The following is a 72089-nucleotide window of genomic DNA, read 5'->3' as shown; positions in this document are numbered from 1 at the left end:
ATATCACAATCCCTGAATCAAAACTGTACTACCAAGCTACTGTGATAAAAGTAGCATAGTGGGTTGGGGATATAACTCAGTAGCAAGAGCAAGGCCCTGAGTTTGATTCCCTGTTTTAAAAAAAAAAAAAAAAAAAAAAGCATGGTACTGGTGCAAAAAGAAAGATCTGAGGATCAGTGGAACTGATTAGAAGATACAGAACAACTCCAGACATATTCAGCCACTTTAAGTTTGAAAAAGAAGCCAAACATGTTTACTGGAAGAAGGGCAGCCAATGGTGTTGGAAAATCTGGCCTTCTACGTGACAAAGACTAAATATTAAAACAGAATCACTAAATCTTCTGAAAGATTTTTATCTATTCTATCTCCCTGCGAGGAATGTGATCACTATGCGTACCGAAGTGTAAAACAAGCTCAGTTCATTTTTAAAAATGATATTCTTTGCAGGCTTGGAGCTCTGAGTCTGAAGTAAGGCATCTGTGGCTGGTGCTTCCCTTGGGAACTGGGTTCTAAGTGGCAGGAATCAGAGACCGGCAGAGCGTTTCCTGCCGCAGGCCACGGGCCGGGCACTGCTGGTGGAGAGGACAGGGCCGCTTGGAGGAAGGCCTGTTTCCATCCCCAAACAGTGCTGTGAGGAGTCGGGGCGAGACCACGCGGTGCAGCCGCCACGTCTCCGTGGAAGGCTCCTGCGTTCCAGGAGCAGAGATCCACTGTGAGGAGCACGGCTTCTCCTGGGTCACAGAAAACCGACCGGACCAAACGCTACCAACGTGTTTGCGGGCTCCTTCAAACTACTCGCACTCGTTCTGGGAACCCTAGCTTTGCACAAAGGCCAAATGAGCGCAGTTATCTCTGGCTATTTAATAATGCATGCTCTAAACACAGCCTTTCTACCATTGTTCTTATCGTGGCAGACACAGGGGATGCTAGGACCTGAAAGGAGCCCGTGGTGAATGGGCTTCTTAAGGACTAAAAGTACTCGGCCTGGCTGGCGGGGGTGACCCTGAGGGTCAGTGCCCAGGTCCCACGGCTGCCCAGCGGCTCCTGCGCAGCGGCTCCGCGCCCACCGACTCAGGGCTCAAAGCTCAGCGGCGCAGCGTCTGGGGTGCCCTGAGCTCCCCCGCAGCCCTCAGCAGAGCTTCAGTTCTCTTCTCATCCGTGCCCCTTCACCATTATGCTGCTGTTTCATTACAAGCCTTTTCACCAGGATTTGATTTCTTTCCAAGAAAAGCCAATATAAATAAAAATTTAAATAGGTAGCCCTAAACTGAAACTCACTTCTAAATATGCAAAGATGTGCACAAAACAGGCCCAGAGAAGACGGTGGAGAATTAATTACCAGGGTCTTTTCCCTTCAACTTGGCCATTGTTTTAGTCCTCAATGATGTGAAAAAGAAATGTGTCTGATGACTGTGCAATGTGCACAGAGAGTTTTTCTCGGTGGAATTTCTGCCTCTGTCTTGTGATTGTGGAGAAATCTATGCGTGCACTGGCCACCGTCTGTTTGGAATATGATAACTCAAACCACTGGAGCAGCCCCAGGAGCTAATGAACTTGCAGAAGCCAAAGTGCTCGTGTTCAGGATACGCCAGAGCAATTTCTGTCTCGTTGCTATTAAAGAAATAAACTGTGGCTGAACAAGTGGGTGGCAATAGAAGTAAACAAAGACCTACGGGAACTGGAAACTGCTGTGACTCCAGGTCGAGAGCGCTGTTTGCTTGATTTTGTGGCTGTGCGTACCTTCACATCTGCCAGGACGCTGGACCCAGCAGGACGTCGGTGGAATCTTACTGTTTTCTCTCTGCACCCGGATCACATCACAGCTGAACACTATCATTCCAACTGTAGGTTGTTTACATGTGAGGCTAATTACTATCAGGTTCAGGTCCTTGTCAATTGAGAGCTTAACCTCTCCCAAATTAACAGTTAAGATTCTCATCACAGGCTTTTGCAACAGTTTGAGACTTAGTTCTATTTTAGAGGAAAAAATAGAACGGAAGAAAAAACAGCCTGCACCTATAATCCCAGCACTCTGCAAGACTGAGGCAGGATGATCTCAGTTTCAAACCCAGCCTGGACAACTTCACGATTTAGCAAGGCCCTGTCTCAAAGAACAGAAAATCTGGAGAGGTAGCACTGCAGAGGCCCCAGGTCCAATCCCCACCTCTGCGGTGCCGGGGGACTAAAGGGCAGAAGGGCACGGTGGGGAGAGGGGACCCGCATTACTTTAAAATTTCTATTCCACTTCAATGTAAAAGAGAGGTAATTATTTAGGAAGACTGGGATTGTAGTAGATTTTTCCTGTATTTGTGCTTCTGGGTGGTTTTTTGTTTTGTTTTGGTGTTTTTTTGTTTTTTGTTTACTATGTAATGCAAATCTGACAGAGTAAAAAGTCAAAGATGAATACAAGTAGCTAGGAGTTTTGTGGATCTTAATTACTCTTTATTTGAATAATTTTACCTACTAAATTCATGGAGCACTGCGGCAAGGTCAGGCTAGGCATACGTGATAGGAGGAATGAAGGCCTTCTCCACAGGAAGCTGATCACTTAAGCTGGAGCACACAGGCTCCCAAAATTAAGGGCATTTTTTAGTAATTTGATCACAGTAGCACTGTAATATAATGTAATTTTAATAGCATATTTTTCCCTCTGTATTATTTGAACATATGTCCCTGGGTGAAGTACAAGCAGGAAGATGTAAGACGGTGGATGGCAGAGTCTGTCATGTGGGCAGGGTAAGGGGCACAGGTCCCCAGGGGCACTTGCGTAGGTAGGAGGAGCCTCGGCAGCAGGGAAACCCTGGGCCATGTCAAGCAACATAAAAGACATTGCATGCTCATTTTGAGTCTGTAGCTAATGAGTCTTAAAACTTAAATAAAAAACATGCATTTTGTGACTTTAAATTATTCATAGGGCTACAGATTGAGATGCTGAAACATTTCATCACTATCAAAGTGACCCTTGGGGCTTGATAACTGTTGTGGAGATATTTACTTTTATCCACGCTTTTGGAAAGGGAAGTCAGGCTCTGCAAAATAGAAACTACTTCTAACTGGACAGCATCCAGGTACAAGGAAAAAATGATGAATGTATTCTGAGAGCTCCTTCGGCATGGCTATTGGTGTTTGTCCCTAATTACTAATAAGATCCACATTTCTTAAGGAATTTCACATCCTTCCCCCTTGAATAAGAAAGATCCACAGGTGGCCCTTTCCTACTTCCTGTGCCAAGTGAATACAGCCAAATTGTCCCCAAAGACATCCTGTGTGCCCTTAGATGCGTTTCTGGCCAAGTAAACAAAGACACTTGCTTTTTGTTCATTTCTGGGCACCTTCCTATCAGTGTTGACTGCTCACCCTAGGAATCCTGTTTATAGGGAGAGGAGTTTTTCTCTCTGCACATGACTTCAGGAATAAGAGGGAAATCTTGGAATGAGGAAAGAAAGTGAGGAGGAACAGAGCCCTGTATAGGTAAACCAAGGAATCTAAATCTCTTTGTAAATAAATTCCTCTGCAAACGTCTCAAAATCAGCTGGAACAAGACAGGAATACAAATGGAGTTGATCTAGGTGGGCAATTCATTCTGGCTGTTGCTAAGTGTGGGCAATGACAGGGAGTCAAGAGAGGACGCTAGAAAGCTCAGGATTCCAGTAGCCACTCTCTGGGCACTCAGCGGTCCCTTTCCCAGCCTCAGTGCCCCAGGAAGGGCGACTGTGAGCACTGCCCCCTCTGTGGATGTGACCAAAGGAGGAGAGGTGGTGCTGTGGTGGCCAGGATTGGGGAGCAACAAGCACAGATTCCCAACATGCTTAGTCAGTGGTTATCCTGGGACCAGCTAAAGCCAACAGCACAAAATCCATATTCACACAAGCAGAGAGAGGGGTAGCCAATGGCTTGGAAGTAGACATCAGACCGTTCCCTGTCGGATACCCATGCCAGCTAGTGGGGGGAATGAATGATAGAACTCCCCAACAGTGCTGAAAAACTGTGTGCTCTCACATGCAGAATGATTCCCCTTCAAGGTCCAGATCACACAGTTAAGCAGGTCATTGTTTAGTGTACAGTTAGATGGTAGGATTTTTTTGTATACAACTAATATTCTATGGCAAGCACCAGCAAAAAGCAACACCTCTCACACCTCCATTCTAAATCTCCGGATGCAAATTAACTGCGTGCCTTTGACACTGCAAATGAATGCTGCTGTGACTCAGACATTAAATCGGTACCCTAATAAAGCTCTGCATGAAGCTGGGTGGGTCTGTAGTCACAGCATCTGGAAGGCCATGGCAGGAGCTTTGCAAGTTCTAGCCTCCCCTGAGCAACGTAGACATTCAGGGAGAACTTGCCTCAAAAAAAATCTAAAATGGGGGAAGCCAGGGATATTACCTTGCTACAAAGGTCTTCGGTTCAATCCCTAATACCACACCAAATAGTGAAATTCTCCAGGAATAAATCCAAGATTGATTTTAGATCTTCCCAAGATCAGTTGTACAGCTTTCCAAGAGGAGTGAATATTAACAGAGATGTTAGTTCAGACAGTGACTACAAAGATTAGAATAGCTTAACAATATACATTAAAGATTTATATGCCTTAAGCTTCTACCAAAGAAGAGGCTGGGTTTTTTTTTCATAGTGGTACATGATATGCATGCATAAATAGTCAGAGCTATACAGAGAAAAGATGGACACAGAGCTGATACAGACTGGATACAGATTCTGTGTATGTCCTTTCATAGCCTTGAGCTACGAGGAACCTGAGAATGTGGGAGATAAGAGTCCTCCAAATAACAAAATAAATAGCTTTTAAAATGTGCACGTACGCAGGCACACACGCACACGTTCACGCTGAAGACTCTTCCGTGATTAAGTAGTGAAGCGGACCAGGAGGAAGGATCGCCATCTCTCCCGCCTGCGTGTAAACAACAGAGAGCTGGAGAGACAAAAACTGAGAGAGATCTGTCATGGGAGAATTTGAACAAACCACCAAAACCTGAAGATGACGCTTACTAAAACAAAACAAAACCTCAGTGCTGTGATTAAACTATAAGAAAAATTTTAATTAGCCATTTTCTGCTCACTTGTCAATTTCAGATGGCTATGTTAGGGTCTAGGATTCTTATAAATGAATAACTATAAGCTTTAATGTGCAGGAAGTTATTCTCACCATGGAGCAGTGTATCCTTTTGTCTCCCTGGTGTTCACTAGTAGCTATCAATAAACTAGGAATTAGACATTTTGTGGCAAAAGGCCTAAAAACCATTCTGTACAGCTAAAATCAGAGAGGACCTGAGAAGTTGTCACAGGAAAATGAATAGGCTTAGTAGGGACCTAACTGCTCTTTTCAAATATCTCAGGAGATACCAAAGAAGGCTGATAATGTAAATCACCAAAGGAAAGATCAATGGAAAGGAATTACTTGCAGTGGATTATCATTTGTTATTTTTGTAATGTAACCATTAAAGTGTCCCTAAATTGTGAGGAGCAGAGAGCTTGATATCCTTGTGTATCTTTCAGATCCCTTCTTGAATTAATAGAATTCTCTCAGACATTTACAGGATTAGGACCACATGATCATTACACATGAATAATTGGTAAATGCAAATATCGCTCTGAAAAAGTAAAATAATTTAACTATGGTTACAGAACCTGAACATTAACTGAAAATTCAATTGACTTCATGGCTCATACATGATAATAGATGATTTTAAAAAGATTGATCATCTCTTGAATTACATGGAATTAATAATGAACTGGCCTTTGACTTTCTGACACTTTGTCATTTATTAGGCACTTGCTGATTGCTAGATTGACTGCTGTGGAGAAATGAGGGCCTGTGCTACGTGCTGGGGTGAGGCTCAGACTGACCATTGTCCTTCCATGAGGGCACAAGACCAAGGGAAACCTAGGTTCAGGGGTTGAGTTTGACAGTATTACTCTGGACAAAATGTAGCCCGCACAAAGAGGTGTGCCTAATCAGATTTTTGAACTGAGACAAGTCTTAATATTACTGCTTAATACTAAAGTAGATACTCCTAATTTTACAATTGACTTCAGAAAAAAATTTCTCTTGAAAACAAATTTCAAGCACAAATTTTATTAAACGAAAAACCAATGAAGTATTCAACAAATGTAACTCTTCCAATTGTCTGCTCCTTCAGCTTTCTTGAGGAAGGTGCTCCACTGTGGAGCCTTGGCTATACATAATTGATATAACTAAGCTAATAAAACCATCTTTTAACAAAAACTCTTCTCCAGGCCTAATCATATATCCCAGGAATCCGGCTATGTTGGATTTAAACACAAAATAGATATTAATAATTTTTGTTGTGTTCTCTGTGTTTAATATTCATGAGATTTTTAAAGTAATCTGATGATTTTTTTTCTGTCTGAGCTAAAGGGTGAAATAAAAAAAAAAAGGGAGAGCACAGATATGTGTAAGGCAGAGTCTAGCTTGAGAAAAAAGGAGTGGTGCCTTATTTCCACAGTTAGAGAATGTAGATCTACATTAAACTTCCTTAAATAACTTGGAACTAGATCTGTGAAGAGCCAGTTTATGATGATGATGTTTTTAATCAATCCAACTGGAACAGTTGGTTATTTTTAAAATAGAGCCTCCTGCTGTTATCTTGGAATCCATAGTGAGAAGTCAGTTAGAAAGACTTAAAGAGATGATAAAATGCTTCCAAAGAAAATCTGTGGCGAGGATCAGGAATTTCAACCTGGTCCCCTTCCTGCCTAAGTCATACCTTTCCTCTCTTCCCATTTATTTGGGGATTATTCTGCTGTTCTTTTCTACTTCCAGTTTTTAATGAGGACAAAATGATCCATGATTCCCAGATGGCGAGGCTATTTGTCAAACAAAGAAACAGAAGCCTTGCACATCCCATGAAACTACTCAGTGGTTTATGTTTCCTAACCCCTTCTTCATGCCCACAGGACTTCTGTGAGTTCCAGTGCTCTGAGTAATATGACCCTGAGTAGGTCTGACAAAGCTGTCTACCTCACCATGAGCCAAACCCCTGGGAAGTGCTGCCCACTGCCTTTGGAAAGAGGATGGGAGTGCACACCCTTGAGCTCGAGAGGCCTGAAGTCTCTCAGCTGGACTCTGCTAGTCTGTGTCATCACATCACCTGGGAGTATATGTACAAAGAGCTGCATCAGCACTATGACAGAATTTGTCACTACTGATGATGCCATAACCATTAGCTGTTGTGGGGCACTGGCTAGAGATTGTTGCCATTCAAGAGTTCTGTCAACTAATTTCTAGAACTACTGTGTACATTATTGTTAAACATCTGTCATTTGCAGTCGGGGCTTGTGTTCAGCTTATTCTTGCAGCTGGCCCTAACTCCAGCTCTCATGATTTCTTAGAAGGGACTGCGAGTCTGTCACCCACAAATTGTCCCTGCAATCTGTCTACAAATAGAATACCTTAAATCAGTATGTCAATCAGGTCACAGTATGTGGTGAAGAAATCATTTATACACGAACAAAAGAAATTTTATATGCAAAGAAAAAATAAAAACAAATTAAGGAAAATGTATTTTTCTTTCTGTCTTGGGAATATACTTGCATATTTAAACAACAGCACATTAAAGAAAAAGAAAGAAAAGGGCAAGACCATCGTTCAGGAAGACAAAATTTTCAAGAGGAGAAATCAAAGAAAAGCAAGTTTTTGATGTGTGATTATACTTACACTTAGTCACAGGATATTGGAAATAGTAGAGCCTAACTTCTTTTTAAAGATGAGAAAAACAAATACCAGAATATCTCAGTAGGAAAGAATAGACCCTTATCTCAACAAGTCAAAAGGACAAGCCCTCATGGCCTCTGACAGGAATGGCCACACACACAACCACTCACACAGACACACACATGTTATATGTATTTCCCTGAATCTGTCTTTCTGTTACTAGGAATGGAAGCTGAGTTGGCAATCATGCTGTGGTGAGAGAAAAATAAACCAAACACCCAGTAAGAGCCACCAACCTTTCCAAGCTAAACCTCTGCTTAATTTATTCATCATCTGTCCATACACGGCCTTTAGACCTTGTTTAGAGCAACAGTGATGTGAGAAAGTGAGATAAAACGACTACTTTTTAACTCATTTCCATTTACAACATGTGATCCTGACTGAAACGGGTTTGAAACCCCATTAATCCTAGGTAGCTGACAGGCTGGGCACTAAAGTATTAGACAATCCTTTGGAAATTAAAATAATTTCGTCATATTCATTTCTGCTTTTACTCTGATTTGGTCATTGTAAGGTAATTCCTACAACATTTCAAGTTTTGATTTAACAAGCCCTGTCTAACGGGGTAGCTGAACCCCTGTACTGCTGTTCTAGACATCACAGAGACATTTACCAGTGCAAGAAGAAAATTAGCAGTAGTCATAAACTTAGGTTTGTTTGTATATTTGAAGACAGAATGATTTTGAGAAAACCTATAGTTAGCAAGAAATGGAAATAACAGAATTTGGAAGGTTTTAAAAAGATAAATATGAGCATCATGATTCACACTGGTGCTGTAAGTTTACATCAATTAAAATCGTCTGCATAGAGACAGAAACAAGGAATAGGATTTAAGATAGAATAGAGCAATTTGCTTTCAAAGGCAAAAAGTCAGTTTGAGAGGATTCAAAAGTTGCTCTGGAGTAAAATATGTTTTTCTTTGACTTTGAAACATTCATTTTATTCCAGGGACATCAGAAATTTCTTAGAAATGATCTCTACTGGAGCACCAACATGGAAAAATATCTACAAATAACTCATTTGAAAAACAGTTCAATTTCTAAGTATACAGGGCCACTGATACAAAACAAATTTGACATGTCATGGGGGGATAAGTCTGTAGTGAGACATGTCTGTAGCGGGAAAGCTGGCGTGGTATTTTTACACATAGTGAAGTTCACGGGATTTTTGAAATGTTGAAGCTCTTCAGAAGATGAAATTTTTAGGGGATTTGCAGAAATGACCACTTACTCTCCGTACTAAAATATTCAATGTCAGTTCCGTCGTTCCTGAGCACTGCTATAGCTGCACCTTGAAAATGAGCCCTACAAGTCATCTTGGGCAGGACCCAGAGTGAGGTTTGGGTCTGATCCTAGGGAGATTCTGAGGCTGGGTGTGTTTACCAGACCACTCCAAAATTCTTCTCAGATTCTTCAAAAATACTTATTTCCTTGGAAAAGGAAGTGTCAGGATTCCAGAGCCAGGGAGGATCTTAATAAATCATTTCTGTCTATCAATTTCAGTGTGACCTTGAGGAAACTGAGGCAAAGAGGTTCAGTGACCCTATCACAGTCAGCACAGGGTGTTGACAGAGTGCTCCCCGTTCCTCATCCTGTCCCCCAGACACAGCTGTTTAGCATTACTGACCAGATGAAACTAATGAACCAGGCCTTGCACAGGGTGGGGGAAGCCCTCACCACTTTACAAGAATAATAGGTTTCTGGCTGAAGTTGGGTCGTGGTTTCCTGAGAACTGTGCTGCCTGGACTTCCTGTATCTTCTGTCTCAGAGTCATGCAAGTTTTCCATGGGGCAGTGTCAAAGAAATATCAGCCTTCCCAGGAAAAACCATGTAGTGATCAAACAAGCACCTCACCCTGCATCTCCGGCATTCTGCTCAGCCTCAGCTCTCCCCACGCCACTTTTTTTGGCTCTCTTCTGTTTGTTTTCATGATCCCACTTACGCAAGCACCCTCCTTGACTGCATCTTGTTCCATTTGACAAGTAGCCATCGAGGTTCTGAGTCATTTCAGACCACAACCACAGCAACCAGAGTGCACACAGGACAAAACTGTGCACAGTCCATGTACAGAAGTCATCTTTCTGTCCTTTAAACGGGAAATGTCAAACCAAGCACAGTGACGAACGCCTATAATCCAGGGAGGCTGAGGTAGGAAATCACAAGTTTAAATTCACATGGGCAACTTATTGAGATCTTGTCTCAATAAATTAATTAATTAATTAATTAATTTGGGGATATGGCTCAGTGACACAGCAGCCATGGCTTCAACCCCTCTAGTGCCACAAAAAAATAAAATAAAATAAAAAGAGAAAATCTTAGTTCAATTTGATTCAATAAAAACTTACAAAGAAAAAGAGTAGTAATGGGTTTAATTAGTCCATCACTTTTTTTTCATTTTTTTACTCAGTATACATTTGTAGTACATAATATTTATATTCCTGATGGGGAATTGGTATATGTACATAATATTTCTTAATTTCTTTTTTACCTATTTTCCCTTCCCTCCTTTCCTACTCCATCAGGTTTTCAATTCAATTCTTATTTTGTACATGTTTGAATACATAATGTTTACATGCCTTATTTGGGGCTGGTAGATGTACATAGAGCATCTTAATTGAATGTAGACTCATACCTTTCATTGTGTCCTGCACTGAAATCAAAATGAATCAAAGAACTAAATGTTAAAACAGAAACACTTACCCTCTGGAAGACAGAATAGGTAAAAATCTTGAGGTTGTAAGTGTAATTAGGCTTTTCTGAACATAACCCTAGTTGCACGGGAAATAGTACTGAGAGTCAACAAATGGGACCATATCAAATTAAAAAGCTTTTGCACAGCAAAATAGTCAACCAGCAAAATAAAAATCAAACTATATATGAGAAAAAAATTGCCAGCTATCTCTCAGGCAAAGGACTAATAAACTATGACACATAACTCAAACCTCAGGCCCACACCAGTAAAAGAATCAAAAAGGGGCACTGAAATAGACACTTCATGGAAGAAGTTCAAATGGCCAATGAATACATGAAGAGATGGTCAGCGTCACTGGTCATTACAGAAATGCAAATTAAAACAACACCACGATTTCACAAAGAACGGCTACCGTCAACAACTCACATAATAATAACTGCTGAGGAGGCTGCAGTGGGGAGAACGAGGCCCTCTCACTGTTGGTGGGAGTGTAAACTAACACAAACACTGTGGAAATCAGAGCAGAGGTGCCTCAAAAAACTGAAACTAGAAATGGCCCAGCTATTCCCCTTCTAGGGATCTTCCTGAAAGAGTTAAGGACATCATATTACAGTGTCTATGCTTGTCCATCACCCTTATCAATGTTTTACTCTCTCCAAACTGACCTTTTAAGAGACATAAAAACTAAGCCCTTTACAAACCAGTGCAGGAAAAGAAAAACCCATATTAAGCATTCATTTCTAAGCCAAATGGCTTGAACTTGATATTTTGGCAACCATTTCTCATGTGTTCCCATTCCATTATAATTATTTCCTACACTTTATTTTCTTCCACACAACAAAATGCAAACATATTGCTGCATCTTGGATCTATTTAGCTATCAGCAACTTAGATAAATGTTTTGAGCATCATAATTTGGTAAAGAATGTCTGAGTTTCCACAGAACGTGCTTCGTCATGACAGCTGTAAAACAAGGAATGTAAAATTCTAAATAGACACCGTTTGCTGACAGGACTGATTGAGACCAGATCTAGGTTTCCAAGTGGAATCTGGAACTGGTAGCCCTGTCTGAGCCCTGAGTGCTGGAATGAGCATGCCCACCCATCTGCAAGACGCAGACTTATTTTTAGAAATTCCTGTCGATTTCAGGCTTCTGAAAATTGAGGCAATTAGACAAAGACTATAAGTTTTGTTTCTGAAATACTGACTCAGAAAAATAAATCACTCCCAGCAACAATAGAATTTGTTTTTACTGTGTTTGGCTTCCTAATCTACCTCAGTAATGAAGCACAGCCATCATTTTATATCACTAGTAGTTTTGATTTATCACGCTGTGGTGGAGCAGCACTGCAGAGCCTAGGACTCAGCTATGTAAACCAGCAGTTTGAAATACGCATCGAATCTACACATCAATTACAGATTGTGCCAGGACCCCACGGAGATGATGCCACTTGCTCCACTCCCCAGGTGGTCTCATCAAGAATTCTCACAAGAAGCCTGTGGGAGATTTGGGGGTTTACTACTGTTCTCCACAGTCTTGAAGAGTCCCATTAAAACTGACATATCCCAAAGTGCTGCCCGGGACCCTTACCACATTAGACTCCCAGACTCCCACCTGCGCTAAGCAGGAGGCAGTGTGGCCCAGCAGGAGCTGTTCAGGGCTCTGAATGCCAGGCTTCTTCCCTTTCCTCATGAGGTCTCTCATTGCTGTGCAGTGGGGAAAAAAAATTAAACTCTCTTTACATGAATAACCCTCAAATCTATAGTTCTATTGTAGACTTCTCCCCAACTTTTCAGATAATACATCAAGCCACTTATTAAACATTCCCACTTTGATGGTGTTGATTGTCTCTAGACCAAAATGGCCAGAACTAAGCTAAGGACTTTCTCCTGCTAACTGCTCATCTGCCAGCTTTCCCTATTTCAGTTGGAGACAATTCCATCCTCCTAGGTTCTCAGAGCAGAAACATGGAGTCCACTTCATCTCTTTTTTCTGACATAAGTATCCAGGACTGAAATCAGCAAAACCATATCTATGTCTGACCACTTCCACCTGTGCTCACTTTGACTGCACAAGGTATGAGCATTAAAGGCCCTTGTCTGAGTCTGAATTACTGCAGTAGTCTACTGCTTGGTCTTTTATACAATATTGAGTCAATTTTTGGTACAACAATCTGAGTGATTCTGTGAATGTAAAATATACACCACATAATCTTGCCCTTCTCAGCAGCACCCCACTTCACTCTGAGTAAAACTGTGTCTTACAAGCTGGGTTCCTACTGCCTGTCTGCTGCCCTGGTTCCTCTGTCATCTCTACTCTATTACTCAGCAGGTAGGTCAGTCAACTCCAGCCACACCAGCCTCCTGGCCATTTAAAAGCACATCAGGTTCACTTGGCCTTCAAACATCTTTTCTGATTAACCTCTTGCTTAGAACTCTAAATGGCCAGCTTTCTCAGCAATTCAAACTTTTGACTCACAAGTCATCTCTGTAAGATCCATTGTGACAACTGTGCTCCTGGAAAACCTTACCTTCTCTTGTTTTTCTTTATCCATAAACGTTATTGTATGAAAATCTTCTGCCACAGAACACAAGGGTGGAGATTTTTGTTTCTTTCATTTAGGGCTGGGGATTTAGCTCAGCGGCATAAGTTCCTGCCTGTCAAGTCTTGAGTTTGATCCCCGGTACCAAAACAAAACAAAAAACAACAACAAAAAAGAATTGGCTAATGTTTCTTTAATTTAATGCACCATAAGTGCCAGGCACAGTGCCAACACACAGTAGGTACATGCTGCCAATGAGCATGCATGTGTGTAGACACAATCGTGATGGCACTAGAGGATGCAAAGGGTTCTCTCCCTCAGGGCTTACACCAAAGATTACAGAGAGAAAATCTGCAAGACTCTCTCAGCTTTCACACTGGAAATCTGCTCTTAAGTAACTATTTTTGTTCTGTTTTTTTCTGCTAACAACTTTTGTCAGATAAAGGCCTTCAAAACCTCACAGGGGTACAACCAAGAGGAAAATACAGGCAGAAAGGCAGCTGTGAGAGGCAGAATGGTTGACTGAGGTTCTGGAATAACACTGCTTGGGGTAAGTCCTGTTTCACCACTGCCTGTCTTGTTCCTTTTAACAGCTTCCTTGATGTGTCTGCTTAATTTCATCTCTTCAATTGTGGTGGACATTACACAGAAGTGTATGAAAAGTCCTTATGAGACTACCTATAAATATCTGATATATGAGCTGCTTTTGTTAGCATCCAAAGCTAAAAGACACTATTTTTGTTACAGAGAAAAGGCCTCTGAGACAAGGATCAGAGATGAGGGAGATCTGCAGTAAAGGCATTTGAATAGTTTCTACATACATTTCCTGCAGCCACCTCTTGGTCCTTGTCACTGCACACACTGCCCATCCGTCTAGGCCTTCTCTGTCCTTCTAAGCTCTGAACAGCTGAAGTACACATCTTCTTGTACGATTTCCTCATCCGGAAAATAGTAAGTGCTGTTATTTTGCAGTATAAAGGAAAGAATCAACAGTGAAGAAAGTCTGTAGAAAAGGAGAAAATCTTTGCTGGCTACTCTTCTGACAGAGGATTAATATTCAGAACATATAAATAACTCAAAAAATGTAGCACCAAAAAATCAAATAGCCCAGTCAATGAATGAATAAATGAACTGAATAGACACTTCTCAGAAGAAAAAGTAAAAATGGCAAACAAATATATGGAAGAAATATTTAACATCTTTAGACACTAGGGAAATACCAAGCAAAACTACACTGAGAGTCCACCTCAGAATGGCTGTCATCAAGAACACAAAAGACGGTAAGTGCTGGGGAGGGTACAAAGGAAAAGGAAATTTTCCACACTACTGGAGGGTAAGTAACTAAGCATAGCCACAATGGAAACCAGTGTGGTGAGTTCTCAGAACACTAAAAATAAAGCTATCATTTAATCTGGCTAATAGCATCCTTGGTGTATGCCCAAAGGGATTACAGTCAGCATACTGTAGGGATACCTGCATGCTCATGATTACTACAGCACCATTCACAATAGCTACCATGATAGACTCAGTGTGGCTGTTCATCAACACATGAATGGAAAAAGACAATGTGGTATGTAGATATAATGGATTACTATTCAGCCATAAAGGAGAATGAATTGTATCATTTGCAGGAAAATAGATGGGACTAGATCATCATGTTTATCAAAATTAGCCAGGTTCAGAAAGACAAATGTCATATGTTTTTCTCAATAAGTAAAATCTTTTAAGAAAATGACCTGAAAGGCATGAAAGAAGATGTGGTGGTGCATATCTGTACCAGCTCTCTAGAAGGCTGATGCAGGAGAATCCCAATTTGGAGTCCAACTTGGACAACACCTTTTTCAAAATAAAAAATAAACAAATAAGACCAGGGATTAGCCCAGTGCAAAAGCTTTTGGCTCAATCTCCAGTATGAAAGCAGAAAAAAATCTGCAACATGCTTCAACCCACACACAGGCAAGACTGGGGCTGGCACATCTTCTGCTTGAATGAGGGATTTTGCTCTAGCTCTTGCTCCTTGGAGCTGCTGTATCAGATGGATGCTCTGTGACCCCATTCTGAGAGACAGGTTTCCAAAGAACCTTTCTGGTGTTCAGAGTGCAGGACGTCCCTACACCAAGGCTGAGCACTTGTTAAACAGCAGAAGGCTGTGGGCCCTGGCAGAGCACACTGCAGATATTCTCAGAGTCAACATGGACAGAATACTGACATGGTTACTGAAACGGGAAGTTGGCAGAGCCAGAGGAGACATGACAGCAGTTCATGCCGCTAAACATCAGCATATGATGTGGAAATGGAGATGAACTTGAAGGAACGTTTCAGAGCATGGCAGTAAGTGCCAGTTGCCTCCCTTGAGGATCCTTCCTGCAATTGGTATGGGAGGATTACCACCATGTTTTCATAACTCACACAGAAATACTCCCACTGCTCAAGATGGCTCTTCCCAATTTTTTTATTAAAAAGAATCATACAGAAGAGGAAAAATGTTTCTGAGGACTCAGGTCTTGAAGTTAACAGAGGCGTGATCAGCTGCTGTTGTAAGGGCAGCATCCTCCTCCTCTTTACCCATTTCCCTGCTGCCCTGGAAGCAAAGCACCTGTAGCCCGGCCTTGGTTCCATAGCATGGTATTCCATAGAAAGGATACCGTAACACTGACCCATCTGTACACTTACCACCATGTAAATACTGTGTCCAGAGGTTTTATGCTGGAAGAAATGGGCCTTTTGCAGTAACACACTGTTTTAGGGCACCTCACCATGCAGGCATCCAAAGTGTATAATATAAACAATAAAGAAAAATAAACACTGCTTGGGCACAGAGAAAACCACACAAAATGAGTTCCAATTTATTTACGAGGTTATAGGAAAAGTTCCAAATTCTCTTTACTTAGTAAGTTAATAAACAAAGTTTATGTCTACCTAGAATAGAGGTAAATGCCAAACAGAATAAAAGTATATCAATTCTCTCCCTGAAACATGTTTTAATGAAAAAATAAAAGTGTAACTTATTTTAAAAATATTATTTTGGGTGGACCTGATTGTATTATCAAAAGCAAGGTCATTTTGAGTTGCTTCAAATTTGTTTTTGATCAATTCACTGTCTACAAAAGACTAAATGTTTGACTTTGTTTACTGTTAGAGAAGAATTTTCCAGCAGAATGACAACTTTCCAGTCATTTGATTCAACTCCCTCATTTCAGGCCCAGAGTTAGACAATTTTTTTAAGCTTACAGTGCTTGGGCCACATTCTTCTCTGATGTCACTGCCTTATCTCTGTACTACAGATTTCGCACTGTCTTTCTTGGTATCCAGGCTGTGTTGTGTTACTAGCTGTGTGGTCTTGGGTTTCCATTTCCTCTTCAGTTAGATGACTCAGCTAAGTAATCTCTGAGACTTTCCCCATTTCCTAAATCTAGTGTCTAAGATCTACAAAGATCCTTTGAATGAGCAAACCATCTCCTAGCAGAGTGGAGATTTCTTGTTCAACGTAGCAGTTAACTGGAATGTGGAATGCATTTTTTCTTCTTACATTGTCTACTCAAAATTTCTCATATTTTAGAAGTGAATTATCCATTGTATTATTTTTAAATTTATCATCCAAGTAAGGGCATCACTGTAATTGCAAGATGTACAACAGCACCATGGAGACTGTGTATCTTTGCTGGATCAGAAATCTTAGTAAGTCCTCTTTATCTGCTCCTAACACATTTGCCCATTTCTCTTATAATAGCAGTGTTATTTTGGCACCCACTGTGACAGTGAATCATCTGCCATGCAATACTGATCATATGTAGTTACCTGCACTGTGTATGTTTGCATGTTCTTCTTTGTGTCACTCAGCATAGAGAGACAAGGCAGTGTATTTACATATGCTGTATGGCATTTCTTTTGATGCTGAGCAGGACTGAAGGACTGGTTCAGAGGATGGCAGTGTGGTCGATGTAGAAGCCATGATAAAGATTACACATGAGAATGAGCAGTTCACAGATAAGACCTGTGGTTTGGCATGGCAGTGGTAAATTTTCCATTATTCTGGTTCTGGTTTTCAGCCATGCTGATCCAGCACTTCACTGAAAACAATGATTTCTACAACAAATTAGAGATTTCCAAATCTGAAGACATCTCAGAAAGAGAACCAGAATTAAAGGATTTAGATAAACAACTAGCTGTAAGTTACAGCTACTTTTAATGAGGGCCAGGCAATATGCCAAGGTTTTACATAATGATTCCTGTAAATCAGTTTTACACAAGAAAATGCTGAAGATAAGGATCCAATAAGGCTAGACTCTAATGCCAAACTCTAGCTTTCCCCATTATACCATGTGGTATCTTTTATCAAAACTATAACAGAAAATTTACACCATCTGGCTGAAGGTAGAAACAGTATTTTATGAATATCTGTCAGTGAGATATTTTCATATAAATTGTCTCATTCAATCCTTTTAAGAAAGCAGTGTTTTTATTGTAGAAACAGGGTAACTTGCTAGAAGATAATTAGTGAGTCAATACATATTAATAATAAATGTAGGATTTTCAGACTGCTGGACCTAGTCAAAATGATCATGAAAAGATCATTAGCAGATATGGTGCAGTACTTACATAAAATTAAAATGCAAAAGAATCTGGAAATAAGAACAATCTATTAACTTCCTTAAAAATATAATGTCCATTCTAGGATAAGAATAAGTATCTCCTGAAGAAAATCTGAAAAGAAGTCCTCAAAATGCCTGATACTGTCCTGCTTCCACTGTTGGAGATACTCTAAAACAAATCCCCTTCCTTTGTGCCTACGTTGAAACTTCTCAGCCTTTACTCAGAAGCTGCTTAGGAAATGAGGAAATCACATTGGAGTCCACCTCTGACATTTATGGACACTAATCAGACAAATCATATCAGACAAACTAGATTTCTTTTCCTGATAAAATTATAAGATTGGTAGACATGGGGAAGATAGTAGATGACATACATTGTATATTTGCTGTAGTAAAATAATTGATATAATATTTTCATGACATTTTCTTTTCTAAACAAATTGAAAATAGCTTGGAAAAAAATCACTATCATTGAGTTTCAAAGCAGCTACATTGTGATAAACAGGAGAAATAATAAAAAAAAATCAGTGGAACTATGTCTCTTCCATAACCCCATTAAACCACAGAATGTGCAACACTCCATGATAGATAAAGGAGAGGAAAAGTACAGATGACTTCAAATGATAATTCCAAATGTAATGGAAAGCAGATGAGCTATATAGAGGAAGATTAATAGACAGAATGGGAGAGAAAATTCCATAAATGAATACAAGTCCAAAGATTTCTGTAGACATCTTTCAGGTCAAACGAAGTAATATAGCAGATCAGTTGTTTCTACTTGCTATATTCACCTACAGTGACTCCATGCTGCACACAGGCAATTCCTTCTATTTGTGGTTATCCTAACAGTCAGCTATACTGCTTCTTATCAGATGAACATCCTAGACAATGTCAGATAAAAGTCTCTTCCCATGAGTCTCAAGGTTTGGCATCCATCTATACAAAAGTGTGGCTCTTACACCATTCACCTATAGTGTCTAAAATCTACTTTGAATTGATCCATCATGCCATGTTGTTAAAAGAATTTAGTTTTATTTTTTTACTCCACTAGTTTTATGTTTTTCCTGTTTGTCCAATATCATTTTTACCCTTCCATTAGAAAAATGTATCAGAAAACTTTTACTCTCTCATTTAAAAAAGTCAAAATAATTATCCATTAGCTCCAGAAGTTTCTTGGAAAGTAGGACAAATAAGAAATGAAAATAAAGGTAATATTATATATTTTTAAGATGAGCCAAGAACTTTAAGGCAAAAATTATTAAAATGTCTTATTTATAAAAATATTTACTTGTCTGATTCTGAATATACAACCTACTTTAACACACCTGTCTTGGTCTTGTGAATTTTATGACAAAAGATTTAACTGCAAGAGACTCTTCAAACTTCCCTTCCAGAAACAAGTTAAATTCACAGGCAAAGTCTTACAGATTGAAATCTGAAAGACAGAACTTTCTCTAATGCATCATTCGTCCTGTGCAAGTCCAGGAAGTTCTCAGTCTCAGAAGCTCACAATCATAGGGAAGTTTGTATAGGGCGGAGCACCTTTGTGGGGTGTCATAATACTAGCAAGGTGCTGGCTAAGTTCACAGCATGGCTTACAGGGATACAGGATCACAGGATCTTTTGGTTCAAAGACAGCAGAAACAAGACTGGGTCAAACACTTCAAGTGTAGACACTCCTGCACAGGTGAAGCTTTATCAGGGGAGGGAGGAATTCAGCCAAACTGGGGCTTTGATGTAGAGAGAGCAATCGACTGCAAATGACCAAAACACATCTTACAGAACAAAGAGAGAGTGTGTGTTTATTGAGTTACTTGGAATGAGCTAACATTTCAGGGTAATGCCCAGTAATTTTCAGGGGCATGCTTCCCAAAGATGCTTCTCCTTCTGAGGCACTTGTGTATTCACAATCCATTCATCCAAGAAGCTGCCAAATTGTTCTACACTGAATCTGGAACCATCCTCCTTGCTCAGAACATCTGACCTTGTACTTTGGGGGCTGCTGAGTTTTGTCACAGCATCACCCTGTGTCAAAACTGTGTGACACCCTATGTCATCACCCTGCATGAAGTCTCAGGCTTCTCCAATTGGAGGTCTTCAGAACTTCAGCTGCTGAAAAAGCAGGAGGGTGAAGTAGAAGAAGCACAAAGATCAGCTCCAGCAGACAGTAAGCGGGCTAATCCTGGATCACACTCTTGGACAAAATACATCATAAGTGTCAACATGTCTATCTTCAGAGTGAGGAGAACCTGACTCAAGGGTTAAGACAGCAAAAGGGTGAAGATGGAGGTGTCAAGCCTTTTGTCCTACTTTAGTCGACTATCATATTCATAGGCCCAAGTGAAATGTCAGAGTTCTCAGCAAAATCAGCCCTCAGGTCCCTAGGAAGGGACCCATGCAGCTGTCATTATAACCTACACATTAGAGATGGCATCTACAGCAAGCCAGTGAGAGACTAATGCATCATCCAATTATGTGACATCCAAAATCGGCAATCTTAAATTGACTAAGAGAAAGTGAGTCAGAGGGCTTATTTAGAGTTTTTGCTTTGTTGTGTTTTTTTCCTTTTGATAACAATTTCTCACTTTCTGTATGCATTCTGTTCCTTTAGTTTTCTCAGATCTCAAAATGGGTTTGCAGAAGCATGACATTTCACAAAGGGTAATGGTTTACTGCACCCAGGAGTCTGTTTCATCACCCCCTGTGCTGTCACTGTTTACCACAGCGGTCCCTCTCTCATGAAGCAGTCCAGAGTTGGTCCAGGGAGGGGAGGCCACTTTTGCCTGTGAGGTCAACAAGGAACTCAGGGTCTTTTTCTTGTTGCCTCTCCTGCTCCAAGATATTTTTTTCCTACTCTGCAGAATCAAATCTGGCTCTACCTCCAAGCGCACACCTCAACCCATGGGTCAGGAGAGGACAGAGCACAAGCACAGAGTGCCCAGAGCTCTGAGCACATGCCCTTATATAGAAAGTCATGTGCACTTAACATGGCTCTGCCTATAAAATCCAAAGTGGATGAGGTGGAGGGTTGAGTGTGGGGCAAAGGATCCGCTACTAAAAGGAAAAGCAGGAGAATTACAGGGTGACAATGACACAATGGCCCAGACAAGACAAAGATGATGTGGTTGAGACTCATCATACTTGGGTGAATGATTGATTAAATTTGTGCTCTGTTTTCTAATAAATATAGAAAAGTCACTGAAAAACAGAGGCATCAGAAAAGCAAGCATTCATGCCTCCAAATTCTTTATCAGTGTTGCTGAAATGCAGCCATGTACTTGAGCATGAAGACACAATCAGTCACTTACCAGTATCCACTCAGGAAGCAGGGCCATCTCTCGCTGGTCTCCTCCACTTTGGTTCTCCCATGTCTGATCAGCCTTATCTGGGGTGATGTTGCCTCAGTGCCCTTCTGCTTCTGTGAGTGGCTTTCTGTCCTGCCAAACCCTCCACTCCCTGCCAGGCTGGGGGTCTTCTCCCACCCAGCCCCCATGCCAGCCATCTGGAGGCCCTGGCTCCTTCCTGCTCACAGGCTCTAGGCCTCACGCACAGAAACCCTCCTTTGAATCCTCCTCTGGCTCCTACATCTTTTTATCCTTTGTTAAAAATGCTTTTCATTTTAATTCCTCTATACTTTGTGTTTGAAGTCCTTTTCCTGTTAATGACCTCACAGTAGATGTTTCCCTTAATTGAAGACAAAACAACAAAGCCTTAGACTTCCCCATTCTGCATCCCATGCCTGTTAGTTCCTTATTAAAGTATCATCTGATGCACAAACAGCTGTTTTCAGGGAGCTTTTTAGCTTCACAAAGAAAGTATAATGGAAAAAAAAAAACTTTTAAGCACCCCAGCAGGCATAACTGCCTGCTTTCAGAAATAATCACTCGTGATGGGGTCTCAAACAATATGTGTGTATATTTAGAAAAAAAATCAGCCAAGTACCTTCCTTTGTGGCCCGTTGGTAAGATGGACTTAACATAATGGTTTTAGCCCTACAGCAGCTTCCCAAGCCTTTGATTTCAATTAACTATTGCACCAGTCCCCGCAAAGCAAACAAGCATTCCTTTCAGAGGGCCACGGCTAAGGGCAGAAGGTAAATTGGTAATTGGCTGCCTCCTCATGGCAGAGGCTTCACCAACAGAGTGATGGGGAGACTGCTAAGGCTTGGCTTATTTGGCAGGAGCAGCATCAAATATGGCCAACAATCAAAGTTATCGCTGGAAGCCAGGGATACAGCTCAGCAGCACAGCACCTGCCTGGCAAGCGTGAGGTCCTGAGTTTCATTCCAGCTACTCCTCAAAGAAATACATAGAACCAGAGATATCTCTAATGTCTCTCTCTATTCATTTCTCTCTCTCTCTCTCTCTCTCTCTCTCTCTCTCTCTCTCTCTCCACACACCCACACCCACACACACACACACACACACACACACACACACACACATATTTCACAATGCTTTACTTCTTCCTCATAAATCTTGGTAGTAGGTGCTCTTAGGAAAGACCAGGGATGTAGGTATATTTCACAATTTTACTTCTGGGTAAATGAACCTAGACCTCAACCATAGCACACCTGCTCTTGTGGAAGACTGGGTCTGCCTCCAGTTGCTCAAAATTTTGGTCATATGAGTGGTGGCAATGTAACTTCTTCCAAGTAGTAACAGTTAAAATATAGAGTATTATTAACTATTATACTACACAAAACATGTGATTTCATGGCCCACAGTGAGTCTACAAAGCTATTAAAATAATCAGTAAGGTGTAACCTTGCAGTTATGAATTTGAAAAAGTGACTGCAGCAGGAGTAAACAGGGAGCACAAATTCGTCAGTGTGAGTGTCACACGTACAGGAACGCCGGGAAGCGTTCATTTCCTTCTCTTACAGAGCGTCATGGAGGAAGGTAGCTCCAGGCCACCCCATTCATTTGTGAAGATGACCAGAAGGAAGTGAGTGGCATGGAGGAGGCTATGTGGGGCTCTCAGGTCCACAAGAGCCCGGCAGCCAACTCAGAGCAGTTTCTAGAGTTGATACAGGCATGCACAGTTGTGTGTGTGTGCACACGCACATGTCTGTGACCTTTGAAGGGTGTCATATATGTCATACTTTGAAATGGTATTTTAAAATTACATTTGTAGATACTTCCCCCCTTTGTGAACAGTATAGCAAAATTTCTGAAAGCCATCAAGGTAGCTTTTATTAAGCTTTTAAATGTATATTTTTCTGGAGTTCCCCAGAGCATAAAATGACTATAAATAGTGTACTTGTTTCTTTTTGTAAAAAGTAACTGATGAAAGAAAATTTTAATCAGTTGAAACAGGCTCTAGTCAACCAGGCTATCAAGTTCATTCAACAGTTTTTGCTGCTCCCTGAACAAGCCATAGCTGTCCCCAGCCCCAGCCATTCTCATTGCCTTCACCAGGGCTAAGTTTTCTTGTTCTGAAAGAATTTCCTCAGTAGCCAGCTCTTGCACTGGTGCTCTGCCCCTCTACCTGCCTTCGGAAGTTTCTTTCTCCCCCAAGCTTTAAGCATTGCACTTAACGTATCCGATCATGTGTCAAACCACAGTTTCATGTTCTTCACACAGGCAGGGCAGTGTTAAAGACACTTGATGTTACCCAGGTAAATACAGGAATGATGATAAGGACCCATGCATGAAGTATGCCATTTATTTGGCTAGAAATGACTTGAATGTAGGCATCTGCTGATCTAATCATGTGAAAACTCAGAAGCCTGAAACTTATGTTTTGGAATCACTGTGAGAACATTAGATAGATAGATAGATAGATAGATAGATAGATAGATAGATAGATATAGAGATATAGAGATAGAGATAGAGATAGAGATATATCTCAGCATGTTAATTCCTGTGATCCCTGTAAAGCCGAACAGATTCTGTGAAGATCTCTATGACCTGAAACAACTAAGGAGATCGAACAGCTTCCTTTTGAATCTTTAACCAGGATGCTCCCTCCTCAGTGTCACACACCAGCCAAGAATTTGAAAGTCTCTCCAGGCTTTAGATTATTAGCTCCAGGATCCCTTTAATAGTTAATATCCTATAATCTTTTGGGGTTTTGTCTTTCTGAGCAACTAATAGGAATGATGGGACTGCTTCTCTGCCTTTTCATCTTAATTTTGAAAAGAACAGAGAGCTAAATGGAAATCTGAAGTTGACTCTGTTGCGTATTCACAAGAAAGCATCCCTGGATACTTCGCTGCCAGTGCCCTTTATCTCATGACACAGGACATGTGCTTTCCCCTGAAGGTCTGAGGCAGAAGAACATTTGGCCTCCCTGGGCTCACTACTGACACCTGTGCCAAAAAGATGTCCTTGAGGTACTTGTGGGTTTGGCCATTATCCAGGAACCTGGCTGTTATGGTTTATACATTGTGTCAACTTGAGAAGTCTAGAAGCTTAACTAAGTGACTCAGCCACTCTACATCCTGGAGTGTAGAGGACAAGCAGTTACTGTTCTAGGATATTGTTCATTGTGTCAACTTGAAAAGGTAGGAACTTTAACTGAGTGATTCAGCAGGGATCCAGGGTCCCTACTTGGCAACATCCTTATACTGGGAAGAGGAGGCAGGCAGATGGTATGAGTGCTAAACCCACCCCAGGGGAGCAGCCTACTTACAATTAAAAGGCAAATAAGGAGGGACTGATGGCTTCCCCTTCTTGGGAGCTCCAGTCTTCACCTTCAGCTTGGATGGAGGTCAGCTCCTGGCTTCTGGCACAGACTGTTCAGCTTTTGCTGGGACTTTTCAGCTTTCGTCACAGAAGCTTCAGCCTTTGGTCGTAGATTCTTCAGTGTTCCATCGCAGAGCCTCAGCCTGCTGATTTGGACTTGCACAGAACGCTGCAGTAAGCTCCAACCCTGAGGCTGGACCCTTCAGCCTCCAGCATGCAGACACCCTCTGCAGGCTCCCTTCTCTGATTTTATGGCTGACATTGTAAGCCAATCTTGTAATTTCTTATACATTTGTATATCTTGTGTTACATCTGTTTCTCTAGTTAACTGATGATATCCTGACCCAAAACTTCAATGAACAGGTGCTTTTAGATTTCTTCTCAAGCTTTTGCTAAAGCAATGTTCCTACATTAGCAATTTTTCAATCATTAAACCAAAACTTATGGCCATTTTACCTGCTCTCTTATCCACAGGTGAATCGATGCTCTAATAGCTACATTATACTCACTATTCCTGTGCCAAATCTTGTTTTTGTTATTTCTATAGTTCTATTACTTTTGTCTGTCGTTTTTCCTACTTGTCTTTCCAGATTTATTCCCGCTGATTTATTCTTCCCATTTAATACCAAGAATATCTTGTGCATATTCAGTTTTGTACTGAAATAGAGAACACGCTTTAATACATTTTCATTCTCAGAAGAATTTTGTGTAAGGAGGCAAATACTTTAGGTAGGATAGTTTTGCATCTGGACCATGGTGTTTCTCCAACTTTCATGGTTTTTTTCATGAGAGGAAATCATTCTAAATCAATTTGTGCAACTGTGACTACTTTCACTGATTGACTTTTTTCCAGGTGCCGTCCGTGTCAATGGTCTGTTATGTTCACCTTTTCACTTCCTGGCACTGTAAGACCCAGCAGCCCTGGGGCTTAGGTGAGGAGACGTGTAGGTGCTCAGCACAACTCAGTGCTGACCCAGGAAGGCTTCTTATAATCTTTATGATGGTCGATCACTTATTAAAAGTAATTGCTTCTTATTTATAAATTTTAACATTCAGATGTTTTACAAAAGAATAAACAACCAAGCCATTATACATCCAACTAACACTAAAGGTTAGCACCTCAGTGACCCTCTCTGTGTTTCCTCTCACTCATATAACAAAAACTCAGTTGCTTACAACAACACAGATTTAGTATTCTATAGTTAGGAAAGGCAGGAGTGTGGAAAGAGTCTCACTGGGCTAAAGTAAAGATGGCAACAGTATGTACTTCCAAACTCCAAGGAAGTTTCCATGTGGTTGCAGCGTCCAGAGTCCTCTTGCATTCTTGCTGACCTCATTTGTCCTTCTCAAAGCCAAGCTGGCAGTAGTGCTGGCTGAGTGTCTCTCATCCTGGTGTGCCTCGGTTTCATCCTGCTTTGCCTAAGTCTTCCAGTTAGAAGCACCTTTGTGAACTCCATCAGGCTCACTGAGATAATCCATACAATCATTCCACCTCAAGATCCTAAGTTCAAACACAACTACAAAGTTCCTTTATTCTATAAAGTAATATATGCATGAGTTTAAGGAACTGGAACATTCGCATTTTTATGGGATCATTATTCAACTCTGTAGTACATCGCCTGATCCCCAGAGTTTCAAATCTCCTAAATATTTATCCCAGGCTAAGAGTCTCAAAATTCTCAGTCAACTACAGGATCCACTCAAGTCCAAAATCTCAAATAAATCTTTTCATTTAAGTCATCTAAATTAGGTATACGTAAGAATCTGGATAGGTTCTACTCTGGGTCAAAATTTGTCTCCATCTATGATATTTTGAAAGTCTAGGAATATCTGTCCCCAAAATACAGGAGGGTATAAAGACAGGATAACAGTAATAATGGTCCCACCGAATAACATGCAACAGGAAAAAAAGAGACAAAGCAGGCAAGGTGTTTTTTTGGAATCTACCAAGCTACCTGATCAAACTCCATTAGGATTCAAGGCCAAAGAACGGCCTCGCATGACTCGGGTCCCTGCATTTCCACTCAGCCTCCAGCTCTGCCTTTAGAGATCCCCTTGCATTTGGATGATAGGTAGTACATACTTGCAGATGAGCATAATAATCAGCATGTTTCCTGCCTGTACAATTTAGGAGTCTGACAGTTTTCTTTCACTTCATCCTCTCGCTGTTTTTTTTCCCCACGCCAACAGTGTTTCTGTTAATATTCCATTCTCAAAACCTTGTGGGTCTCTAGTCGTATAACACAAATTCATATCTTTAGTTAATAACTTCCTCTATAAGTCTTTCCTGAGTAACCTTATCTCTATTCCTGGCTTCTGCTGAGGTTCTTGGTAAGGGAAACAGTCATATTTCTAATCCGTATGGGTTCGTATTTCAATTTTTTGATTCAGGGGGAAAAAGGGGATATCTAGCCATAGCACGCCTCTGACTTTTCTTCCAGAACATGAATTCTTCCTAATTTTAGAAACTTTTGCAATTTACATAGACTGCATGTTTATCAAATCAAGTTCTAGTTTCTTTTTTTTAGTAGTACTACTAGTAGTAGTGTTTTCAGTTTTATTAGCAAAATATACACATAATAAAGATTGTCAGTACATTACTTCCTGATTCTACTTACATTTTATTTTATTCTCTCCACTTACATAAGAATGATATTGTAAACATCTATATGAAACTAGCTGACACCTTCAACTCTATACTTGGAACTTTCATCTAACTAGTGAGGTTCATTGCTCAAAAGACTTACTTTCAACTTAATGGAAAGAAAAGATTTAGCTAAGCTTTCTGTTACTATATAACCAGATCCTCTTTTCTCCAGTTTTGATTAATATGTCCCTTATTTTTATCTAAACCTTCACAGCAGCACCTTTAATACCCATATTTCTGCCAGCCATTGTTTTTGATGATTTAGGAATTTTCTAAGATGATACAGATTTTCTCCACTGTGTTCCTCATTTCTTTTTGTATCTTTGCCTGCAGAGACCTTAACACCCCTGTTTCTACCATTACTCTTTCCAAAAAATGAAGCCTTCTTCTCATGCTGCTCAAAGTTTTCCAGCCTTTGCACATTGCCCATTGCCAAAGTCAATTCCAAGGTTCTAAGTGTTTGTTACACCAGTGCCCAACTCCCAGACTAATTTCCTAGGGATATTGTATCAAAGAACCAAAATGCACTGATTTAATACACAAATGTACCTATTTTACACTTCAGAAAGATCAAAGTCTGAAATGGATTTTACTGGATCGAAGTCAAATAGTGTGATGAACCTGCCTTTTCTGCGGCTGCAGCCAGCATCCATCTCTTCCCTGGCCCAGCTTCTAGCAGCCACTTTCTGCCATTTTCTCACTCCTCCCAGCCTCACTCTAAACCTCTGTCCTCTCATCCTATTCCCCGTGTGTGACCCTGATCCTTCTACCCCTCCTTCTCATAGGAGCCCTTGGAATTAATTTGGGCACATCAGATAATCCAGGATAATTTCTATAGCTCAAGATTCTTAGTCATATCTGCAAAATCCCATTTATCTTATAAGGTTACGTAAAAATCACAGGTTGAGGCCACACTCAGCCACCCCCAAGCAGCAGTCAGGGCCCCCAATCCAGTCCTGGGCCCTGACCCCCTGGGGGTTTAATTCCAGTGCCAGAGGAAGCCTTAGAACTTTGCTCTCAGGCAATAAGACCACACCCTGCATCTGAAATCCCCAAAGGACACGGAGTCCCCACAGGCCCAACAGGCCCACTCCCAGGGAGCTCCAAGTGGCAAGCAGTTGCCAGCATTCTGCCCCGGAAGCCAAAATTGGACCAGGTCATTCCCAGTGCACCGAGGAAGCTTTGAAACACTGCTCAAAACCCGGAAATAGGCATGATTCCAGCCGGCACTAGGGAACCCCTACCACCCTGGGATCCTGGCCCAGGGTCCCTTGAGCTTCCTGCATGACTCCCGCTGGTCCTGGGGAACACGTGTTCCCTCAGACCTTGGCATGCACAGCCACCTGCTTCCTGCACAACTCCAGTCAGCACTGAGGAACACCACACTGCCCTGGGACCTTGGCCCATACATAGTAGACTCCCGGACCCAGGATATCTGCTGGCCCCTCAGGGACACTCGCTACCTCCTGGACCTAATACAGCTGTTGATCTTCAGCTCCCACCCTTTCTCCCAGAACCTTGGACTAGAAGCAGATTATTCACTATGCTACCTGAAGGGAAATTTAGTAACTGCCTTACCCAAACAGAAGATCTCCGCAGGCACCAGTCAGTGTGTTGAGTATGTGCCCTAAAATAGAGGTAGGTATACAGTGGGTAAATAGGGCCAGTAGTAAAGCCCCCTCCAGCCAACTGTAAGACCTTGGTGAATCTGGCAAGAGTGTGGATAACCCCTTCCTACACACATAAAACATCAGGCAGGGTGAGGAGTGTGTCAATAAGAACTCCTCCAACTTGGAGAAAATCAAAAGGGCTTATGAGACAAACAGGCATGCAATAGGGACACAGTAGGGCCTCAGCCAGCACAAACACTATAGACAAGGAGAGTTAGTGACCTGGAATAACCTGAAAATAAAGTAATGCAGGAACTAAAAGTTGACCTACATAAATACTACTAGGCTTGTCAGCTTAGGAAGAATATAGGACTCACCCAACAGGTCCTGCAGTGGGAAATTAGGTGCTTGGCCCATCTGTTCATTGAGGGACACAGCAATTGAACAAATATCAGCCTTACATTAGGACTCCAAGATACACAGTACCAACAGTTGACACTAGTGGGACTGAGGAACCAAATATTAACTCAAAAGGCGAAAATGGCAACATGAAAAAGCAAAATGCAATCTCAAACATCTAGTCCACAGGAGCAAGTACAGGAGACACTGAAATAGAGAACTTCAAAAGTAACACACCAGAAATCTCTGAAAAGATAGTGAGTGAAATTAAAAAAAACTAACTCCACGAGGCTGTAGAGGAAACCAAATTAGAAGTATTCTCCCATGTAAAGATAGAAATAACAACCTTAGTAAAGGGGTTGCTGAGCATAACTAAAGAAGAAATAGAGAAAAAAGCACAGGAGCATGGGAAAATGATTGAAATACAGAAAACAAGCACAATTCATGAAACTAACTCAAAGACACATCCAAGAAACAAAAAATTCTAGTCAAAGATGGCAAAATGGTTTAAATGAAGCTGAGGATAGGATTTCAGACCTTGAGAATGGGATCACAATTAGCAATCGTGAAAGGGTAGAACTTTTAAAAATACCAAAGCAGGATGAAATGACAATCTAGCAGCTTCAAGATAATGCCAAGAGCAACAATATAAGATTAACAGGCAACAGTGAAGATGCAGGAGTCAATGCAAATGAGATAACTAAACTATTCACAGAAGTAATAGCAGAAAATTTCCCAAACATGGGAAAAAATTCTATATGCAGATAAATGAGGCATATAGAACACCACACAGTCACAACCAACATATATCTATACCCAGACATATAATAATTACAATCTCAGACATACAGCATAAAAACAGAATACAAAAAGCTGTTAGAGAAAAGACACAACTAACCTACCAAAAAAAGCCCATTAGAATCACAGCACACTTTTCAGCACAAACCCTCAAGTCAAGACAAGCTTAGAGTGAGGTATTTCAAGCCCTTAAAGAAAGCAACTTTCAATCCAGACTGATGTACCTAGAAAAATACTCATTCAAATTTAATGGAGAAACAAAACACTTTCACGACAAAAAACAACTGAAGAAATTCACGTCCACCAAACCAACTCTAGAAAGAGTATTGACAGTCATACTAGATAGAGATAAAAAAGATCACAATCCCCAGAACAACAACAGAAAGAAACCACCAGGTAAGACAAACAATTAAACAAGGGAGAAAATCAGAAAGCAAAAAAATTGAACATAACATGGCAAAGTTGAGCCAGTACATATCAGTGATATCCATGAATGTGAATGGCCTCAATTCACCTATCAAAAGAAATAGGCTGACAGAATGGATCAAGAAACATGATTCCACAATATTCTGTACACAAGAAACACATCTGACACAAAAGGAAACTCATAGATTAAAAGTCAAAGGATGAAAAACAGTATTCCATGCAACAGGAACCCACAAAATAGCAGGGGTTACTATTCTATTTGCAGACAACGTGAACTTCAAACCTAAAATGATTAAAAGAGATAAAAAAGATCACTACATACTTGTTAGTGGAAAAATTCAAGGGGAAGAACTAGCAATTATAAATATTTATGTACTAGATGCAGTAGTACACAACTATATAAGAAAGATACTAATGGACATGGAAAACCAAATACACAATCATAACAGGAGACCTTAATAACCCACTGGCAGAAAGAGATAGATCAACTTAGACAAAAAGTCAGCAAAGAAATAGAAGAACTGAAGCATAACTGTGAGCAATTGGACTTAGTACATGTTTACAGAGTGTTCACCCAACCACATCAGAGTACACATTCTTCTCAGCTGCACATCGGATATTCTCCAAAATAGACCATATATTATCCCATAAAACATTCTTAATTAACTGCAAAGGTATTGAAATTACCCGATACATAATATGACAATAGTGCACTGAAATTGGTAATTAATGGCAAAATGAATTGCAAAACCTCCACAAATACATGAAAATTAAATAATAACCTTTTGAACAACCAGTGGGCTACAGATGAAATTAAAGAAGAAATAAAGCAATACCTACAATTCAATGAAAATGTGGAAACAACATACTGCAATCTGGTGTGATGCAATGAAAACAGTCTTAAGAGGGAAATATGTAGCAATAAATTGTCATATCAAGAAAACAAAATGAGAACAAATAAACGACCTAATGCTACATCTCAAACTTCTAGAAAAAGGAGAGCAAGTTAAACCCAAAGCTCACAGAAGAGAGGAAATTGTAAAGATTAGAGCAGAAATCAATGCAATTGAAACTAAAAAAAAAAACAATATAAAGAATTAATGAATCAATAAGCTGGTTTTTGAGAGAATAAACAAAATTAACAAACCTCTAGCTAACCTTATGAAGAAAAAGAAACAAAAAACCAAATTCACGCAGTAAGAACTGAAAAGGAGGAAATTATGATAGATCCCATGGAAACTCAAAAGATCAGAATTAATACTTTGAAAATCTCTTACTCACATACAGTGGAAAACACACAGGAAATGGACAGATTTCTAGAAACATATGAACTACCAAAGCTCAACCAAGAAGACATAGAAATTTTGAATAACCCAGTATCAGCTACTGAAATTGAAAATGTAATTAAAAACTTACTAACAAAGAAAAGCCCAGGTCCTGAGGGATTCAAGGCTGAATTCTACAAGAAATTTAGAGAAGATTTGATGCCAATACTCCTTAAACTCTTCAATGAAACTGGAAAAGAAGCAATCCTCCCTAAATCATTCCTGGAGGCAAGTATTACTCTGATGCCAAAACCAGAGAAAGACCCAATCAAAAAGGAAAACTATGGGCCAGTCTCACTAATGAACATTGATGCAAAGATTCTCAAGAAAATACTGGCAAATAGAATGCAACAAATCATTAAGAAGATTACATCACGACCAAGTGGGATTCATCCCAGGAATGCAGGGATGGCTTAATATATGCAAATCAATAAATGTAATATACCACATCAACAGAGCCAAAAACAAAAACCACATCTCAATAGATGCAGAAAAAGCTTTCAAAAAAGTCCAGCACATGTTCATGATAAAACCCCTTCAGAAACTTGGAATACACAGTGTCTTCCTCAATCTTATAAAGGCCATTTATGACAAACCAACAGCCAACATTACACTAAATGGACAATAACTGAAAGCTTCTTAGCTTTCAGCTACCATTGATCTTTCAAGTGGGGACCACCAAGTTCCTGGGTGAGCATTTTTCAAAATAAGCAAACTAGAGCTTGCCACAAAATCACAAATATTGAATTTCTACACATACTGTGACTTAAAACATGTTTACTTCTGCAGATATTTTCAAGTGTGTTGGTGTCTTGTGCTGAACATAATGTCATTTAGTCCCTTATCTGTCCATAAAGGTATTGCTATTGTTTATATATTACTAATCTGAGAGAAGTGATTTACTGAAAACAACACATCTAGCAAATAACTACCCTAGATCCAGTAGAGAGAACGTGGAAAGGATGCAAAATGCTTATCTAATCTATACCTGCAACTTATGGAGCAAAATAAGACCTACTGCTCCCTTCAAACATAACATGGCAAACCCAATATTACAGCACCTGAAAAGTTATGTCCTTTACTATCTTGAAACTCATGTGTCTAGAGTGTCCCAAATAGTTTTCACATTTCTTAATCTCTTTACAACTCAAAGCAGTGCAGGCAGAAAGGGTCTATAAGTTCCTTAGCTTAAAATAATAGTCTCATAAACTTCAGGGAAATTAACAAGTGACAAAAGCCACCATTCAAAACACAATCCCTCATCAGTCTGTGGTCTTCTTACACAATTATCCTTAGTGAAGTACTCCTTTCCCTCCACCCACTTTTGAGTAGGATGAAATGACAAATTCCATTTTCAAAGTGGGCCATTTGCACTTAGCAGCAGTATTAGGAATTTGAAAAACTGTGGTGTGGAACCCAGAGTAAGATGCTAGCTGAATTTCCTCACAGAGGAAATCCGGTTTGATACAAGTTAGAGTCACACAGCCTCAAAATGCTATTTCAAAGCCAAATAGGAGCAGAATAAGCACTGATTTTTTTTATGATAATGACATTCAAAAGTCTACAAATGATAGGGCTGTTTACAGAGATGGACTTATTATAAAATAATTGCATCCAAATTCTCATAAACATAAAAGAAAGTGATTTTTGGGACATGGTTGAAAGAAAAGATTCCCTTAAAGAATGGAGGAAATAAGGCTGGCTTCATACAAAAACAACTTCAAAGGCTATCAGAAAATTCATGGATTTGAAAGAGAGAATCTTACTCAAAGAATTCTATAAAATGTCCTGAATTTAAAAGCTTTCTTCTTTTTCTGACATCTAATTTAGACTGCATACCAACCCTGTAATAAGCCGCCTACAAAGAAATAATAGTAGACTGTATGCATTACATATGTTCAATGTTCACTCCATTTAAATACAGTGATTGACCTTCTACTGAGAAGCAAGAGGCATAACTCCATGGCAACAGCAGAATAAAGGTCACAATTATATCTTCTAAGGCAATATTTGGCCCTTAGGGGGGATTCACCATTATATTTGGAGGCCATGTCACCTGAGAGACAATGCGTAATGATCAAATTTCACCTTGAGCATGTCTTTTGTTCTCTTTCTAGTCACAAACAGCTTGTCCCTAAGAGGTATCCACCATTTCTACAAGATGTAATCATCAACCCCCTTAGTGATGGTGTGAACAGAATCTGAGAATCTCTCTGTCTCTAAGGTGTTTGACATCCATTAATCCTAGAAGCAGTGTTTAGAGAGAATTTTAAAAGCTTTACTTCTGTGACCAGAATAACCTGGGCTTGACACCCAGATCAGCGTATTCCAGTAAGGCTCTCAGTTTATCCCTGCTCCAATAAATTGGGAATAAAAGCAACTGCTTTTAAAGTTGTTATAAAGATTAAAGTATGTAATAATTCAAAAGCTCCCAATTCAATGCCTGAGATGATATAAATACTCACTAAGCATCTCTATTCTTGTTATTGTGACACATTTATCTTAACAGTATATTTATGTCATTTTTTTTGTTAGAGTGAGCAGATGGTAGAAAGCACTTTAAAAATCTAAAAATAAAACATGTATTATTTAAACAATTTATCTTTGATTTATATAGATTGAGACATATTACTTCATAGGTGATAGGGTTTTTGGCACCAAGAAAGAGAAAAATATAAAGAAACAGTAGCCTTTATTCTAAGGATGTGGAGAAGAGTCCAATGACCAAAGACGGCTGGATCTCTTCTGGTCGGACGTGGGGTATGGGATAATATATAACCTCTGACCGGGAGTTGCACTTAGGGTGGGCACTGGTGACATGCGAGAAGCTGACTGGAATTTTCTTTGCATGCAAACAGGAAGGGGAGTTGCAATTAAGGCTGAGGAAGAAACAGGAAGTGGTAGGCATTCCCACTTCGGCCTTCTGCCATGTTAGACCACCACCATAATTTCTACTAAGGCAAAAACCTTTCATTCCCATCTTTGTATTGTTAGGAAAAGGGCAAAGTCTCTCTCTTACTATTTCCTGCTGAGAGGGGGCACTGTATTGGGGTTTAGGAAGGTTGATAGGATGATGGTTGATGCCCATGCAGAAGCTGGTGCCAGGTGTTTTAGCTAGGACAACTTCATCATTGGTGAACATCCTCCCGTTAGACTGGAAAAACAAAGAGATAAGGTGCTATGAGGAGGAAGGCCCATTATCATCTTTAAGGACCCAGGTGAGGTAGAAGGAAAGGTGCCTTTGATTTAAATATGCCATTCCATCAGAGCCATGGTGAGGTAGAATTCTGAAAAAATAAGTGTGGGGTTAGGAGGAGTGAAGTTATGAAAGTTGATTATTCCCTCATCTGAAAGGGTAACAGTTAAAAGTGTAGGTAGGTAGGGCTTGTCTCTGGTCCAGGAGTTGAGCTGGAAAGAATAAGAGGGGTGAGGATGGCCATGGCTGTGTCACTATAAGGAAGGAAAGAGCCTAGGCTTTCAGAGATCTCACGTTTGACTAGACAGCTGAGGGTAGAGAGAACTAAGACAGTTGTCCCGTATGCAGATGATCTTATGCATGGTGTGGGAGTCTTCTTTAGGAAAGACTGAAGAGTCCTGCTGTAAAAAGAGAATGTAAGGAATTCGGAACCAAATTGGATAGCAAAACATGACTTAGCCTGAGAGTTGCAGCTGTGAAGCCTTGGTGAGACAGAGATGGGTGGCCAATAGAAGATGAGATGACCACCCATGATGGTTAGATTTAGGGCTGGGAGAGCACCACTTAGCTTGAGTGATGTGGAACCAGGATGGCAGTCCAGCAACTTGGACCACTGTTGGAGTTGCCAACAAGACTGGATAGGGGTTGCTCCACCTTGGTTGTAGTCTTGTTGAGTGATCTGAGAAATAAAGGCTGGGCTGTTATTTGACTGAATACTCTGAGATAGATCAAACCTTGGGATGATTTTCTGTAACAGGATTTTAGTAACTATACCAGCATCCTGAAAAAGTACAAAGGTGAGAAGATATTTGAGAGTTTTGTGGTGGGGCATATGTGTAAAATCTATCTGCCAGTCCTGACCAGGGGTGTGTCCACAAAATTGATGAGTAGGAAAGGAAGGGGGTGCTATATGTCCCTGAGGAGAGGTCCTAGCACAGAGATGATAGGTGTGAGTAATCTGAAGAATGATAGCCTTTAGAGAAGGATGTGTAGGGTTAAGAGTCTATATAGGGCCTGTGATCCTATATGCAAACAGTTATATAAGTCAGTGATGATGTATAAGGCCTGCTGATCTGGGAGAACAAGTTATGATCCCTGGAAAATCCATCCCTGAGTGTTTTGTGTGTAACCTCCTTTATCAAGTAGCTGTAGCTGCTCTGGTGAATAATTAGGCTGAGGTAGACTGTTCGGGACTAACAGGAGAAGATGAGAAAGATAAGGCCTTTGTGCAGCTAATTTGGCTTGTGAATCTGCAAAGGCATTGCTTCGAGCAATGGGATCTGCAGAATTCCGGCATTCCCCGCAATGAATAACTGCCGCCTGCTTTGGGAGTAGGGCTGCCTCTAGGAGTTTAAGGATAAGAGACACATTAATTATGGGGGCTCCCTGAGAGTTGATAAACCCCTTTCTTGCCAGATAGAGGAATGGGAGTGTAAAATTCTAAATGTATACTTTGAATCTGTGTATATATTTATGACTTTGTCCTTTGCTAGTGTAAGAGCCCTTGTAAGGGCAATAACTACTGCCCTCTGGGAAGAGGTCCCAGGTGGCAGTGGATTTGGCTCTATAACTTTTGACTGGTTAACTATTGCATGTCCTGCTTTCTTTTGGTTGTCCGCGTTTGTTGAACTGCCATCTATGAACCATGTGTCAAAGGCTGAAGAGAGAGGTGTGCTACCAATGTGAGGGAAAGGGGTGGGAGTCATCTGTAAAATCTCAATACAGTCATGATGAGGCTGGCCCTCTGAGGTCGGAAGTAAAGTTGCCACGTTAAGAGGACCACTAGTTGCAATAGAGATACAAGTGTCCTGAGAGAGGGCTAGATGTACCTGTTGAAGGCAAGAAGGGGTCCTCAGGGAAGGGAGTGCCTTATGTGAGATAAGCTCACTTAGATGATGAGGCGAGTGTATGCAATAGACTGCCCTAATGTAAATGTCTTAGCTTCCTGTGTCAGTAGGACTGCAGCCGCAAGGGCTTGGAGACAAGATGCCCATCCTTTTACTGTGTTGTCTAACTGCTTTGACAAGTAGGCTACCAGTTGAAAAGAAGGTCCCTTTTTGTATCTTAGCACACCTACAGCATTGTGGCCCTGAGAGGTACTATGTAGAGTAAAAGGTTGGGTGGGGTCAGGAAGGGTAAGGGCTGGAGTTCTTAGGAGAGCCTGTTTTAATTTATGAAAGGAGGCATGTATGGGCATAGTGGGGTCTAGGGGTTTTGATAAGGGGCCATTAGAAGCTTTGTAGAGGAGTTGAGCTAGAGCTACAAAGTTAGGAATCCAGAGATGAAGGAAATTAGCTAACCTAGGAAAGATGTAACCTGTTGTTTAATTGTGGGCACCTGGAGATCTCAAAAATTATCTTATGATCTGTAGTGATGGAATGAGTGGTGGAGGTGAGAGAGACCTAGATATTTGACTTTTGGGGAAGCTATTTGGGCTTTAGCAAGAGAGATCTTGTACCCATGCCTGGCAAGAAAATTAAGGAGATTAGCTGAATGCTGTATGGCTAGCACATAGGGTGGAGAACATAAGACAAGGTCATTTATGTATTGAAGGAGAGTGATAGGTTTGAGATCAAGTTCTGCAAGGTTAGCATCAAGAGCTTGGCTAAAGAAGTGAGGACTATCCCTGAACCTTTGAGGACGCATTGTCCGAGTAAGTTGCTGAGACCTGAGAGTGTCTGGATCACTCCATGTAAATACAAAGAAATCCTAACAATCAGGGTATAGGAAGATGGTTAAAAAAGGCATCTTTAATATTGACAATTGTAAAGTGAGTGGTGGATGGAGGAACATGAGAGAGCATGGTTTAATGGTTTGGCACCATTGGGTGGATTGGGGTAACAGCACTATTAATTATGCTAAGGTCTTGTACTAGACAATAAGACCCATCAGGCTTGAGTACCGGGAGAATGGGAGTATTATAGTGTGAATGTGTAGGTTTAAGAAAACCATTGCCTAAAAGGTGCTTAATTATAGATTTAAGTCCCTGTAAATGTTTGGGAGCTATGGGATATTGGGGAATGCAAGGAAAAATTGAAGGATCCCTGAGACAAACTAAAATAGGAATGGCACAGGTAGCGCAGGTGGGATTGGATGTATTTTAAACTATGTGATCAACCAGAGAAGAAAGGAGTCTGGAACCTGCATGCAATAGGCCCTGTTGGTAAAGGCTGCATAGGTTGGCCATCAACACCCACTATAGAGACTGAGGACCTAATATAGCGGCCTGAAAACTTAGGAAGAACACTATACCTGGCCTCTATGTCCACAAGTACAGAGAATGTCTTACCTGAGACCTCCTAGTGGGACTTGGGGCTCTGAGGACACCTTAATGGAGGACTGTGGACACCAAGCCCCATCATTCTTCAGCATCAAGTCCCAGTAGATCAGTCAGCGATGAATCCAGTGGTGATGAGATCTCCTATGAGGGCAAGGAGTTAGAGGATGGCTTACCCACTCTCTGGTGGCTAGGATAGTCACTCTTCCAATGGCCCTTGAGATTGCAATAGGGACAAGGCCCCAGAAGAATGCTGGGGGTGGGGTACTCTTTTCCCAATGTCCTTTTTATTGTACTTGAAGCATGATCTGCAAGGGGCTCAGGCAGCTCCACCTTGTCTTGATTTACCTGTCTCAGAGCTCCAAGTGTCACTGATAAAAGATCAGATTGTTATTTTTCATTTTGATTTTTATCTCTGTTGTAGAGAATATGAAAAGCCATATTGAGAAGGTCTCCCTGTGTGGTTTGAGGGCCAAGTTTAGCCTTTTGTCTTGGGATATGGCCCACAATGGAAGATATCGGTCTCCTCCACAGTCACATCTGGTTTTTATCTTGGGTAGGTGTACAGCTTTAAGTCTAAAGGAGACAAAGTCAAAGAATCAATTAAGAATGTAGGAGTCAAATAATAGAATCAACAGGGTATTTATGATTATAACTTTAGCAATGGCTTCCCATAAGGAGGATAAGGATAAGATCTAGGGAATTTTAGAAACTGACATGTCATTTGTCATACACACATTTAGGTTTTATAATTGTATAAGTATCTCTTACACTGTTAGAATGTCTAATGCCATCTGATTTTTGGAGGATGGCCTGTTTTGTTAACTTGACCTTTTTATTTAAGAGAAAGATCAACTGCAGTATCATTTAACACCAGTTGAATATAGTTAATTATGGCCCCAATATGCATCATATAACCTTTTTTTGGAAAACAGCTGATGGGTCCCAGCAAAAGGAATCCAAAAGGAATTTATAATTTTCTCTTAATTTTAGTTGTTGAACATCCAGAAGACTGATAACAGTACAGTGCAATACAGAGAGTAAGCTTAACATAGAACATTAAATGGAACTATTATTTTCTTTTAACCATGGGTGTTTTAACATTTGAGCACTGAAGAAATTTGTGACATTGTTTGGACTGCTCACTATTTAAGCATCTCTAAGTATAACATATACATTACATGAATTTTTGTTTAAAAATTATCATTTGATTGGAGACTTCGTGTTGGTCTGACCTGAATCTTCTGGCTGGAGCATAAGATGTCTGGATCTGAAAGAAAACACTTGTCACCATAAACAATGCCAATTTTATATTCGAAGGCATGAATATACCATCAGATCAGCAACAAAGAACTGTCTTACTCATATGAACTTTAGATGAGGTGTGTCCCATAAGGGTGTGGAGATTATTGGGGCCTCCATTTAATGAACAAAAGCTGGTTAAAGTTACCAGGTGGCTACTTTCTTGTTCATCAATTGAAGTTCTGTCTAATGTCTCCTCATGCCAAGGAATTTTGTTTAACCAATGTTAGCATCATTTTGACCAGCTGGAAAACCTAGGTGGAAGCACGTTTTTTAAATCAGATCATTTGATTAAATGAACTGAAAATGAAAAAGAGAAGGAAAGAAGATTGTTGAGCTCAAATAAAAGGAACAGCCATTTACAGAGCAGGCAAATGGACACATGATCTGTACAGTATAAACAGACTGGACAAACAACAGATATATACACTGACAATCATCTTATAAAATCAAAGTGCACTCAAATATGTTTGGCCAATTTGAACTATAAAAAATAAACTAGTATGAACTTTTTTGTAGATCAATTAATAGGGATCTCTTGAAATAAGAATACCAGAAAAGGTACCTAATTTATGGCTAATCTGAGATAGGTCAGAGAGGAAAAAAGGAACGTGACTATCACCTAATCCCATGCGAATGGAGCCATCCTGTTCCCGAAGCAGGAGTAGAGACTGAGGCTGAAAAGGCTGTGGCCACTGAGCGGCCAACCATCCGGCAGGTGTGTGGGGGCAATTACCCAATGACTGGCTATAAAACAGCTGCTCATCACCATGCAACAAGGAAATGCAGGGCTGTTGGTGTATCATCATGTGACTCACAGCAGCTCAGCTGCTGCTGGTAACACAGTGAGGGGGTGCAAGATGGCAGCTGGTCATCATGTGACTCACAGCTGGATAGCTGCTGCTGATCACGAGGGGCAACAAGGGGACGGCCGCTGACCCTGAGACCCGTTGCAAGATGGCAGTGCCATGCCACATGGCAGAGTGCAGCAAGATGGTGACTGTCCTCCATGTAAGCTGCAGCAACATGGCTGCTGGCAACCATGTGGCCTGCCAGAAGGCTGGAACGCCTGAGACCACACATGGTGAGTCGTTGGAGAAAATGACGATGCAGGGGAAAGGAACCAAGAATCCTTCCATGGAATAGATGGCTCAAGTGGAGGGGATTGAGAAGTTGGAGACTGGGGAGAGATGCTAAGGGAAGGACTAGAGGCCGCTATGGGTGAAGAATGGGGAAAGGATGGTGCAGGGGCAAAGAAACCTCTGGCTGAGAAGGCTGCAAGATTTGGTATGAGAGATGCAGTGGAGGAGCTGTAAAGACAGGAGACGTCTCAACTAAAGGGGATCGTGGCGAGGGAGGGAGAGATCTTGGTGGAACAAAGTGAGCCAGAAGTATTTGGGCCATCATAGAAGACAAGGTGAGATAAAGACATGCCCTTAAAGTGAAAAAGGCCTAAATATGAAGGATTTCTGCCAACTTGCCGCCACTGTGACAAAAGCATAAATAAAAGATCAGTTTTTTTGTTTTTATAGCCTTCTAGAGGCCAAGAGCACCAAGAGAACCAGGCATTCCAGAGGTGTGTTTTTTGGGGGACAGGAAGTGGTCCCCATGACCAAATTATAAGTGAGCTGAGAGAACAACTTTGCCTTGGGATGCAAGAGCTTTAGCTCCCCCCAAGGAACATGGAAGCCGTCCTGGGTCACACTTAACAAAAGAGATTATCACCTATTTTGAAAGTGTGACATGGAAAGTTCCAACACCCATTCTCCTCAGCTGGTCACCCTAAAAGTGCAGAGTGGGGTCCCAGGGAACAAAAATAGCAGTTTTGCCTCAAGCTGTATGGCCTAAGGAGCATGAAAACTGGTATCCCTGTTTGGGATGGCAGGATGGGTTTTCTGTTGCAAGCTTGCTAAGGAATGGAAACAGAAAACTCTGAAATGCAGCTCACCTGTTATGAGTGAAGAAGGTCGGTGTTGCATGTAGATTAGCTACACCAAGTAAACAGTCCCAGGGGAAGAAAAAGGTGGTTCTTAGGCAGGGAAGCTCAAACTGGAAGGGATTCCCAGGAGCCACTCACGCTGCCTTCCTGGTCAGGGAACCAAATGATAGGATTTTCAGCGTGAAGAAAGAGAAAACTATAAGGAAACAATAGCCTTTATTCCAAGGACAACCAAAGATGGCCAACAACCAAAGATGGCCAGGTCTCTTCTGATTGGGACATGGGTTATGGAATATACATATACAGCCTCTGACTGGGGGTTGCACTTAGGGTGGGCATTGGTGATGTATGAGGAGCTGATTGGAGTTTTCTTCGCATGCAAACAGGAAGGGGAGTTGCAATTAAGGCTGAGGAGGAAGCAGGAAGTGGTAGGCATCCCACTTCGGCCTTCCACCACATTAGACCACTGCCATAATTTCTACTAAGGCAAGAACCTTTTAATCAGTTATAAAATTGAATGAGATTTATTACTAAGTTTTTATGGATCATGGGATTGATAAAGTATTGCTATACCACATATATATATATATATATAAAATATATAAATGTGCATATGTACATCTATGTAAATTTAGTCATTTTAAAGATCTTATATATGCAGCATTTATAAACAAATACTTGGAAAATCTCACCTGTTCTGAATAGCAAATATATCATAAACAAAACTCTAGTATTCAAAGCCAGTATTTTAACAATCATGAAGTTTATCTTAAATTTTCTTTTTTATACACTAATCTTACAATATTCACAGTAGTTTAACTGGAGCGTCTGCAAATTCAACAGCTATTTTAATCACTTTCAGGTTAAGGATTCCCCTTAAATCTATCTCTCATTTTCTCTAGAAAATCTATTTTTAAAAAAAGCAAAGAAAATTAACAGTATACTGTAAAACTTTCAATCACAGCATGATTCAAAAGGGTCAAAATAGAATTTCCAAATTTGAGCTTCTAGGGCTTCCCCTGGTAACTGAAGGAGACGGGTTAATACCTACTTGACAACTCGACTTTTCTTAGCACCTATCTTTAAAAAAAACCCACACTTTTTTATAATGTCTTTTTTATTTTTGAATGTTCATAAACTTGTAAAAATCTATACATGCCATAAAATGCCATAAAATATGAACATTCTTACAATTTAGATTTTTATGAAACAGTTCTACACCCTCTCTTCTCATGAGTATTACTCAACTCCAGTAAGGGCAAAAGTCACATTTCAAGGATTGGGGTAAACAAATTCTTTCACTTTCAGCTTCCAAAAATAGGTGTTAATGAATGCAAAACAAGCCTAATTTTCAGTGTGATCTGACAAGTGAGAGAAATTCTGACCTCTAGAAATGACATGCTTTTTTCAGCATAGAGATTACTGACCACGCTCAAGCATACAAAGGATTATTCAACATGTGCATACACCTTCTATTACTGGAGGTGCGGCACTATCTATCCAGATAGTATTCATAGCTCTCCTCACTAGCTGGCCAACCCTCACTTCTTTTTTATCCTTCAAGGCCTAAGCCTGATTTCTGATACCACCTGGCAGAATTGCTATGGCAACAGGGATTTTGTGCATCCCTGAGGAACAAAGGGTGATTTTCATCTGAGACTTCAGAGCAGGCTGGTGCCCTCTTGGTAAAGGATCATGGCAACCAGCATATTAAATATTGTCTGCAAAATTCCACTTACATTTTACATGTCCTCTTTTCAGAAAACACTTCTTCCTTCAGTAAATGTTGCTGTAACCACCTTGAAACATGGCTGGAACAAAAATTAGGCTTTTCAAGGTTGGGTAAAGATCCCCAATCAAAATCAAGGGTCAAGACTTTGAATTGGCTTTTTGGCTTCTGAATCCCAAGTCACAGCTGTCTCCAAAAGACTTGAGTTTCTTCCAGTACTATTTTTTTTTAATCTTAGTACTCATATGGCCAATATTAAAGTAAATGAAGAATCAATCAGATAGTTTTTGAACTTTCTCAACTCCTGCTGAGAGCCTTATAGCTAATTTCAGGCATCTGACTTAAGCATACAAACAACCTTAATGAAAAATCCAACAAAATTCAAAAGTTCTGCTTAAAAAAAAAAAAAAAAAAAAAAAACAGTGGTTGACATTAATAGCTTTAAAGCACATAAATTCTTAGAATGTAACTATATTAAATCGTTTTCAGGCATAATATCCTTAGGACAGCCTTTTTACTAGTTTGACTTGGCTTTCTTTGGCGGGGGAGCAGGATCTGGGATTGAATTCATGACCTTGTGCTTACCAGGCAGGCACTTAAGTCACTGAGCTAAATCCCTGGCTATTTTAGCTTTCTCAAGCATAGCATTCATACAAATTCTAAGTGTAAAATCCACAAAACTTTTTTTTTTTTTTTTTTTTTTTTTTTTTTTGGTACAGAGCATTGACCTCACTGTTACCAGGCAAATGCTTGTGTCAGTGAGCTAAACCCCTGGCCCTGTACTAAACTTTTTAAACATTGAGCAAATCATATAACTTCCCTCCAGATTAAGTAATCGACATAACCAATACCCCAGAACTCTTTCTTTTCTCCTTCAAATAATAACCCATTAAAAAGTAACAACCATTCTGATATCTACCATTATAAGTTTATTTTACAAGTTTTTGTACTTTTTATAAATGGAATCCTTCAGAATTAAACAATGCATTATAAATCAGGAATATGTCTTATGGGTACATATAATAAGACATTTTCTTGTTGTTTATGCTCCATGGTATAAATATAACACATTTAGCATTGTACTATTAATAAGTGTTTGAACTGTCACTTTATGCTGTATATTGAGATGACCCTTCATGATCACTTAATATATTTCTAGTTTAGGTTTACTATGAATAAAGCTACTATATACCTTTTTCTCATAGTGTATTTGGTCACTGGATAAGCATAAATTTATTATAATTGATATTGCCAAATAGTTTCTCAAAGTAGCTGAACCAAATTAAGCTCCATAAGCAGTAAAATCATCTTTGACACCACTTGAAACTGTCACTAGCTTTGTTTTCTATTTTAGCAGGTATAGTGCTACTTCATTATCATCTTTTCATTGTCACTTTATGCTGTATATTGAGATGACCCTTAATGATCACTTAATATATTTCTTTACATGATTTGTGTGTATGCTTATTGTTTTAGAAATCTGTGACTTTTCATGTTGTCTTAGTTACTTTTTACTTGTCACTGAGACAAAACACCTGATGCCCAAAGTTGGGAAAGGAAAGTTTTATTTCTTACAGTTTTTGGAAGTTTCAGTCCATACTCAGTTGGCTCCAAGGCAGGATGGCATGGCTGGGCTGCCGTTCATGGCAGCTGCAAACAGCAAGGCAAAAACCAGCAAGAAAGCAAGACACGCCTTCCTCCTGCCATAACATCACATCCTGGCTCTACCCCATGTTGGTATAGCACTGACACCATCAATCCAAGCACTATACAATGAACCAATCACAGATGCATCATGTAAATGCATGAGGCCTGGGGCCACTGACATAAACCATGACACATTGGTCTTGATGATATTTTTATAATGATACTTAGAAGACTTGTTAATCTTTCTCATTCATATCCAAAATACAAAACTGAAATGATTTTTGCTTTTTTCATGTGAAGTAAGAATCATAGGACTTTATTTTTCACATAAATATATAATTGATTTAATCAATACATACAAAAAAAAAAGTACTTTCCCTCAATGCATCAAAAAGATTTTTATGGGGCTTTTTTCATCAAATTCTGTGAACATGTAAATGTGAATTTCCTCCAAAACGCTCTATTCTATAACATTTATCTACTTTTTTAAATTTTTGAGCTAACCAGTACCACACTATTTTATTATTGCAATTTTATAATAAGATTTGATAGCTAAGAGTGTAAGTATCCAAATTTGTTTTTTCTTCTAATGTGTTACTATTTTTGACATTTTTATTTCCATATTCATTTTAGAATCAATTTCTCAATTTCTAAACATAGTGTCAGGGATTATATTGAATCCTTAAATTATTTTAGGAAAACTGACATACTCTTAATTCTTACAAACCCTTAAGGAAGTATAATTTTCTATTTTCTTAAGTATCTTTCCGTAATACTTGTGGTTCTCTATGTAAAAGATTCTTGCATATGTTTCAGTGATTCCTAGAAATTTGATTTTGTTTCCATAAGTATTATCATTTAAATGCATTTTTCAGAAGACCATTAAAATATCACTATGGCTTGTACCTAGATGTCCCTCCAAAGCCTCATGCAATCATAGGTGGGGCTTTTTGGAGGTGGCTGGATCCAGGGTGTGTGATGCTGGGATGATTTGTGGTGGGGTGCTAGGATTAAGAATGTACCACACTGAGTATACCACACTGCCTAAAGGTGAGCAGCCGAAAAGTGCTGGCCACTGGTGGCTGGCTACTTGCTGCTTTGTTATCTGCTCCCTACAATAAACTGTCTTACCTCCTCTGAGCTATCCCTGTCCCATTCTACCTTGCCTCAGAGCCAGCCAGTTATGAACTTAACCCTCTACAAACTGAACTAAATAAGCTTTTCCTCTTTAAAATTTGGGAGTCAGGTGTTTTGTCTCAGCAGTAAGAAAAATAAGACAAGTATGTAGAATTGTTCTTGATTTCTCATATTTGCCTTTAATTGATAAGCTCGTTAAACTCACTAATTTACTCTAGTAGTTTCTCTACATATTCTAATGAATTTTTTATCTACCAATCATGATGGCTATCCAGAATAGCAATTATATTTCTTTCTAATTTGTACCAATTCCATTCCCTTTGTTTGACATATTTCACTGAACATTATCTCCACAACATTACTAACAAGGGATCATTGTACTGGACAAAGTTGTCTTCCTAGATGAAGCAGAAAGTTTTCAAAATTTTTATTATCAAATACAGTATTTCTTACATCTTTATATAGCTTTTATTAGATTAAAATTTTCTATTTGTAATGCTAAGCATTTTATCACAAAACCAATTTTGGAAATACAAGACACTTATTTTGCATCTATTATGATATTTATATGGTTTTTAACCTGCTAACATAAACCTCATTATTTGAAATTATATTTTTAAACATACATTCATAAAATAAACCTAACTTTATTATAATGTATTTTTTTGTGTGTAGCACTGGATTGATTTGTTCATATTTATTTGAGATTTTTGAACCTATGTTCATGAGAATGATTTGCCTATAATCTTCCTAATTTATAAGGTCTCTCTTCAGTTTCACTGTTGGGATTATGTTAGCTTCATAGAAAGAATCTAGAAATATTCCTTTTGGTTATTTTCTGCTTCAGTTTGTGACATTGATGTTAGTTGTTTCTTAAATATTTTTTTGACAATATAATGCTGATATCCTCTGGGACATGAATTTTCTTATTGGGAATGTCTTCAATTACAGATTTAATTTTGTCCCTAGAAACAGAATTATAATGATTTTTTCTACCTTTTCCTTCTTGTTTTAATTCTAGGAATATATTTTTCAGAAATTTATTCACATTGTCTAAAATTTAAAGTTTATTTGCCAAAATAAAATCTCATAATACCCTCAGTTTCCCGATCCCCAGAACTTGTGGCCGTGTTTCTCTGTATGACAAGAAATGGCCAAAGGATAAAACAACAGCGGTTTAGGACAATGATCTTAACTGACTTTATTTTCAGTTCTAGAATGGGGAAATATTTGAATTCACAAAACAAGCAAGTGTTCCTTTGAGCCAGGAAAAGGAATATGGCTTTATAGACAGAAAAGAGAGGGAGAAAGCAAAAGCAAAACATAAAACTTGAGTTAGTCGTTTCAAAGTTAGTCTTTAGCCCTATAACTGATTAGTTATCCATCAGGTTACTCCAGCTTATCATTTTTAGTGAAAAGATTAAGGGAGAGGAAATACTCTCTTGTCATGTGGAACTGACCTATTTGGGAAATTTGGCTCTAATTCTGAGTACTCAGAAACTCAGATTAACAATTTAGTTTCAGTTTAGTGACTAGAACTTTTATACCGGTCTCTGGACCTTTGACCAAAAAGATGCCCTCCTATAATTTGTATTTAATTGACATTTTCAGATGAGACTAAATTAAGGATCCCAAAATGGAAAATTACCTTGAATTATCAGGTAAAAGCAGTGTCCACATTGCATAGATACAGCAAAATACCTCCCCTGGGTACTTTATCAAGGTAAGAAGCTTATTTAGCTGATAGTTCTGTAATCTGAAGATCATACCAGCACCAATTTAGGGGAAGAACTCCTTGCAAACAGCATCACTCTGCAGTAATGCATACAAAGGAGAGTGCTCATATGGTGAGAGAAGCAGTAAGGGACTATTATCACATATGTAAACTGACTTACTAGGCAATCCAGTCCTTGAGAGACTTCACCAACTCTTTCAAAACTGGTCCAAATCCTTCTCCAGGTGTACCCTCCGTGACCGGTTACCTCCTACAAGGCCTCACCTCTTAAAAGTTCTACCACCTTTGCATGTCATTGCTTTGGAGATCTCTTTTATTTGGAGTTCTCCATCACTTTGGCAAACTCTTCTATGATATGAAACTTTCACCGCAAAACAGTAGCTAGAAGGCAGGACAGCCTGAATTGGATAAGACTCTGATACAAGCAGAAGTTAAAGACGTGATTCCTGACAGAGAAACACAACCCACTGAAATACAGATGAACTTCAGAACAAGAAAAGGCATGAAAACAGATTCTCTTCCCTCACCTCTGGAGGAGTACAGGCCTGCCCACAACATAATTCAGTCACATAAGACCTATTTCAGGACCATGAATTCTTGGGATATGAAACACGTTAACCACATCCTATTTCCACCCACTACACATTTGCAGTAACTTATCACATCATCAATAGGAAGTGAATAAAGCCAGCCATTACTTTTTTTGTCTGAAGGGTCTGTATTGGTGCCTCCTGTTTCATTCCTCATATGCTGCAGTTGCACTCTGTCCATTGTTTTCTTCATCAGTGTTGCTTCTTATCAATTTATCAGATGATTCAAATAACCAAATTTTGGATTTATCGATTTTCTCTATTGTCTACATATATTTACTTTTATGTATCTTTGTTATTTCCTTTTCTTCCCTCCAGTTTTACCTGGATTTATTTTCCAATATTCTAAAAAACCTAATTCAATTATATACCCAACAAAAGTGCAAACATACAAGGACCCTTATAGTAGTTTTGATTTAATAACTGCAAACAGGAAGTGAGCTAAATGCCAATGGATGGCCTTATGCATTAAGCTAACTTTCAAAGAGAGCAAAATAGTGTAAGTGGGCATCAACAATTTTTCAGCGCATGAATGACTATTGTTTTTTTTGTAAATTATCCCTGGCAGTAGTTTGAAGGATACATTTGAAGGACCAGACTACATGAATCTGGAGCATGTAGAATTAGTTAGCTTAGGAGATGAATTCACTGGCAGAGGGAGTAAAAAGAATAAATAGATATGTATTATAATATGAATGAAGTAACGTGTGTGATTCATAGCTAACTATGGGATGGCTAAAGTATGGGATGATTCTGAGGCAGGGATATTTGTCTTGTTAATTTACCTTCAATTGCCTCTTACTATACACTTTACAAGACATTATTAAAAGTGTCTGCTTCTTGGAAGTTTCTTAGGGGCAAATGACACCAAACTCTCCTGACCTCCTTCCACTCCCTGTCCTCTCTGTCTCAGTCTCCTTAGCAAGTTTCTTCTTAAGTTGATTTGGAACTGTAGATTTTCATAGAATAACTCTGAACCTTTTTTCTTTCTCCACATTGTGTTCCCAAGTGCCTTATTGTCATTACTCTGGTATAAAACTGTACTAAAAATTCACAAATAGTTATGTCTAGTCCAACTTTCTGCTCTGAACTCCAGACTTTCAAAGCTCCCTTTTCACTTTCTTGAGATAAATGTCTGAAAATCACTCACTACACAAAATAGAAGAAACCAAACTTTGAACCCCAGGCACTTTCTTTTCTTTTTCTTCTGGCCATTTCAGCTTAAACAGGTTACATTACCTAGTTACCAAAGCCAAATCTAAGCTTATTTTATCTTTAGTACTTTGTTCAAAATTAGTTGCTTCATTTATTTCTCTAGAAAATTTTTAAAACTTGAACTCCTTACCAACATATGCGAAGCCTTGCTGAGACCTGACCTATATCTATCCACACACCATAGTTCTTGTCATTTTCTCCCCCTTTTTATCCACTAAGCACTAGATATGGGAGCTGGGTTGGGTCCATGATGGGACCTGCTTCCCTCACCTAAAAATGTTTTCCTCCCTTTTCACCCCTGAAGTCTCTGCTGAGATACACTTCCAGGCCATTCTCTCCAGAAATATCTCCCTGTTTTATCTATCTCATCATGAAGATATTTTTTTAACACTTTAAATCATAAAAACAATGATCGCAGTCTGACATCTATTGCTTGCACTGGAAGAGGCGTGGCAGCTGCCACACGGGATGTACTATAAAGTGAATATGGAGACGGGCATGAAAAGTGATTATTTCTGGGTTACAGTCTGGAAACTAGGTTTTGTTTTGTTTTGTTTTGTTTTCCTCATTACACTGTACTACACAAACCAACTTTAATGTTGTCATTTAACTGGTTGATTACATACAATTTTACAATAAGAAAAACACCAATCATTAGAAGGCTATAAAACAAGCATTTTCTGTAGATACTATGCAAGTTTTTGTTTGTTTTTATTTTGTTTTGCTTTTTCCCAGAAATAGAACTCAGGAACTTGCACTTGCCAGGCAGACACTTATGCCACTGAGCCCTTTCTGTAGATATTACCATTAAAAAGCTGTAGTATGTTTGTTGTCTCATCATTGACAATTTGCTGAGCAGAGGCCTTTTTGTTTGCTATAATAATATTCATCTATTTTTTGCTTTTATTCCCTATGCTTTAAGGTTTCATCCAAAAATTATTATCTATAACAATACATATAAAGATTCTCCACGTGATTTCTTCTAGTAGTCATATTTGCAAGTCTTACATTTGGATCTTTGAGGTATTTGAGTTGAGTTTTGTTTAAAGAAATGAGAGTCAACTTCCATTGTTTTGCATACTTATATTCAGCTACCCAGAATTTATATTGAAAAGATGAAACTTTTACAATATATTCTTAGCAAATTTGTTGAAAATTCTTCGGCTGAGGCTTCCTAGATTAATTTCTAGGCTCTCTATTCTTGGTTGTATTGATCTCCATGACCATTTTAGTGCCAGTACCATGCTATTTTAGTTCGTATAAGTTCTAGTATGTTTTCATTCAGATACGACAATACCGCTAACTCTGTTCTTTTTGCTCAAGTTTGCTTCTTCTTTTCTGGGCGTTTTGTGCTTTCATATAAATTTTAAGATAATTTTTCTGTTCCTATGAAGAGGTCATTGATACTTTTTCATACACTTTTCTGCATCATGAAAGGTTTCAGGTTTTTTATTTATTAGTACACGCTTGCCATACACACTGTTTGCATTCCTTTTGTGGAGTTGGTACATATAATAATACATCTCAATTCCATGTTTTTCATCTCCTTTCCCTTCTCTCCCTCCTCCCCCATCTCTTGATCCTTATTTGAGAAAGATCTGTCTCCCTACTTCCTATTATCTTTTATTTTGTTCTTTATTTATATTTTGGATTTCTCATGTGATATTTAAGTTTATGTTTCTGATTTATTTAACCTGACATTATGGTCTTAAGGTATATCCATTCTTCGACAAATGATTCAAGTTTATCTTTCTTTGTCCAGAGTAACACTGCATTGCGTATATATATCATATTTCTTTACCCATCTATCATTGACATTTTGATGAGTACTGAACTATATTTGCAGATCACTTTGGTACTATGAGTAGTTTATAATATTCTACTGATCACTGAACATCAGATATTTTTCCATGTTTGTATTATGTGTGCCTTATCTCTTTCATCAGTGTTTGTCCTTTTATTGTAGAGATTTTTCATTTTTTATAGTGAGACTGCTTCCTTGATTTCTTTTTCAGTAAGTTTATTATTGATATATAAAATGCTAGTCTTGTATATTGACTTGATGTTTTGCAGCTTTATTAAATTTTTCTGTTTTAAAAGTTTTCCGGGGGTGAAAATATATTTGATAAGTATCTCTGATATTTGATAAGTATATTTGATAAGTATCTCTGATAAGGAGATTAAAATTCTGATTACTTATATAAGAGTCTCAAGCAATTCAATAGAGTAAAATATCTGATTAAAACTGAGCGAGTTAAATGACTAGATATTTCTCAAACAAAAACATACAAATGCCCAACAAGTACAATATATGAAAAATGCATAATGTTACTACCTTCATTAGACTGGCTAATAAGAATATATATATATATATATATATATATATATATAGAGAGAGAGAGAGAGAGAGAGAGAGAGAGAGTGAATGTTATTCAGTCATAAAAGAACAATGAAATCCTATCATTTGCAACAACACGGATGAAACCGGGGTACATTATGTCAGGTGAAATAAACCAGGCACAGAAATCAAAATATCTCACATTCTCATTTGTGGAAGATAAAAACAAAAATTTGTGAGGTAGGATAGAAAGTAGTGGTCACTACAAACTGAGATGTAGATGTGGGTTGGATAACCAATACCTAAAAACAGTCAGATAAGAATTATTCCTGAGGTTCTGTATAACACACTGGGGTAACCGCAGTCTATAACAATTTATTGTATCTTTTGAAATACTTAGAACAGCTTGAAATTTCCCGATAGGCAGAAGAGGAAAACGTTTGAGGAGATGGAAATGTTACTGGGTTCTAGAGCTCTAGGGTCTTCTTGTAGGTTCTTTCTGAACTGACAAAGAATTGGTTGAAACAAATGCAAAAGGTAGCAAAGTTTTCCACTTATTAAAGGTACAAAAAGAAACATTCTTTGCAGAGTGAGTGCAGACCATTAAAAGAAGTTCATTGTACAGGGTGAAAGCAGACCACTGTGGAAGAGAGCAAAGGCGGAACACGGCGGCGGTCCTTCACGTCTCCCACTGCTCAGCTGTGCTATCAGAGCCACAGGCGACTCATGAGAAGAACTGAAGACAGCACTCACTGTTTGGATCCAGGTGAAGGCCTTTAGGAAAGTTCTGCCCACTAGTCCTGGAATTTTGTAATTGATAGGTCACACCCTAGTCGTCCCCTAATCTCCTGCCTCAGAAATTGTACTTATCTGATTATCAAATATTGTATATTTAGCGGAGGTGAGCCAGAAGAGAACCAGTCAGCATCTCCCAAGATCCAGCCACGCTGGAACTTAGGGCGCTGAACAAGGAAACAACCGGCCCTCCTACCTGGTTGGCAGCCATGGAGCAGGTGCGGGCGGGCGAGGCAGGAGGAGAACCCGCAGGCCTTTCCCACCATTGCTGGGTGGGCAGAGAATGGAGCATCCCATCCCACCCCCACAGTGACTGGGGCCAGAATCTGAGCATCTCTTAGGAGGATGATCTTATGCAATATGGCAAATATGGGGGATTTCCTTCTATCTTCTCTTTGAAGGCAAATATTGTTTCCACTGTTTTGCTTTGTTCTGATAGTTTTGATCTATTCAATATTCTGCCCTGATAGATTTTGTAATGTTCTGTTTTTTGTTTGATTTTGCTATACCTAATTGATTGGACAACTACTGTGAAGATAATGAGATACACATAGTACCTATGACTGTTATCCTGGTATTGTGCTGTGAAGTTCTGTACCATTTTCACTACATTGTTTCAATTGGCTTTATTTTGTCTTGTTCTATTGTATTTTACTACCTTTAAAGTAAAAAAAATTGTATATTTGTATCAAATTGTCATATAACCATAAATGTGTATGAATATCATGTGTCAATTAAAATATATTTAAAACTCACTTAATAATGGTATTTTGAGCATTTAACCCTTGACTAATTGTAAAAAAAAAAACCTCAGCTAGGAAGAATAATTTCTTACCCAAGAACTCCATTTAGCTAGTTTTATGACTGTATTTTTATAACAATGAAATTATTCCTTCCAACCACTACAGATATATAGAGTTGAAGAAAGGATAACTTCTCTTTTCATTCTGGGTGTAAGTCAAGAATTTTTGGTTTTTCTTTTCTCTTTGAGACACAGTTTCACCTAGACTGGCCTTGAATTCATTGTGTAACCCAGTCTGGCCCCAAACTCATAACAATTCTCCTCCCTCAGCATGCAAAGTTTTGAGATCACTGACATGAACCACACACTTGGTTGAGTTTTCATTTCTAATGCTTAATTTGATTTTTTTTTCCTCTCATTTTTGCTTGATTTTTAGAAAGGATTGGGGTGTTTTGGTCTTGGGGCTTTGAATTTTTTCGCATTTAGCAAACAAGATTTCAAACTGATTTTAAGGGCTCTGGGCTGAATATAGCCTTGCTGCTCAATGAATAGAATTTTTTTTCCTAGCCAAATCCCCCAATGACTTCCCCAAAGTAGTAGATAGTGAACGTAGTTCAACACATTTTCAGTCTAATCAGACTTATTTATGTAGAGTGATAAACGAGTCACATCTATCCTGTTAATTTATTATAGAGCAATTACAATGTCTTTTGTATCAACTTTCTTTTGATAGTTATATCCTATGGCCAGATCAAGACATTCCCTTCACTCTCAAAATAGACAACATTTATTGGACACTGAGTGCCACATTCTATGACAATTCTGTAAGTTAGGTGTCCCATTTTGACTCACAGCCTCAGAACCCACTGAACTTGGAGCACACCGGCTTTCCTTCCTCTTATCCCAACAATGGTGATGTCTCTCCCAGTTTCCCTCAACTGTTTCCTTGAGTATTCAACTCCTGAAGGAGGGAAAACATGAGAAGAAAGTCAAATGAGCATGATGACTCATGCATGAGTCGTGTACTATACTTTTATACTACACAGCATATAAGGCTAATTTTAAGGTGCCTGGTTTCCCTCTGGAATAGCATGATTTCTTGAGGAAATACAGTTGCTCCTAGAAAGAAGAGAAGCCACTTTCTGTTCTGTGATTGCCATTTGGAATTTCCAAGACTGTAAGAAGAACGATGTGTTACAACCACATCCTCCACCTGGAAAAACTGCGTGAGTCAGAATCATGAGTGTAGTGGTTTCATCCACAGCTTGCTTTCTCATGGCTTGAAAATGTGCTCTCATTGGGGAAAAAAAAGGCCCCCAATAAACCCTCTAACTGAGTACTTAGCAAAAAGAGAACGCGATGCTAATCACCCAATAAATACCAACAGAGAGCAATCAGGTCTGGCAGCATTCTCTGCTTGCTCTGATGGTCACATATTTCTAATGAAAAACAAGATAATTCACATTTAATGTAATGCAGTTACATAAGGAAATATTGGTAGAATAACAGCAAGAATGAAGTGTGTGGACTAGGAAACACCCAGAATCGTGGGCCAGCCAGCTGAATAGCTTTAATTATTACAGTACAGGGGAATTTTGACTCTGTGAACATAGTACAGGGCTAATTGCTCAGTGCTAACAGCAACAGAGATGATGTTTATCCACTGCTTTATCATCCACTCATTGGATTAAATTCTTGGAAACTTTGTACTTTGGAACAGATTGTTTTATGAGGCACAGAATCCACAATAAAGTCTTTTGTAATTACCTCTTCTGTGACTGAAGTATTCTGAAAGGGAACCTACACCTCAACCGGAAAATGGGCATTGGACTGACCAGAAAGACAAATTCTCTGAAAATAACACAAGCAATGAGCTGAACACTAAAATAACAGGTTTGGCAAGCTAAGTGTCAAACAGGTAGAAGCTTGAGACTCAGAGAAAGAGAGAGAGAGAGAATCTTGGGTGAATCACTCAGTTCCTTTAAGTTCTAATTTACTCAACTGAAAATGAAGCTAATGATACCTGTCCTGATGATGTCAGACAGGCATCTTTGCTATGCGATTAAATGAGATACTTTATATGAAAGCACTTACCAAATACAAGCTATTATTTATTTCTACTGCAGTAGTTCCTGTTTATGAACTTTGGGGAAAAAATAGTTTTTCAAAAAGATAATCAGGTAAGGATATTAGTTCTTGAAATTTATTTAAATAGAGTTCATTTACATTATATTCTGAGAGAGAGTGCAGCTTTTAAAATACTCTGGGTATAAAATGATGATTGTGTTTCCAAGAAAGTGTATATAATTGAAGATTGTTCTATAAACTACTATCCCAGCCGGAAAAATTGAGGACAGAGGTTAATTTACATTCACCCACAGATTCATGGTTGCAAGCTATTTTGCAGGTAGACATTTTAATAATTAGGAGACCCAGTCATTGCAGATGTAAAAATTTAAGCATCAGCATCATTGAACAATTCCTTAATTGATTCAGGAATGCTTCTCTCAGGGCTGAGGACTTTGCTCAGTGGCACAAGTGCTTGCCTGGCAAGTGTGAGATCCTAAGTTTGATCTCTGGTATCAAAAACAGAAAACAAACACAAACAATGCTTCTCTCTTACAGAGAGGTCTTTCTTTTCCACTTACTGAAAGTACCATCATTTACAGGCTTCTTGCACCTCCTACAAAACTTTGTGGCTGATCATTATGATGTGGAATCCACAAAATGTCTATGTCAACTGGACAATAATAGTAGGAAACAACCAATTATTAGCTACTTGTCAAATTTTGTTCCCAGAATAATTCACCTGTATATCTTCTTAAAAACAGCTAAATTTCTTGGGATGAAATGAGTGTCTGTATTGACTATTACTCCATTCTTAAAAAAAATAAAATTAGACTCCTGAAAACAGAGTTCTAGGTTTGGCTGAATTGTGATGGTAGTAAAAATAATAATAGTATCTCCTACTTATGAGTACGTATTATCATGTTTAAATATTCCATTAGGTGAAAGCCATTTGGTATTGTAATACTTTACCATGAAAGAGCACCTCAGATAATCACTTCTGAGCTTCTCATCTACAATCTACATTTCTCAGTTTATTGAACTGTAACCATAAACCACATATCAAAATAATAACAATAATAATAATAACAAAATGCCTTTCACTTCTGAGTGCTTGATATACGGCAAACTTGAAACAAGGCAAGGATATCGTGAATACCACCATCACCACTGCTATTCAGTACAGCTCTAGAAACTTTAGCCAGAGTAGCAAGATGAAAGAAATAAAAGGAAGGGGGGCAAGAAAGCAAGCAGTTAAAGTATCACTATTTGTGGACGATACTCTACATATAAGACCTCAAAAACTCCACCAAAAAACTTGTAGATTAAAAAACGAAGTTTAGTAGCATAACTGGATACGGAGGAAACACTCAAAAATGAGTATCATTCCTGTACATGAACAACAAACTCACTGAGAAAGAAATTAGGGAAATGAAACCCTTCACAATACCATCCAAAAAATGAATTAGTTAGGAATCTATCTAACAAAAGAAACAAAAGATCTAAACAATGAAAGTTACATTTCTCTGAAAAAGGAGACTGGATAGGATATCAGAAAATCGAAAAACAACCCTTGCCCATAGATAAGAAGAACCAACACAGTGAAAATGGCCAAACTCCCAAAATTGTTATACAGATTTAATGCAATTCTAATCAAAATACTTTTAGCATACCTCACAGATCTAGAGAAAACATTCCTAAAATTTATATTAAACCTGAAGAGACCTAGAATAAAAACAATTCTCAGCAACAAAGGCAAGACAGAGAGCATTATAATCCCTGACTTGAAATTATGCTACAAAGTTACTGTAATAAAAACAGCAAGTTACTGGCAAAAACACAGACCTGAGGATCAGTGGAACAGATTAGAAGATGCAGGTACAACTACAAACACACTCAACCACATTATCTTTGACAAAGGAGCCAAATATGTTCACTGGAAAAAAAGATAGTCTCTTTAATAAATAGTGTTGGAAAAACTGGCTTTCCATATGCCAAAGACTAAAACTGGATCCATGTCTAAAAGTATGCACTAAACTAAAATTGAAATGAATCAAAGATATAAGTATTAAAACAGAATCATTAAATCTGCTGGAAAATAGAACAAGTAGACTTCTTTAACACATAAGTGTAAGCAAAGACTTCATGAACAAAACTCTGGGCAGAAAACAGTACAAAACATTAATAACTGGGATCTCATCCCAAATGTCAAAGATTTTTCACAGCAAATAAAACCACCAACAGAATAAAAAGACAATCCGCAGAGTGAAAAAGACAAAAGACTTATATCTAAAACATATAAAGAATTTTTTAAAAAATCAGACCCCTCAAATTCAAAGACCCAATCCAAAAATGGGCATTTGATTTGAAAATGCACTTCTCAGAGGAAGAAATACAAATAGGAAATAAATATATGACAAAATGTTCAATATTACTTATTATAAAAGAGATGCAAATTAAAATAACACTCAGATTCCATTTCACTCCAGAAAGAACAATAATTATTAGTGAATCAACTAATAAATGCTGGGGAGACTATGGGGGGAAAGCCACTGTTTATAGGAGTGTAGACTGTTTAACCACTGTGAAAGTGACTATGGAAATTCCTCAAAAAGCTAGGATTATAGGTCTCATTTGGCCCAACTATTCATCTTCTGGGTATCCTCCCAGAAGGATCAAAAACATCATATCACAGTGATATATGCATATCCATATTAGTCCAGCACAATTTGTGATATCTAAATCTTAGAAAGAACCCAAATGCCCATCAACTGAGGAATGGATAAAAAAGTGTGAGATTTTTATGTAACGGAGTACTACTCTGTCATAAAGAAGGATAAATATGATACATTTCTGGGTAAATGGATGCACCTTGCATTTTTAAATGAAAAAAACTGGACTCACATGTAAATATCACATTGGCTCACTGTTGTGAAAAACTGAAAGAGCAGAGAAAGACTATAATGTAGTAGCAGATATTGTGAAGTGGGAAGAAATTTTTCAAAAGGAAAGTAGAAGTAGGGTGAGGGAAGGGAAAAAGAAAGAAAGGGGAAAGGGAGGAAACAATTGAAAAAATAAAGTGGAATAGGGAGGGGTAGAGGAGTTGAAGGGAGGAGAGGAAATTTGGAAATAGTGAATCAAAATGTATCCTGTACAGGTACAAATTCCCTGTGATAAATATGGTCATATATATAAAAAATGTACCAACAAACTTAATTTTTAAAAAAAGAAAAAATATAGAAAAAATTCCAAACACCATTTGATTGCAGGACACAGATCTCTGAGCATCTGTATATTTTAGAAGTTTTTTAAAAGTGTGCATTGTACACTGACTTCAGGTGTCCTTGGCTGTCCACACAGTTAAGCCTGACTAACAATCAGAACTGGTTCAGGGTAAGATGCTGACCACCTCTTCTCTCAACTAGGAGCAGCCACATCAAGGTGGGCCCGGTGTAAATGAGAACATGGAACTGGCAAGCCGAGGAGCCCATCTCCTCCCCTGCACCATCCAACTCAAGCACTAAGGTGTGCGTGACCCCGTCAGCAGGTGATGAGAGCACATGGTCTAGCACCTGTCTGCAAAGCCTCTGTGGGAGACACAAGACAAGTGGAGACCCACCTGCCAGCGGAAGCTTGGAGGACCCATGCATGCCACTGTCGGCCTTCTGTCCCAAAACACAAGTCAAAGGGAAGATTAGTAAAAATTTTCAGATCATGAGGATAAAGCATCAGACTCAACCCAAAGTGGGGCCCTTCCCGGCATGAGGTTTTCCTGGACGCCCTTTCTGGAAATTTTATCGCTCAGATACAAAAGCAGTCTCAGGGCAAATTTATCAGCTTAATAAGCACAGAGTGTCATATTTAGGGTTAGCCTGGCTGCACACACACGAAGCCACCTGCCCCTGCCCTGCCCCTGCCCCTGCCCCTGCCCCTGCCCTGCCCTGCCCTGCCCCTGCCCTGCCCCTGCCCCTGCCCCTGCCCCTGCCCCTGCCCCTGCCCCTGCCCCTGCCCTGCCCTGCCCCTGCCCCTGCCCCTGCCCCTGCCCCTGCCCTGCCCCTGCCCTGCCCCTGCCCCTGCCCCTGCCCCTGCCCCTGCCCTGCCCTGCCCTGCCCCTGCCCCTGCCCCTGCCCCTGCCCTTCCCTGCCCTGCCCTGCCCCTGCCCCTGCCCCTGCCCCTGCCCTGCCCCTGCCCCTGCCCCTGCCCTGCCCCTGCCCCTGCCCCTGCCCCTGCCCCTGCCCCTGCCCCTGCCCTGCCCCTGCCCCTGCCCCTGCCCCTGCCCTGCCCTGCCCCTGCCCCTGCCCCTGCCCTGCCCCTGCCCTGCCCTGCCCTGCCCCTGCCCCTGCCCCTGCCCCTGCCCTGCCCTGCCCTGCCCTGCCCTGCCCTGCCCTGCCCCTGCCCCTGCCCCTGCCCCTGCCCCTGCCCTGCCCTGCCCTGCCCCTGCCCCTGCCCTGCCCCTGCCCTGCCCTGCCCTGCCCTGCCCCTGCCCTGCCCCTGCCCTGCCCCTGCCCCTGCCCTGCCCCTGCCCCTGGCCCTGCCCTGCCCCTGCCCTGCCCCTGCCCCTGCCCTGCCCCTGCCCTGCCCCTGCCCCTGCCCCTGCCCCTGCCCCTGCCCCTGCCCTGCCCCTGCCCCTGCCCTGCCCTGCCCTGCCCCTGCCCTGCCCTGCCCCTGCCCCTGCCCTGCCCTGCCCTGCCCCTGCCCCTGCCCCTGCCCTGCCCCTGCCCTGCCCCTGCCCTGCCCTGCCCTGCCCCTGCCCTGCCCTGCCCCTGCCCTGCCCTGCCCTGCCCTGCCCTGCCCCTGCCCCTGCCCTGCCCTGCCCTGCCCCTGCCCTGCCCCTGCCCCTGCCCTGCCCCTGCCCCTGCCCCTGCCCTGCCCTGCCCCTGCCCTGCCCTGCCCTGCCCCTGCCCTGCCCCTGCCCCTGCCCTACCCTGCCCCTGCCCCTGCCCTGCCCTGCCCCTGCCCTGCCCCTGCCCTGCCCTGCCCTGCCCCTGCCCTGCCCTGCCCTGCCCTGCCCCTGCCCCTGCCCTGCCCTGCCCTGCCCCTGCCCTGCCCCTGCCCTGCCCTGCCCTGCCCTGCCCCTTCCCTGCCCTGCCCCTGCCCTGCCCTGCCCTGCCCCTGCCCTGCCCCTGCCCTGCCCTGCCCCTGCCCTGCCCCTGCCCCTGCCCTGCCCTGCCCTGCCCCTGCCCTGCCCCTGCCCCTGCCCTGCCCTGCCCTGCCCCTGCCCTGCCCTGCCCCTGCCCTGCCCTGCCCCTGCCCTGCCCCTGCCCTGCCCCTGCCCCTGCCCCTGCCCCTCCTCAGCACTTCTCATTATTGCTTCCCCTCTTTGGCACTGCCCTGGAAATCGTGGGAAAACACTGCAGCCTCGACCTGCTGGCGCTACACAGGCCAGCTGCGGGCCCTCCCACCGTTGGCTGGGGGAAGCCCACTGATCACCACCAGAGAAAAAACTCAAATACCGTTCAGCTTTTGGCTCCCTGACAGTCGCTCCCATTTACTGCGGACCAGAGCTAGAGGGCTCAGGTGCACCCTTGACAATGTGTCAGCATCCCCAGATGCTGTAAGTCGAGTTGCTCCCGGGGCTTCCCACTTCTTTGCCTACTGTATACTTCAATCCCCTCATCCTGAGTGAATTATACCCTCAAGATTGAAAACCAGGTTTTCTAATGAAGAAAAGACAAGCAAAATAAGAGATGAACAGCTCTAATTTCTTTCATCTGTTCACTGCTGGTAATTTCTAAATATCACACCATACACTTTTTAAACTGATAAATTTGGCCTAAATCTGTTTTTGTACCTGAGTGATAAAACTTGGCCAGAAACTGCCTCCAAATGCAATGATCCACAGCCTAACTTAGCATGTAAATAAATCACGGCCTAATGTAGAATACATGTAATAGACAGCTGAGTCTCAACCAATCACAGATCATTAACTGATCAGAACGTGTTCATATAAAGCAAGTACCACATCCATATAAGGCAAAGCTGACATCAGTCACTCAGGTTCATTCTGCATGTCACCTTCTTTCTTCTGAACATACACATAATCTGCATATGTGACAGGGCGGGGGCCTTCGGAACCAACTTAAATCCAGAATATTTACTCCCGGTTCTGGACTCAATCTTATGCATAAACACCTTTGTTAAATTGAACACATTTTTACTTAACATTCCTCAAGTAGTAATTTTCTCTCTAACCCGAAATACAGGTAATAAGGACACCTCTGCCTTCGCTTCAGTGCTCCAGATTACTGTTGCTAAGTTCCCATTACTGCCTCAATTATTGCTTGTGGTTTGGTACCAGCTTTCCAACTTCTGTGTCATTTCTCACACCCACATCACTGGGTCCTTCGTGCAGCCATCGGAGTCCTTATAGCTATCCACCTCCATCCTCATCTATTTTTGTCAGAATTTCTAAGATTCTGTTTTCAGCTCTTTCCCACCTCCTGCTCTCAAATGGCAGACCTAAGAGGCAGGGTCACCTAGCTACTGGCATGGGCATCGGAGGGAGCTCCTGCCTCCAGCTGCCAGCTCCGCCACCTACTAGCCACACACTGTGACATGAGGTTTAACTTCTCTGTGCCTCAGCCTCTGCATCTTTAAAATGGGGTTAGGAGAACAGCTACCTTACAGGCTTATAACAAGGACTAAATAGCAACTTTCTTAATATCAGTTAGCACAGATACACACTCAGTAAATGTTAGCTATTACTTAAGGAAGATGCAGACTTTTCAGCTAGAAGCCACACCAGGCCTAGTTTTCTCAGCCTGCCAGGTTTTCAGATCTCCTGTCTGGTCCTAGAGGCATCTCAACTAGAAACATCTACATGAAATCGTAACTGAATATCCAAGCCATCATGCTGAGTTCTACAGAAATAAAGTTTTCATCTCACAGAGTAAGTTTTTGGATATTCAAATGCACAGTTTTTGTGTTATAACCATATACACCACAAATGAAAGAAAGGTACACCACGGTTGTTACTTTAATTTGCATGAGAGCAGCACAGTTTTAGTCACTTTGGGCTACTTTACCAGAATTCTACAAACTGAGCTGCTTCCACACAACAGGTAATTAATTATTCCTTGTACTTCTGGAGGTTTGGAGTCCAAAATCAAGGTGCCATTGGATTCCCAAGTCTGATGAGTGCCCACTTTAGGGAGGAGGATTTCCACAGATGAATTTTGAGGAAATACAAAGTCTGAGGCCCTTGAAGGCAAAGACCCTACAGCTGACAACTGGGCAGGGCCCTGTCTGCCTTTCCAGGCAAGTCTTTCTTTCAGGCAAAGTGATAAGGACCTCCCTGGGAAGTCCCAGGGGATTCTCTCATGGGGCAGGAGGCAATTTGGGAGCTCTAGCTGGTCAGTGGAGAAGTTTTTGTAAAAACCCAGCAGTTACCCCCATTTACCACCTTTCAGGGGTCTCCCATCCTGTCTGACCCCCTCCCATCTAGTTCTGTTATCAGGTGTGTGTGGGTCGTTCTTGCAGAGGTTTGCTTTAGGAAAGCAAAGTCCCCTCTCTCCCTCACTCCCAACCTTCACAAATGACAAGTGGAGACACCTTCTCAAAATATTTCTTTTCCTCTTTGCAAATAATTTAGGTTAAACTAGGTCAGTCCAACAGCTTGGGTATTCCACAGAAACCTGTTCTTGGTACTAAAATGAGGAACAAAGCCTTGGTTTAGCTTGAATAAAAAGAGCTGGAGCAATACAAAAGGAAGTGATCTTTAACCCTTTAATCTGCAGTCCAGTCTCGCAAATCTGAAGAGATGTGAGACACCATCAGGGAAAACCTCCCACAGTTGCCATGGAGACCATGGATCCTGAGCACCTCTGGAAGCCTCCTGCCATCCCTGGGCCTCCCTCTTTCCAGACCATGTATTTTCAAATTGACAGTGTTGCACTAATCTGGGTCCTGGACATTGGGGAATCGGTTTGGCTATGTTTTCTGGTGTTTTTAAAAAAAATGTTTGTAAACTATGGTGATCTTTATATGTATCTATATCTATATGTATTTACATACGACTTGTGTGTGAAGAGAGAGAGAGAGAGAGAGAGAGAGAGAGAGAGAGAGAGAGAAACACATACATACAAGGCGCCCTCTCTGAATAAATATCGACAATAAAAGCTTTATCGGGTTATGAAACAGTGGGCAGCATTCTCACCTATTTACCAGCTCAAAAGAGAATTTCTTTTCTGTCCTTTTGACTGGCTGACTCCTCTTTCTCACAGGTAGATTAGATTGAATGCCATTGATGCTGCTAAATTTTCCAGTGTGGCCCAGTTACAGAGACTTGCCATTTGTTATTTCTGCTGCTGTGATGCTGAATGTAAAAAAAAAAAAAAAAAAAAATAGAATCTCAAGTGCCTCATTGAGCCACAGCTGAAAGGTGTGGCCTGCAGTTTCACATGCGACAGTGGCATCCACCAGGGAGGCTCAGATCACGAGGAGCAACCACCACTACCCCTTTTTAACTACTTGTATCCTAGTGGTCCAGGCAGGATGATTTTCCTCTCCCCCACCTGCCTGTCCCCTTTCCACAAACAAAATGTATCTCTGAACAAAATTCATTTTAATCAGCAACCCCAAACTCTCAAACCTCCACTCATTGCTATAAAACTGCAAGTTCATTCAGAAATCCCCTTCATGCAGGAAATATTTAGGAAGTACATCTCTCCAAAATATAAAATGTAAAGCAAGCTTTGGATGTGACTCTCTGCATTCTACTCATTTAAGATTCTAACTTATAGTTTACAGTATGTCTGTTTATAATAGTCTCAAAGTAGATATTTGAAATCAATCCAATAAGAGTATTTAAATCAGTAAGGCACTCTCTGTTTTAAGACAACAGCTCCATTAAATATTATCCTCATAGAAAGGATTCACAATAGTTTATTAAATATTTTGTATAAGTCTGATTTGAAATGTTCCCTATCCTTGATCAGACAAGTATCCATTAAGGTTAGCAACCCAACTTTAGTATGATTGATAACTACAACTGAACACAGCCGTAAGCATCTCAAGCATGCTCCCTCCATAATATGTTGTGATATTATAAGGGACAATTACCTTATCTGGAGAAAGACCTCAGGACTAGGAGAAGTGGCCCACGGTTATCACTACAGAGGGCACAGTTTTGCTTTAGCTCAACTAACACCGAATTCTTCCCAGAAGTGCCAGAGTCAGGTTCCCATTTACCCCACAGGCTGTGTTTTGCCAATTAAAATACTCCAAGTGTAAAATGAGTAGGAATGAATAAATGCAAATGGACTGACAGAATTGTTGGCTCTGGTTTATAAACACCTAGAGTTGCGATTTTTTACAGGCTAAGTTTGGATAACACCAGGTGAGAAGTTAAAGTGAATCTCCTCCTGACAGGAGCATGCACATGGGAGTTCTCAGATGTCTCTCCCATTTGGCCACAAATAAAAGTGATAATGTCCTGTAAGTAGGAACTGAGGATTTCTTATGCTATTTCCAGACTGAGAAGAAGCCCTGTCTCCCCAGTTTGTGTAGTGATAGTGACACTCACAATCTGTGTCCAGCTGTTGACTTTGCTTTGTCAGTGAGGACAAAGCTCACAGGCACTCAAATGAAAGGTGCCTGAGGTACCATCATGCTACGTGTGTGACTGCAGAGGCTCAGTCCTCACTCTTTTAAAACATAAGGTGCATAACTGCTGGGAAGCAGCACGGAAATAGGTAATTGGGGCCTGATGACATTAACAAGAGGATATGCTGAGGTCATCCACCAATTGATTCTTGGCCAAAGATAAAGACCAAGACCAAAGCCATGGCATACTCTACAGCTGGATGTTCAAAAATAGGAAGAAACCTAAGGAATTGATGACTTCCTAACCTTTTTATGCAATGTGGCAATGTTATGCTACTTCCAGAAAACAAAAATCTTTCATCAACACACCCAGAAATTGCTTCCAAAAATGAGAACACATGACATTTTGAAATACAGCTGTGGAGATTATGAATTTTTTTTTCAGAACTTACTAATTCTCTGTCTTTTCTAAATAAGATGGATTAGGAACTTTTCAAGAAAAGGATCACTAACATGTAACTAATGTGTGCTATTTTTAAAAAGAGAAGTGCTTTCACATACATTACTCTATTTTTTTTCTTTTTTCTTTTCTTTCTTTTCTCTCTCTCTCTCTCTCTCTCTCTCTCTGTGTGTGTGTGTGTGTGTGTGTGTGTGTGTGGTGCCGGAGATGGAATTCCCAACCTCACACTTGCTGGGCAGGCGCTTGTGCCACTGAGCTAAGTCCCCAACCTACATTAGTCTGTCTTAAGTGCTTCTAATTCTCTGCCTGCTCTTTCTTATTGTGATTGGACAGTGTTTTCATGTCCTTGTTGGTAAGAGATACTACCAGGATGAAATTTGTGTCTCTATGAATAACTGGGCCAAAGTTTGAAAAGTGATTAAGAGGAGTAATGAGTAGGGATCCTGTGGAACACAAAGAAAGAAAATGAGCTATCTTTAGGACTTTCCTGTGTGAAGCCATAGATATGACCCCACGATGGCATTTTGTTCAACAATAGACTTAGGTGCAAAGTGGTAGTCCTATCAGAATATAAAAATTCCTATGACCTAGTGATATCATGGTTATGGTGTCCTCTGTTCCCAACGCATTACTCACACATCTGTGGAGACCCATAAACCTATTTTTTTACCCGTTGTATGAAGTATGACACATAAAATTGTATACAATGCATAGTATTTGCAAATGAACACAAATGACTATGTTACCAGACATGTCTCATCCTAAAGAGCACATGAGGACAGTAGAATTCTTCCCAATATATTAACTGTGACCCTTTTAAGGGATCCTGTACTTCCAATTTTTATTCTTTTGCTGGCTGTTGTGACAGAAAAATGCACATTTCAGACAAGACTAAAATAGGAAATCACAATCTTAACATTATCTTCAGGCACACATTCTTTCATTTCCTGTTGGTATAAGTACTGTTCCATTTAAATCATGTTTATCATTCACCAACCTAGAGCATCTTCCTCATTAGCATTTGACATCTTACCAAACAGCATTCTTAAGGACTTCCCATACCCCAGAAGACAGAAAACTGCCCAACCCAAAGAGGAAGGATCAGTATGGGAAGGAAGGTAGGCATGGTAAAGGTACAATCAAAGAAATCACACGAAGAGCATATAACAGATTCTCAGCATAAAATAGACTTGTGAGAAACTAATTGCTACAGATTTTATCGTGCCCAAAATAAAATGCAGGGAAAATATCATGAGCATACTGTAATGCATAAAATCTTGACACTTGTGATAAAATACTCAAAATACACACTGGAAGGTTGGAGCCCGTCTGTAATGTTCAGTTCTTTAAATTATTCCAAACAGCAAGCCATATTTGTGGCATCACATTGAACTGCGTGTGAGAGGAAGAGAAGAAACAAAAATAGGCCCTGCGCTTCCTTGGCTATGTATGTCCCAGAAGGTGGCTCCAAGCAGAGCAAGAGCTGTGGGCGAAGAAGGAGGAGAGTCTCATTTCAGAGATAAATGTGGGCTAGGACAGAGGAGGGATTTGGCCAATGGCTCCCTTTTTTAGATACAGGGATTCAAAATCTCCTACCTCATGGATTCTTTGGGATGAAGCAAAGACAGCTTTTTCTTTGGCGACTATCATAAATGATTGTTTATCTCTCAGGAGTTTGAAGGAGGCCATAGAAAAATTACATCCCACAGATTTGATCATTGAAAATGCCTGGATTGCAACCATAATTATGGGCTTATGCCAAGCCTGTAGCTTCTCCTCTGGGATTATTTGCATAAACTCCTTACCTATGGCAATTCCTGAATGCAACAATCCCTTTATTATCTGAAGGATAGAAGAATTCTATCCGAAGAATTTTCTTACTGAAGTAGAGAATTCTTAGGTTAGAATTTTATAATTTGTTCAGCAGCCTCCATGTGGCTATAGTCTTTTAAAAAATAAACACATGTGAAGTTTTTAATTTTAGAACACCTAGAAAAATCCAGAATACCAGTAGAGGAATGCAAGGTGGCTTTAGAGCTAGTGAATTTCAACCAGAAAGTGATGGCAATGATTGTGGACAGACAGGCTTCATTAGAAACAGGAGGGGAAAGGGAAGCACAGTCAGTGAGAGGTGAATTTCAAGAGGCATGAGAGGAGTCAGAATTTGAATTTCAGCTCTGTACTGTAAGGGTTGAATAAAATCATGTGCTGAGAGCAGCGGGTGGTCTGTTGTGGATGTGCGTTATGTAATTAGACTCCAACAGGGCATAGAGAAAAGACAAGGAAAAGTAAGCTCTCAAAACCCTTAAAGGAATTCTTCAGTGACCCCAAGAGACAACATGGAAGGTTTTGCCTACAAATCATAATCTGGCGGGTTCTCCTGCCCACCTTGGAAGTCTCTCTTACCATTTGATTGAAGAGATTCTGTCATTCAGCAGGAGCCTACTAAGAAAAAGCCAAATGATTCAAAAAGAAGATGATCCTGGGCTTAGTGGGAAACACATCTCCATGTTACTTGCAGAGATGTCAGAGCGGAAGTAAATTCAAGGGCAAGAACCTTCTAGGCAGAGGTGTTTCTCCCTGGGATTGCGGTGCCTTAACTTTAAGATGCTTGGAGCTTTCAATGTCTTTTCCCCTCTGAATCAGGGATGCCATGCAAGCACACAGCAAGAGGAGGCCAGCTGTATGAATAGTATTACTGTGTCCTGTTCCAAACGCAAACATACTTATTCACATGTGAACACACACACACACGTATGAGTATATATGCAGACATACATACGCATACCGGTACGCGCATACATAGAGTACTTAAACTGACTTTCCCTGACTTTCCCTGAGAATCCCCACCCCATTCTGAAAAGAGAATATTAATTCTTTATATATAAATTTCACTTATACTAATAATTATTTACTTGAAAGTTAATATATCTCCCAATTTCCAGTTTTGTAAGTAAGAACCATCTCACTCGTCCATCATAAATGATGCATGAAAACTTTCAAGCTGCTACATTAATCTCAACTTTTATCTTACATCACTCTGCCATGAGAATCTCTTGAACAATCTTAGAGATTCTAAAACAAATGATGCACATAACTACACCACTATTAAGTGCAGCCTGTCATTATTTCCCAAGCAAGGACTGACTCAGTTGTTTATCTAATCGAGCACAGGAAGCTAACAATGCAGTTTTACACCTTCCTTGGTAAGAATGGTGGATTTTTTTTTTTTTATAAAGGGATCACCACAGCACTCAATGAATGGATGTAAAGGAAGAGTAATTTGCTGAAGGTTTTCTTCCCCTGCTTTGCTATGGCACACAATGAATGATCTCAAACACACAACACAGTATTTTAGTAAGATTTCTCAGATACCAATTTTTCTAACCATGCATGGCAATTCCTGACAAGCTTTTTAGGCTTCTTGGCACAATGATCTGATTACAAACTTTATAGAAAGACAAGTGACAAATTGTGACAGGTTGCAAAGTGACACAGGCAAGGCACAAGCACATTTTTCTGACTTATAGCAGCTAAGAAGCAGCTTAGGGTTAGGATTAGGTAACTAAGAGGCAGCAGCATGCTGCAGCCACCTCTGCACCAACAGTCACCTCACACACTGCCCAATGACTCTGTCTTTGAAGGGACGCAACCACTGGCCATTATCACATTCTGATCACCACTAGCCTCTGTTCAGACTCAGAGAAGGGAGACTGCCTCCCTCCTTTGCAATCCTGAGATGAAAATTTTTTTCCTGATTTTGTCTCCTGCCAAGTTCGGCCAGGGAATAATCTGAGACTCATCTTCTCCCAAGAAGGGAAGGACAAAAAATAAAGGCAGCTTGGCACAGAGAGCAAATGAATTTCCATCATTTGCCCCCAACAGCTGCTCCTTTTGGAAACTAACAGTCTCACAGTGAATTTCCACATTTTTTCCAATACTACTATTAAGAATGTTTACATGTATTTGTTCTATTTTTTTTTTAATGTATTGAGAGCAGGCCTGCGTTTTTTTCCCACTTTCCCAAATTCGTAGGTTGAAGCCCAAACCTCAAATACCTCAAGATGTGGTCATATTGAGAGACAGGCCTTGTGAAGAGGTGAGTGAATTCAAACACGTTATTACAGTAGGTTCTGTCCTAGCATGACTGGTGTCCTCATCAGAAGAGGAGATCAATATACAGAACGAAGGCTGTATGAGAGCAGGAAGGAAATGCTTTCAGAAGAAGCCAGGGCTGCTGCCACGTTGGCATTGGCTATTCAGAGCCAGCACTGTGGGAAGATAGGTTTAGAGTGCTCTGAGCCTCTCAGTCTGTGGTATTCTTGTGGAACCCCTACAAAACTAATATAAACACTTACGTTACCCCAGGGGAATTGTCAAAGATGGTGGAGAGGGTTCATGAGTTAGACAAGAGCAGCTAACACTCCCCTGGCTGATATTCCAGTGCAAAACTGACAGGAAGTCAGAAAAAGCGATGCTGAGTGAATGAGCAAGTGACTAAATGAATTAATGAATGAGTACCTGTTGCCAGACTTAGAGTATGAAAATTTGAAATTAGAGTGAAAGCACTCAGGACATTTACTTTCCAATATGATATTTCTGTAACATAAGACATGATCAAATATTTTTGTTCCCCAACCCTATTACTTCTTTTTCAACCCACAAAAATCATGATCAACATCTTAGAAATGAAGTCACCGTCTACTCAGATGAGTAATTTAAGTGCTTCCCGTTATTAACAACTTGTATGAAAGCAACAATGAGGCAGACCTCCTCAGGAGGCAGCTGAGTTCAGTGAGTTACTTTTCAACAGAGCCATTCCTCCTGTTCTCCCTGGTTACACAGTGGACTAAGAACAATAGTCTCAACCTTTAGAGAGGCTGGAAATGCAGATGCCTGGGTCCTGTCCACAGAGATTCAAACTGAATGGATCTAAACCAAGACCTGAGCATCACACATGTTTAAACCTTCCTAGATAATGCTAATTCTCAGTCAAAACTACAGCTGCTTTAGGGAGATGCTAATTAACTCACCAGGTCTCAGCAGGACACTGAGTACACACTTTGCTCATCTGCTCAGATACCTGGACTGTGGTGAATATTCGGCTGGTAAGCATGGTTGGCAATTCCATTCACTCCAGCAGTGCAGTTTTGGCGGGGGGGGGGGGGGGGTTGCCACAAAATTTCAGGTATTTACAGTTATTATTTAGAGGTAGGAGGATCCCAGGAGGTTGAAGCAAAGACGGAAACAAAACATGTTCATTTAGTACTAGAAAGCTTGAGTGACACCCCCAAATGGTAGCTGACAGTAGGGGCTCTTGACTCTGAGGGTATCACTGCTGTCCACACTTTACTCACTGCCAACAAGAGGCCTTGGTACTTTCTCAGAGGTACAGAGGCAGTTATGCATTTTTCGTTGAGTTTGAGTAGCACCCAGCTCTTACTCTTCAAAGCACAAGAGTCAGTAAATACAGCATATTGTAGAAGTCTTCAAAAAAATGCATCCAAACAAATTTGCCTATTTTGGTTGGTCCATTTCTTTTCACAAATTTACTCACAAGCCTTCTTGAAAATATCTTCCAGAACACAGTCATCTTTTGCCTTTTTAAATGCGTGTCCTTACCCTGAGTACTCCATTAACGGGACCAAGAAACAACCACACCAAGACACTCGAGTTTGTGTTCAGCTTGCCTCTGGCCCTCACTCTGCACATCCGCTGGGTTACCACACCCACTCTTGTTTTCCTCCACTCAGATCAGGTTCTTTCCATTTAAACCCATGATAAATTCATTCAAAATCTTACCCATGTGGCCCGGGGAGCATGAAATCCCCCTGCTTTCCTCTTTTTGTCGCCATCTCAGTGAGGCAGTAGCATTATCCATAACAGGATCACCCTTCTTTTGTATTATAGTAGCTCTTCAGCATGCTACCCATTAAGTCCCAAGTGCTGACCAGGTCATGCATGTCTTCCAAAGGGGACCAGCCTATGTGGTCCTCCCCTGGTATTCATTCAGTAGTAGTAAATTTACCCTCAATTTTAGTTTTGATTGGCTATCACTTTTCCCATCTCTGAACCCTCAAAGTCTCAGTGGAATATTAGCTCATTAGGCTTATAACTTTACTAAGTAATTCCTCAAAGCACATTTCCCAGCTTATATCTTCTCAGGAGCTTTAAAGAATAGTGCCTCCCACAGGCACGCGATGCCACTGAATCCTACGGTGTTAACCTCCACTCAGCAATTGTGAGGTGGGTCTGTGAGCAGACGGCCAATGCCACATGCTGAATTATTCATGTATGTTCTCGTTACTATATTCACACTGCTGCATGACCTGAACACAGACATGTCACCCAACCTAGAGTCTAACACATAGAGTGTACATTCTTCCCTCCACTCTTCAGGATCACATACTTGGCACAGGTTTGGAATAGTAGTCAGTGGCCCAGGAAGCCATGGAATCCTACTCAAACCACTCTGCCAAGAGCCCTTCACAAAAACACTACTTGTGAACATTTAGGAAGAGTGGAAACTACCAAAAAGGATGTTGAGGTCCTCACAGCTCAGCAAAGAAAGAAAGTAGTGCTGCAGAAGATGAGTGAGGAATGCAGGCACAGCGGAGGGGTCACCAGGCAGTGGACACCAGGATGGATGTCACTTCTGTCCAGCCTGAAGCACCAACAGTGGGGAGAAGATACTGTCCTCTCACGCTCCCAAACTTCTGTCTCTGGCAAGTGATTCTCTGTCACCAACCCTATGTAAGCATCCGGCCAGGGGATGGCTAGGGCAGCCCTGAAGGGTGAGCATCCTGAGACAAGAGCAGTACGGTGACCCTAAAAAGTGCAGCAAGGATGGGGTGAGGGGAAACATCAAAATCCATGTGCAGTGCTGTCAACTGGCAAAATGTGA

The 72089-nt window shown here is 40.5% G+C and overlaps 2 long non-coding RNA genes across 4 annotated transcripts; one reads left to right on the top strand and one right to left on the bottom strand.

Moving 5' to 3' along the window:
- Positions 1 to 34004: 34004 nt before the first annotated feature.
- LOC134473627 (uncharacterized) lies at positions 34005 to 41441 on the bottom strand. 3 transcript variants are annotated; one of them, XR_010043980.1, is made up of 6 exons: positions 39871 to 39961; positions 39309 to 39502; positions 39128 to 39216; positions 38295 to 38522; positions 37959 to 38090; positions 34005 to 34627 (listed from the first exon to the last, which is right to left on the bottom strand). It is a non-coding gene; the product is annotated as an uncharacterized LOC134473627 (long non-coding RNA). The 3 variants fall into 3 exon arrangements; XR_010043981.1 differs by having other exon boundaries at positions 34008 to 34627; positions 39182 to 39216; XR_010043982.1 differs by lacking the exons at positions 39309 to 39502; positions 39871 to 39961 and adding an exon at positions 41197 to 41441 and having other exon boundaries at positions 34016 to 34627.
- LOC134473628 (uncharacterized) lies at positions 40090 to 53107 on the top strand. The gene is made up of 3 exons (XR_010043983.1): positions 40090 to 40332; positions 52204 to 52344; positions 52475 to 53107. It is a non-coding gene; the product is annotated as an uncharacterized LOC134473628 (long non-coding RNA).
- Positions 53108 to 72089: the final 18982 nt, after the last annotated feature.

This window comes from Cavia porcellus, unplaced genomic scaffold (assembly GCF_034190915.1).
Source record: "Cavia porcellus strain 051 isolate PalLab524CR breed Dunkin Hartley unplaced genomic scaffold, mCavPor4.1 scaffold_27, whole genome shotgun sequence".
Taxonomy (NCBI): Eukaryota; Metazoa; Chordata; class Mammalia; order Rodentia; family Caviidae; genus Cavia; species Cavia porcellus.
This window is presented reverse-complemented; position numbering and strand designations above follow the sequence as displayed.